A 70,386-nucleotide genomic window follows, 5' to 3' on the forward strand; every position below is an offset into this window, starting at 1 on the left:
CTATGCACCCAGAGGAATCTAATTTTCTCATCTTTTCAGAGAACTGAGAGGGGATGGACTTACTTAGGAACAGGGGTACTTCTTTCATTTTAATGACGTAGAATGTCAAGCATGTAGGTAGATGCACGTAAGCTGGAGGATTTTGTATTGGAAAAATAGGGAAGTCTCATCAGATTACATCTATTTTATCAATAAAATATAGGCAAGGTCAAAAGTGGAGGTGGTGTTAGAGATTTTAAAAGAGAGAAAGCTTGAAATAGTTATTGAACAGAGTAGAGTAGAAAAGAGAATTTACCACACACACAAAAAAGAAAAAACAAAAGAGGAATTTACCAGGTAAATATAGAATTAGTTGGCAACTAGTTAGAATTTGGAGGCATAAATTTGAATTAGTTGAGTTTTAGGGGCATAAATTTGAAATATACTACTTAACAAGATTCTGGAATTTCCTCCATCAATATATATTTTTAAAAATATGTATTATTTATTTGGCTGTGCTGAGTCTTAGTTGCAGCATAAGGGATCTTCGATCTTCATGGTGACATGCAGTATCTTTAGTTGAAGTATGTGGGATCTAGTTCCCTAACCAGGACCCGAACCCTGGCCCCCTGGCCCCCCCCCCCCGCCCCTCCTCCCCACCAACATTGGGAGCACAGAGTCTTAGCCACTGGACCACCCAGTAAGTCCCTCCTCCATCCATATTAGTTGCCCAGGTATAGATGTGAAGAAGCTAAATCATTGGATTCAACCAAAAATGTTTCGTTCTACAGGAAAGTTCAATGGAGATTGAGAGGGGCAAGGAAGGTTATGCTGAATGCAAGTTTATAGATCTGGATATGAAGGGAAGTGGACGGATTATTTTAGAAATAAAATTAAGGTACTTTCCTGGTGGTCGAGGGGTTAAGACTCTACATTTCCAATGCAGTCATTGCAGGTTCGATCTCTGATTGGGGAACTAAGATCCCCCACATGCCTCATGGCATAGCCAAAAAAATAATTTATTTTTTTAATAAATAAAGTTAAAATTAAAAGATAGTACTAATGGTTTATTGGTCCTTGAGGCAGGAGGGTATTAGGATGGGAGGAGGAGTGTTAGGGTATGAGAAGGAAAGGCAGATGGTAAACAGAAGATGATTCTTTCCCTTTTTTTTTTTGGCTGCTCTGTGCAGTTTGAAGGATCTTAGTTCAAACCTAGGCCCTGAAAGTGAAAGTGCCGAGTCCTAACCACTGGGCCACCAGGGAATAAGTACTTTCAATTTCAGAGGATTTTCTCTGCATTGAATTGCTCCAGCTCTATCTTCTTCTTTTTTTTGTTTATTATTATTCTATCTTCTTTTCTAACCCTTGGTTTTCCCTTATTTCTTCTTTCCACTTCTCCTAACACAAGAGAGAGAGAAGCGATGAAGTCTTCTTTTCATTTCCTGTCTGGACGACTGAGATGCTGGCTCTGTCTACACCAGTCAGATGGGTCTCTGTCTCTCCTTCTCTCTTTCCATTCTCAAAAAGGGAAGCTGATAGTTGGGGGATGATGGGGCCCATGAGCCCTCCACCTTCCTCCTTGTGGACATCTCATTCTCTGGCAAGTGATCTCGTTGAGAGGAAAAAAGGCCAGAGACTGCAGACACCAGCCTATGGGCATGGTTTTAGCTGCAACCAGAAAGAACACAGACAATAACCAGGGAAAGTGGGAGGCCCTGGTGCGGAAACAGCCCTCATGGGAAGAGCTTTCAACACAAGAGAATTTGGGAAGTGATCCAGAGACAGTGGGGCTTCCCAAGTGGCAAAGTGGTAAAGAACCCACCTGCCAATGCAGGAGACACAGGAGACTTGGGTTTGATCCCTGGGTCGGGAGGATCCCCTGGAGGAGAAAATGGCAACCCACTCTAGTATTCTAGCCTGGAAGATCCCATGGACAGAGGAGCCTGGTGGGCTATAGTTCAAGAGTCAGACATGACTGAGCGACTGAGCACAAAGCAGCAGACACTGAGCAAATTAGACAATGCTCATCCTGGTTCTCCATCACCATACACAAGATACGGGGACTCAAAGGGACGACAGGGGAGGGAATCCCAGGGCGCCCCCGTCCTGTTGGTTTTGGCTGGAATAGTCACTCCAAGAGACTGGAAGCAATTTGGGAAACACCCTTAGTGCTCTCAGGGGAGGTCAGCCAAACCTGCCCCAGCGTCCTTGGAGGGAGAGGACTATCCCGAGAACTTTGATATGCAGCTAGACTCCTGGCAGGGAGGGGGCCCTGGGCTTGGTCACCACGACCTACCCTACTTTCCCAGGAAAGTTCAGGAAACTACCCCTCTACCCAGATCTCCTTAAAAATACCCTTGGACTCCTAGACTCTGTAACTGATCAAAACTTTACAGACTTTTCCCCCACCACTGTGTATTTACACATAATGTTTCTTCTTCCCAGAATGCTGTCTCCTATTTTTCTCCCTAGAAAATTCATATTCTTCTGTTTCTCAAGACTGTGAAAGGTTACCTCCTCTCTGAGGCTTTTCCTCTGAGGCTGCTTTTCCTTTGCTCCCCCTGAAATGTAACTTTGCCATTCTTACTTCACATCACCGTTTATCTGTTTATATATGTGTCTCCCAAAGGCAAGGCTCACTCCTCAGTTATCTTGGTATCCTTCAAATTTAGCAATCTGTTAAATACTCTAAAAATATTTGTTGAGTGGGTGACAGTATGCTGTACTCAGAAACAGACACCTTGAGATATATGTATAAAAGACAAAACGTGGAACTTCCTTGGCAGTCCAGTGGTTAAGACTCTGCCTTCCAGTGCAGGGGGCGCAGGTTCAATCCTTGGTGGATTTCACATGCTGTGGAGTATGGTTTAAAAAAAAAACAAAACATAAAATGCAATCCCTCACAAGAAAATTAGTTAACAATAATTTAATATATTTAATATTTATTTTATAATAATAGATGTACCATATATGTGCTATTTAATGGTGTTTATTATAGCCCAGGCATTGAATCACCAAATTAAACATACATACCCAGTTGTTAACTTCTCACAATAATATGTAAGATAAGTATTGTACTTATCCCCAAATTACAGATGGATAAAATAAGGCTCAGAGAGATTAAAGAATTTGCTTGAGATCTCAAAGTGACTGTCAGACCCAAGGTTTGAATGAAGGCATTTCTGACTCTCAAACTTGTCTTCTTAACCATTATACTATGATGCTTGAGACAGGTTTTGTATAATACAGTTTTCATGCATGCGTGCTAAGTTCCATTAGTCTCTTTGTGACTCTGTGGATTGCAGCTCACCAGGCTCCTCTGTCCATGGGATTCTCCAGGCAGAATACTGGAGTGGGTTGCCAGGCACTCTCTAGGGGATCTTCCTGACCCAGGGATCAAACCCACGTCTCTTATGTCTTCTGCATTGGCAGGTGGGTTCTTTACCACCAGCACCACCTGGGAAGCCCCCTAATATAGTTTATATTATCACTATTACAGAATGATACAACAACGCACAAAATCATATGGTTCAAATGGAAAACATTTATATGAGATTATTAATTCTCTGGTACATAAAATAATTGCAAAAGGAGTTAGACAAAAAAATATGGGTAATGGTAAGTAGCCCAAGAAAGTGGCGTGGAGACAGAACTTGAATGAAGCTGGGTCTTGGACAGTGGATCAGAGGAAGCGATCCAACTTTAAAGTCTTTCTGTGTAAGCACTATACATACATTTTCTTATATCCCTCACAAGAAGCTCAGTTCTCTCCACTTACCAAGGGGAAACCAAGGCTCAAGGAGCTTATATAATTTGCCCAAGTCTGAACTTCTAAATGTGAGCTGAAACTCAAACCCAGATCTCTCTTCCACTCTGTACTGCATCTGGTTGGTAGAAAGGTCCAAGGAGAGCTTTCTGGTGCAAGGGAGCAGGAGGAGCAGAGAGAAGAGGCTGGAATGAGCAGGATGCCTGTTTGAAGGAGGAAATGAATAATCAGGCCTCAAGCCTTCCATCCTCTGAGGAGCAGAGGGTGGGACTTCCCAGGAAGCTCCGCCCACTGCAGAGGATTGCAACAGGGTGAGGTGAGGGGGAGGGTTCTGGGGTTCCTGGAAGGTGACTGAAGCACATATGGCTGGCACTATGCCCATTGTGTGGCTAAAACTGGCCCCGCCCAATAGTGCTGGGGTGGGAAAGCCGTGGCTCCAGAGCTAGTTCCTGAAAGTCTACCACCCAGCCCCCCAAACACTGCTGCATTCTAGTCCTGGTCCTCTCCCAGAACCAGACTGCCTCCTGGTTTCAGTTCTGTTCCAGGTATCTCTCCACCAGAGTCTGACTTCCAGATAAGTAGACTCTTCTCAATTCCCAAGCCTCTGAGACACGCTGGTTTCCAGGTTTCTAAGCTTCTGAAGAGTACACATGCTAATGCAGGAGACATAAGAGATGTGGGTTCGATTCCCGGGTTGGGAAGATTCCCTGGAGGAGGACATGGCAACTCAGCCCAGTATTTTTGCGTGGAGAATCCCACAGACAGAGGAGCCTGGTGAGCTATTGTCCATAGGGCCACACAGAGTCAGACACAACTGAAGCTACCTAGCCTTACCTGTCATTCCCCAGCCTCGCTTATTGATCTCCTTTAATCTTCCCCCAAACTCCACTGAATAGGTATTATCATCCTTATCTCCATTTTCCCTTGTAAAGAAACAAGGCTCAGGAAGGTTGAGTTGCCCAAAGTCATGTAACCAGTGAATGCAGGGACTCAAGATCTGAACAACAACAACAACATTCTACGTACTCTACACCACAAAAAGGTGCAGATGTCAAAGGTCAATACCAAAATCAGCTTGATTATATTCTTTGCAGCTGAAGATGGAGAAGCTCTATACAGTCAGCAAAAACAAGACCGGGAGCTGACTATGGCTCAGATCATGAACTCCTTATTGCCAAATTCAGACTTAAATTGAAGAAAGTAGGGAAAACCACTAGACCATTCAGGTATGACTTAAATCAAATCCCTTACAATTATACAATGGAAGTGACAAATAGATTCAAGGGATTAGATATGATAGACAAGAGTGCCTGAAGAACTATGGATGAAGGTTCGTGACATTGTACAAGAGGCAGTGATCAAGACCATCCCCAAGGAAAAAAAGGCAAAATGGTTGTCTGAGGAGGCTTTACAAATAGCTGAGAAAAAAAGAGAAGCTAAAAGCAAAGGAGAAAAGGAAAGATATACCAGTTTGAATGCAGAGTTCCAAAGAATAGCAAGGAGAGATAAGAAAGCCTTCCTCAGTGATCAATGCAAAGAAATGGAGGAAAATAATAGAATGGGAAAGACTAGAGATCTCTTCAAGAAAATTAGAGATACCAAGGGAACATTTCATGCAAAGATGGGCACAATAAAGGACAGAAACGGTATGGACCTAACAGAAGCAGAAGATATTAAGAAGAGTTGGCAAGAATACACAGAAGAACTATACAAAGAAGATCTTCATGACCCAGATAGTCATGATGGTGTGATCACTCACCTAGAGCCAGACATCCTGGAATGTAAAGTCAAGTGGGCCGTAGAAAGCATCACTAGAAACAAAGCTAGTGGAAGTGATGGAATTCCACTTGAGCTATTTCAAATCCTGAAAGATGATGCTGTGAAAGTGCTGCACTCAATATGTCAGCATATTTGGAAAACTCAGCAGTGGCCACAGGACTGGAAAAAGTCAGTTTTCATTCCAATCCCAAGAAAGGCAATGCCAAAGAATGCTCAAACTACTGCACAATTGCACTCATCTCACACGCTAGCAAAGTAATGCTCAAAATTCTCCAAGCCAGGCCTCAACAGTATGTGAACTGTGAACTTCCAGATGTTCAAGCTGGATTTAGAAAAGGCAGAGGAACCAGAGATCAAATTGCCAATATCTGTTGGATCATTGAAAAACCGAGAGTTCCAGAAAAACATCTATTTCTGCTTTTTTGACTACGCCAAAGCCTTTGATTTTGTGGATCACAACAAACTGTGGAAAATTCTTAAAGAGATGGAAATACCAGACCACCTGACCTGCCTCCTGAGAAATCTGTATGCAAGTCAAGAAGCAACAGTTAGAACTGGACATGGAACAACAGACTGGTTCCAAATCAGGAAAGGAGTACGTCAAGGCTGTATACTGTCACCCTGCTTATTTAACTTCTATGCAGAGTACATCATGTGAAATGCCAGGCTGGATGAAGCACAAGCTGGAATCAAGATTTCTGGGAGAAATATCAATAACCTCAGATATGCAGATGATACCACCTTAATGGCAGAAAGCGAAGAGGAATTAAAGAGCCTCTTGATGAAGGTGAAAGAAGAGAGTGAAAAAGCTGGCTTACAACTCAACATTCAAAAAACGAAGATCGTGGCATCCTGTTCAATCTTCACAGCAAATAGATGGGGAAACAATGGAAACAGTGACAGACTATTTTCTTGGGCTCCAAAATCACTGCAGATGGTGACTGCCGCCATGAAATTAAAAGATGCTTGCTCCTTCAAAGAAAAGCTATGACCAACCTAGACAGCATATTAAAAAACAGAGACATTACTTTGCCAACAAAAGTCTGTCTAGTTAAAGCTATGGTTTTTCCAGTAGTCATGTATGGATGTGAGAGTTGGACTATAAAGAAAGCTGAGCGCCCAAGAACTGATGCTTTTGAACTGTGGTGTTGGAGAAGACTCTTGAGAGTCCCTTGGAATGCAAGGAGATCCAACCAGTCCATCCTAAAGGAAATCAGTCCTGAATATTCATTGGAAGGACTGATGTTGAAGCTCAAACCCCAATCCTTTGGCCACCTGATGCTAAGAACTGACTCATTTGAAAAGACGCTGATGCTGGGAAAGATTGAAGGCGGGAGGAGAAAGGGATGACAGAGGATGAGATGGTTGGATGGCATCACCAACTCTATGGACATGAGTTTGAGTAGGCTCTGGGAATTGGTGATGGACAGTGAAGCCTGGTGTGCTACAGTCTATGGGGTCGCAAAGAGTCGGACACGACTGAGTGACAAGTGAACTGAACACCACACAATATACTCCCCTCTCTAGATTTAGAATTAAGCTCCAGGGGTTATGCTGGACTATTCTGGACTCATCTATCAGCCTTCATGTGTCTTAGGTTAGATGTAGGGCTCTGCTACCCGGGAATAACCCACAGATGCCAGGACTGGGAACCTCAGTCCTCTCCAACTCTCTGGACCCTTGAGAGTCACAAGCTCTTTAGACCTGATAGTGGGGCTCAGTGTCCTGACTCCTGAGTCAATCCTCTTAGAATTCTTATATATGGAAAGGAACCTCTTCAGAGACCTTTTTTTTTTTTTTTCATCCTATTCTCACCCAAACTGGAACACAAGGAAAAACCAGTGGATGGCTTAGGACATCTGGCTCCACCATCTGGGCCTCAGTTTATATCTCCCTTTCCTTACTTGAGTAAGAGGGGCCTCACTATTCCCTGGTCCCAGACCCTCTCCAACACCTCCCCCAGCCATCCGGGGTAACCGCCAGGCTCTGCAGCCTAGGATAACGCCCAGCCCTCCCTTGCACCCTGTGGCTGCCTCCCCTTTCCGTCTGTTGAGAGAGGAAGCCAGGGGGTGGCGGGTGCAATCCTGCAGGGCACTGATAAAAGGGCCAGCCCTGCCTCCGCCCCCTGGGGCCACTGCGGTCAGCCCAGCAGGCAAGCAGGCCAGGCAACCAGCTCCCTCTGGGACCTGTGGCCCTCCCCTGGTTTCACCTCTACCCACCCCGCCCTACTCGGGAAGCTGGTTGCATAACCCGGTAGGGTGTTTGGCAACTCGGCTGTGGCTTGCCCTGATGCTGATGGTGGTGTGCACACGCACTGGGGTGAGAGTGGGGTGAATTGACCAGAGGTGACAATAAGACAGTGTTTTGGGGGTGCATGAGCAGCATGGATGAAGAACAGTATAACAGTAAAGATATGTGGCCATGTTTTTCTCCACACTCTGTCTCTGCCACTTTGGCTGAAGCAGGGGGATCTTGGGGCTAGGAAAATCTTAGGTATTCTGCCTTGCCTAGCTGCAGGCACTGTCCAACCCATTCAGGCTCCTAATACCCTGTTAATCTTACATCAAGCAGAGGAGATTTAAGATAGAAGGAGGTTGACTCTAGACAGCAGGAATCTGAAAGGAGGGGACTAAAGGAACCATCCACACCCCTGGGGGGCTGTAAAGAGTGTTCTGGGACTGCCCTTGAGGTACTATAGATAGGAATCCACCTGCCAATGCAAGGGACATGGGTTTGATCCCCGCTCTAGGAAGATCCCACATGCCGCGAAGCAACCAAGCCCATGTACCACAACTACTGAGCCTGCACTCAGAGCCCAAGAGCCACAACTACTGAAGCTCACATGCACCCAGGACCTGTGCTCCGCAGTAAGAGAAGGCACTGTAATGAGAAGACCACACACCGCAGAGAGAGCAGCCCCAACTCTCTGCAACTAGAGGAAGTCCGTGTGCAGCAGCAAAGACCCAGTGCAACCAAAAATAATAAATAAATACATTAAAAAAAAAAGAATGTTCTAGAGGCAGAACACAGCCTGCTAACCACAGTAACAGCCTCTTCCTACAGGAGGGGAATAGGGTGAGGTGGGAGAGATATCCTGGCCAGCCGCCTAAATGAAGGCTGTCTGTTGACTTAGCTCAGCCTGTACGACCATGTCTGTCCCCGAAAACAAGTAAACTGCTTCAAACATGTCTTTGACTCGCACATGGGATGAAACACAACCTCCCTAGTTGGACTTTTAAGACTTTTACATCTAGCCCCAGTCAATCTCCCCAAGCTTATTTTTCACTACTTCCTACCCCACACTCCACCCTAGGAAACCCTGAGTACTCTTCTTGCTCTGATGCCTCTGGGCTTTCACACCTCAGCTTGGAATACCCTTCTCCCCTCTTTTCCTGATGAACCCTGAATCATTCTCCACAGCCCAGCTCAACTGCCACCTCCTCTGTGAAGCCTGCTCTGAATTTCCCCAACAGCAGTTCAGCTCCATAGTACCTTTTTTTTTTTGATGTCGATCATTTTTGAAGTCTTTATTGAGTTTGTTATGATATTGCTTCTGTTGTTTATGTTCTGGTTTTCTGGCCACAGGCATGTGAGGTCTTACCTCTCCAGCCAGGGATCAAACCCGTACCCCTGAATTGGAAGGAGAAGTCTTAACTACTGGCCCTCCAGGGAAGTCCCTCCATAGCACCTTATATAGACCTTTATTACTATATCTGACTCTTTGTGGCCCCATGGACTGTATTCCGCCAGGCTCGTCTGTCCATGAGATTTTCCAGGCAAAAATACAGGAGTGGGTTGCCGTTTCTTTCTCCAGAGGCTCTTCCCAACCCAAAGACTGAACCTGCATCTCCTGAGTCTTCTGCATTGGCAGGCAGACTCTTTACTACTAGCACTGCCTGGAAAACCCCAAATTCCCTGCGTAGGCTGTTAATAAGGACACAGACTGTTCTTATTCATCTTTGTGTAGTTCTGGAGTGGGAAACATAGTAGACCCACAACAAATATTTGTTGAATGAATGAATGATAAGTAGACACTCCATAAATATCCATTCATTCATTGGATAACTTGTGTTATAATTGTATGTGCGATGCCACAAATAGTGTCCTGAACTGGTAGCTTTCATTCAGCAAATGTTTGTTGACTATCTGATACCACTGACTATCTGACAACCTGATACCATTACTGAGTCAGACACAAGTATGACTATCACCACCTCTCATCCCCTCCAATGGGCCCAAATAAATACATAAGCTACCTGAGTACTCATGTTTGTGACCTAGATTCATACCAGATCATCAAGAGATTCTGAACCTGCATGTAACATGCAATGAAGCCATGAGTCCCCTCCTGCCCCACACAGGTCATGCATGCAGAATTATGATCTGCTGGGGTAGGGATTCAAATCACTGAACTATAGGTTTGGCATGGGTGTTGATCAAACCGACACACACAGGCTGCAGGTATCACATTGCCTCTTGAGTTGCTTGGTTGTGTTATTGGGTTGGGGGCATCCTGAGAGAGAACTGGGGTGGCTGACATAGTACTGTAATGATGGGAAACACTTGGAAGACTCCCAGAAGCTATTCTTTACCAAGTGGGACAGAAAGTTTTCATTATTTTAATAGTGAACACAAGCCTATCACAGAATGCTGGCTGAATGCCAGTCCTGTCTTAGGGTGGTAGCTGCCTACCTCCTCAGTCAATAACTGCTTCCAATTTAACTTGAACATCATAAGAAGGAAAAGAAAAAAGTGCAAGCTGCAGCTGTAAGGAGTGAAGCTAGACATAGGAAAGACTTTCCTTAGAGCTGAAAGCTACTAAAAGCTAGGAGGAAGCCAGACTTTTCTCCTAGTCTCTGGAGAAAGGATCTGTTTGGCCTGGAACTTGGGTTGTGGCTTGGAGACAAATGGATAAATGAGTGACTTCCAGGGGTACTTACTGGCCTGCCCCAGAGCTGCTGTGAATGCTGGGGTGGACCTGACACCCTACACACATGTCCTGTTCTGTCCAGAGTATGTGGCTGCCCTGTGACTGGGGTGACTGCCTGGAAGAAAGGACAGAGGGCATCTAGGGTCCCCTTTAAGGCAGGTGAATAATGTCCCTGCCAGGCGGCTCCCCCCCAACCCCAACTCCCCTCACACACTGACAACAAACCTGGCCCAAGAAAGAGGCCTTTGTCCTAGGACATCTGAGGCTGCAGGGGGAGGGGAGAAGGCTACAGGTGAAAGGACACATCAAAGCGGCTGGGTCCTCCTCCCCCGAAAGCTCCCCTACCCCTTTCCCAGAGCCCAGGCTTTCCTGAAAATAAAAGCAGAGTCCCGAAGGCCTACCTGCCTAAAAACTGGGATGCTAGACATCTGGTCCTTTTCTCCAGCTGCTCTCCACCCTGCCAGGACTCAGTTTCCCTGACCTGAAGAGGGTCAAAGGGGCAAAGGTCAGGGGTTACAACTTGTATGAAGTTTAGAGGTTGCTCTGCCGCTTAGATCATCAGGTTGGAATTCATCATACGCATGGGAGAAACGCAGAGCTGGCTGGACTCCTGGGCTCACACGGAGGGCTGGGAGCCATGTGTGCCCCACGCTGGCCGGGAGCAAGTTGGGGGCGGGGTGTGGGCAGAAACCACACCGGGCTCAAGTTTCCTCTCTTGGCCAGAAGGGGCAGGAGGAGAGGAGGGCCACGGGGAAAGGGGAGGGTTGGAGGAAGGACGGAGAACTCAGGCCGAGGGCTTCAGAGAAGAGGCTGGTGCGCCGGCCCGGAGCTCCCCGCACTCCACACTGGGCGCTCAGCGATGGCCAGGGGGCGGGGCACGGCCCTCCGCGGCTCTCAGAGGTAGCAGGGATCCTCACCCAGGAGGTGTCAGCCCAGGCCGGCCTCGTCTCTCTCATCGCTCTCCTCACCTCGCTGGGACCCTGCCACAGGTGCTTGCGGGGCGGGTGGGGAGGGGGACTGCAGTGGGTCTGGGGACAGCCTGGGGAGGTGGAGGAGGCAAAGGGAGAGAAGAACCAACTCGCAGGGCCATCCTAGGAGGTCGCAGACCTTACCAGGCTGCCCCTGGTTGAGGAATGTGACAGATGCGGGAATTTCCCTGGGAGACCTACATGGCTTCTTGAGCCCTTTGGGCTTCTTAGGGCAAAATGCTCTGGGTGGGGACCAGACAGTGGTCCCCCAAGGGACGCCTCAGGGGCTGGGGAGTGACCCTGAGTAACCCTTGGGCAGACTGGCTGTCGCTGGACTCAGGTATGCAGTACCATCCTTTCCCCTATGCCATCCCATCACGCTGCCCTGTCCAGCCATCTGGGTAGGTCTAGGGGAAGTTGAGGAATCTGAGACAGTGGACACCTGGGTCGCTGAGAAGTGTTGTTGCGCCAGGATGGGCTGCTAGAGCTTGGAGGTGCTGAGTTCTCTCCTCCCTGTGTGCCTTCTCTTCTCCGGGCCTCGGGCAGTAGGGATCAGCTGGAACTGGGAGGGAGAGGAAGGGATCCCACCGCAGCATAGTTGCTTCTGACTGGAAATCTTGGCAGCTGAGGAGACAGACGGCTGGGGACAGTGGCAGAGAGGTCACCTGTCACAGCTGCTGGAGCTGAGATTCTCTATCATTGGGCTTCCTAGGGACTGAAGTTGGGGTCTAGTGACTGGGTGACGGGACGGCAGAAACTCGTCCCTCTTTCCCTTGTTCCCGTGCACCTGTTTGAGTCATGTGTGACCCCACATATCTTACTGTGCTCATATCTCTCTCCACACCCTCAACCCCTTCTCCCTCCCCATGGCTCCCTCTGTCAGCCCCCTTTCCCCTCCATTCTGTTGCTTTCTCTCAATTCTGTGTGCCTCCCTCTCTTTGGAGATTCTTTCTCATCTTGCTAAGCTGCAGGCTGCTCACCCATCACTCCACACCCCAGGCTTTACTGATCCCTCCCCATCCTTTCCCTGCTTCTGTTGACACCTGGAGAGGGAAGGGAAGTCTAATAAGCCTCAGAACAGAGTCCCAGAGGCGAGCCCTCTCTCTGGCTCTCCCCCTTGTCAAGGTGTTAGAGACCTGGGGCAGCAGATGGGGCCGAATACCTTCCTCTCCACAGCATCCCTCCCCAGATTGTCCTCAGTCTGTATCCTGAAACATAAAGCTCCATGTCATTCTGTGTGTACTCAGGGATTGTGATAAAATCTCTTTGGGTAAGCCAGAATGGTTTAGGATGAGAGTAAAGAGGGTGGATTAGAGTCCCTGGAGATGGTGTCCATCCTACTTGATATGCAGTGTTGGGGAGCAAGATGGGTGCGTGACCTCAAAGTGTGGGCTAAACTGGAAAGTGAGGACCATTTGCTGTGAAAGAAAAGGGACACAGGGAGGCAGGCTGCACTTTCCCAGGACCTCTTCAGTTTCGGTACCCTCTGTGATGTTCTATTTGATCTGATTCCTTCTCCCTGAGCTTTATCACTGGCTGCCAGCTCCCTGGCCTGTCTTTAGGAAGGTAGGCTCCTAAGACTCAGAGGGGCCTATAGCTGGTGTATAGACCACCACCCATCTCTGAGTGTCCAGGGACACTCACACTACTCCCTTTTGGCCTGGCACAGACTTGTACCAGAGAGCAGGTTGGAGTTGATCCTGAGGTTCTCCTTAACTGCCTCTTTTCTAACTTCCTGTCTCCCCTAGTGACCCTTCTGGATTCTCATTTCCCTGTCCTAGGGTAAGGGGAGGATTAAATTCCTGGTCTTTATGAGAAGGGGCTGATATCTAGTTTCAGAGACCAGGGCAGCCTAGAACCCAGCCTTGCCTGGATCAAGGTTGTGAAACGAGAGGTCTGGAGATTACTTGCCAGACTTTCTGGCTTTGTGTTCTTTCAAGTAAATCCATATGGTTGGAGTGGTTAAAAGTTTTCAAAGTACGGTGGGCCTCTGGCACAGAAACACCCACCAGGCCACTTGTTAAAGTGCTGATTGCCAGGTACCTGTACCTATGAACTCAATTTTGATGGATCTGGGGCAGCTTTCAGAATTCTGTGTTTTCACAAGCACCCCAGGTGAATGCAACCCACAATAAAGTCTGTGATTGCTTGAGCCAGATACAATCTTCTGTAAGGAGGTTCTCCACGTCTGTCTCCATTTAATGGCAGAGAATGAATAGGAAGCAATTTGTCCCAGATCATGCATGTGGAATGCCAGAGAACCTGGTCTCCTGCCTCCTAGGGCAAGATCTTTGTATTGCACCTAAGAGTCAGATCCGGGAAATTATACGGAGGGACAAAATGGGATGTGTCTGTGTGTGAGAAGGACTATGAGGCAAGAGTCATCGTCCCTGCCCCCTAAACCCCTTCTCCATTCACTTTGCCTTTGGGCAATTTCCGCCAGAACCTGGGTGGAGAAGGTGGGGTTCCGGTGTTGAAATGGCATCCTGGACAGACATAAACACCCTACCCTCTGCCCACTGGCCAAGGGCCTGTGCCAACTCCCAGCTCTAGGGATGGCCATGTAACAAGGAGGGGCCAAGCAGGAACTTGGGGTGATCCTCCTTCGAAAGGACAGTTTGCAGCTCTCATGAATTTTGTGGTGAGTCAGAGTGGATTCCATATTAAATACCTGTGATGGGCCATCCTTGTGGTGATCTAAGGTCATCCAACCCTATACTCTGTCTGTCCTTCTGTAAGTCTCCCCCACTCACCCAGTCTGCCTGTCTTTACTTCTACAGCAAACATAGGGTACAGTCCGTGGCCCTAAGAGATCAGGGGGCCCCTGCCAAATCTACTTGGAGTGTCTTGCCAAAGGCAGGGAGAACAGATGATGGTGAGATGGGTGTCAGGGAATAGGGAGGTGGAGTGAGGAGAAAGGGTGACAGAAAGGAGAAGATAAAGGCAGGGCTGAGGGATTGCTGAGAATGTTGAACTGTCCAAGCAGAGAGGGAGGGACCTCCAAATTCAACTTATCTCACTCCCTGGTTTTACAAATGAGGAAACAGAAGCTCAGAGAAAGACGACGGCTTGCCCGACATCTTGCTGCTGCACAGGTCTGCAACTCCAGCCCAGATCCAAAGCAAAGGGGCTGGAGGGGAGTGAGTATTCAAGTCTCTAAAGAAATATTCCCTAGAAGAGAAAAGAGGCCAAGATTCCACAGAAGGAGCTGACTGATGCTGACTACCAGTAGAGTCTTGGCGTAGCAAGACATGGGAGCAGGACTGGGAAGGCACCTGGAAGGTGGGACGGCAGGAGAGTCAGCAACTCTAAGCACCAGTCCTGACTCTGCTATTTAGCAGGTTGAGTCTCAGCTTCAGAATGGACCTTATAGGATCTTTGTGAAAATCAATCTCATAAATGAGTGCCTATAGACCCCCAGGCTCAGTTCTCAACAAATGCCAAGCAAGTCTTTGCTGTGGTTATTATACGACCTGGTTTGTGTGGTAGGGTATAGCCAAGAGGACCCTGCAGGACACAGGGCAGAGGTCCAGTGTCTCCAGAGACCATTCCTCCTCTGCTGCCTGCCACTGATAAACCTCTTATCTGGCCCAGGCAGGGGAGCCCAGGACCAGGATAGGAGGCGAGGGCAGGGCTGCTATCAACCAGCAGGCCTGGGGCCTATCTTAGAGAAAGGGAGGGGCTGTCTGCTTGGCTCTTCCCACAACACGCTCCTTGGGGATCCCCAAGCACTCACTCTCAACTTGGAAGGAAAAGACTGAGATCCTAAAACTGAGGGCAGAGGAGGAGAGCAGGAGTGATCCCTGAGGCTGCTGCAGGAGACAGGAAAAACAGAACCACGACCCTAGATGATGTGGCTTCTGTCCTGGCCTGTGATACAGTCCTGAGGAGTTCAGCAGTAGGGGAAAGAGAAGGCATCTTATCTGAAAAGTAGAGCCCCCAGAGGAACTGCCTACAGCCGTAGCAGGTGAGGTAGAGATAACACAGCAGAAAGAGGCTTTCTAGCTTAAGGAGTTGTTGATGAGTGCAGCATGGATGGGGGGATGAGGCGTCTCCTTCCCTCAGGTGAAGCTGGAGGGAGCCGCTCTGTGCATGCGTGCGTGTTCAGTCGCTCAGTCGTGTCAGACTCTTGGTGACCCCATGGACTGTAGCCCGCCAGGCTCCTCTGTCCATGGGATTTTCCAGGCAAGAATACTGGAGTGGGTTGCCATTTACTCCTCCAGGGGATCTTCCCCACCCAGGGATCAAACCTAAGTCTCCTGCATTGGCAGGTGGATTCCTTACCACTGCGCCACCTGGGAAGCCCAGCTGCCCAATGAAGAAGGATAAAACTGCTGACCTGTGGCAGGAGAGGCCCTAACCCTTGTTTCTCCTTTGATACAGGTTGCTGGGACCATCTGGGCTCTTGGGACCTTGGACCAGGCCCTGGCCCAGTAGGATGTCCCCGTGTCCTCCACAGCAGAGCAGGAACAGGGTAACACAGCTACCCATTCCGGAGCCAGGTGAGATGGAACTGACTTGGCAGGAGATCATGTCCATCACTGAGCTGCAGGTAAGCCAGGTAGTGGGGAACAAGGTGGTGGGGGGAGGGAAAAGCAGCGAAACAGGGAGTATGGCTGGGATTGAGGCCCTGGGTGTGCGTGGCAGGGGGTGGAGCTAGAGCAAGCAGAGCCCAGGGTCTCAAGATGGAGATTTTCTGGACACTGTAAAAAGAAGGGCTGGAGTCGAAGAGATCTGGAGGGAAGGCCAGAGCGTTGAGGAGGAGGGGTGCGGATGAGCAGGAGATAGCAGTGGTGGGAAGGAAGGATCTGATTGGGGGTGCAAGCTCTCTGGGCAGCCACTCTGCTCACGTCTCTCTACCTCACCTCCTGCCCCGCCTTCCCTTCTTCACCTTCCTCTGTTCTGCCCTCTTCCAGTCCTGCCTTCATCCCTCATTTCCTTCCCCTGTCCTCAGCAGCTGGGCCCCTTTCCCTCAGGTAGCAGAGCTGTAGTTCAGGGGCCTCAGGAAGGTGGGGGTGGGGGGGGGGTCAGGCTATGCCGGGGTCCTTTCCTCCTGCTACTTGGACAAAGGGGTGTCTGTTGGCCTAACAATGATGCCTTTGTCCCCAGCTGGGCTGGAGCAGGATGGCTCCCCGATGTGGGTTGGGGGCCCTGTTCTCCTCATCATGTTCTCTCCTCCTCTCTGCACCTGGGCAGGGACAGAGGGACTGGAGGGGAAAGGGTAGAGCTCACGGTGGCTCCCTGAAGTAACTCTCTGCCCCAGACCTGGCACTGTGCCCATGCCAGCCTGGGTCCTCAGGATTTGCCCTAAGCTCTCTTCCCACACAGCAGCTCCCTCTGCTGGGCACCCGGGGCATGGCCAGGGTCTGAACTTGACCCTTTGGCCCTAGATAATGGCAGCAGGAAAAGGGTTCCAAGGGTCATCGTGGAGTGACTCCTTGTCTTCCTGAAGGAAATAAAGGGACAAGAGACATCTCAAGCCAGTAAGAACTTCTCCTGAAGAGGAGGGGATTCACAACTGTTGCGGCGTTAGGTAGTCCTTTCTGAAGTCTGACTTCAGCGAGTGCCCTTCCTGTTTAAGCCGCTTTCTTCATGAACTTGCTCTGTCACAACTTTGCCAGAAGCTTTTAATGATTATTAGCAACTTTCTGTTCCCTTGTGATTATCTCACTAGTTCTTTCAGTGGGACTCAGATTGGTTCTGAGAGAGATGGTTTCTTCTCTTCCTCAGCCCGTCTACAAACCTCTTGGTGTCTTTTCTTGCAGGGTCTGAATGCTCCAAGTGAGCCATCATTCGAGCCCCCAGCCCCTGTCCCATACCCAGGGCCCCCGCCGCCTCCAAGTTACTGCCCCTGCTCTATCCACTCGGAGCCTGGCTTTCCCCTTCCTACACCACCTTATGAGCTCCCGGCACCCACGTCTCATGTCCCAGACCCTCCGTACTCCTATGGTAGCAACATGACTGTACCAGTCTCCAAGCCACTGACCCTCTCGGGCCTGCTCAGTGACCCCCTCCCAGACCCCTTGGCCCTCCTGGACATTGGGTTGTCAGCGGGGCCATCCAAGCCCCAAGAAGACCCAGAATCTGACTCAGGATTATCCCTCAACTATAGTGACGCTGAATCTCTTGAGTTGGAGGGGACGGAGGCTGGCCGGCGTCGCAGCGAGTATGTAGAGATGTACCCAGTGGAGTACCCCTACTCACTAATGCCCAACTCCTTGACCCACCCCAACTATGCCTTGCCACCTGCCGAGAACCCCTTAGCCTTAGAACCCTCCTCGGGCCCTGTGCGGGCCAAGCCCACTGCACGGGGGGAGGCGGGGAGTCGGGATGAGCGGCGGGCCCTGGCCATGAAGATCCCCTTCCCTACGGACAAGATTGTCAACCTGCCAGTAGACGACTTCAACGAGCTGCTGGCGCGGTACCCGCTGACAGAGAGCCAGCTGGCCCTGGTCCGGGACATCCGAAGGCGGGGCAAGAACAAGGTGGCCGCCCAGAACTGTCGCAAGAGAAAGCTGGAGACCATCGTGCAGCTGGAGCGGGAACTGGAGCGGCTGGGCAGCGAGCGGGAGCGGCTTCTCCGGGCCCGAGGCGAGGCTGACCGGACCCTGGAGGTCATGCGCCAACAGCTGACGGACCTGTACCGTGACATTTTCCAGCACTTGCGGGATGAAGCAGGCAACAGCTACTCCCCTGAAGAGTATGCGCTACACCAGGCTGCTGATGGGGCCATCTTCCTGGTGCCCCGGGGGACCAAGATGGAGGCCACAGACTGACCTGGCCGGAGGGGGTGGGACTGGTGATGGGGGTTTCCTTCATTCTCTTCTGATAAAGGTCCTTCCCATCCATGAGGCCCGGGGGGAGCTGAGTTCTGTAGACCAGGAGGGGACCACAGTGGGAAACCTGGCATTTGGAAGGTCCGAGGTGTGTTCAGTGAGGCTTGCCTGGAGGCAAGGATGTGAGGGGAGGGCTGGAATCTCTCTTCAGTGGTTCAGTTTTCTAGGTCTCCAGTCTGGGTTGAGCTTTGGTATATAAAGCACTCTACGGAAATAGCCTTGTGCTGTGTCTTCTCTCTTGAGGGAGGGTGATGAACTGGGGAGCTCCTCAGAGCTCACTGCCTGGTGGTGTTGGGGAGGATGTTCTGCTGAGCTTGCTTCTCTCTTCCGATTGTAGGAAGACGGGACAGGCAACAGTTGGGCCTGAGCAGTGTCATCTACCACTTTCAACCCCCTTCTCAGAGGCAGAGGCCATGATTTGAGGAACCCCATCTTCTTGGGTGACCCCCTATTTATAAAGCTAGGATTGCTGCTAGAGCTGGCTAGACCCTCTGTAACAGGTTCCTGAGTGTTAGGACTGAAAAGCCTGGAATGCCCACAGGACAGGCCTTTCTTGGTTGCAACAAAGAATTGGATTGGAACCCAACTTTCAACCTGACACTGGGAAAGACAGTGTTAAGAGAAGGTGGCGACAGAGGATGAGGTGGTTAGATGGCATCACTGGCTCAAAGGACATGAGTTTGAACAAATTCCAGGGGTGGACAGGGAAGCCTGGGGTGCTACAGTTCACAGGGTCTGAGTTGAACACCACTGAGTGAACAAGTTTTAGAGGATTTCACACCCAGGACTGCTTCTGGGTAAAACTTGCTCCACAGCCACACACCATGTGCACTGTGGTTATATCATCCATCTCCCTGGTTACATTAGTTACCCAATTCCTGTTTTCGTGTGCTGCCCTTCCCCCACCCCCCTACTTCCCCTTCTAGATCCTTGAAGATCTAGGGCCTTTTGCTAGTATGTTTTTTAGAACACAATGAAGTTTCAAACTCCCTCCACACACCTTTGTCCTGTTGCTTGGATTTCGGGCAGTTCCCAATCTTCCTGATCACTAGATTTATTATATAAATTACCTTTGGAGTATTTTGCTTCTATTTAACCCTTCTATTCCATTTCACTAGAGAAACCTTACTTCCAAGTTCTTGATACTCATTACAGTTTTAAGACAAAAAATCAAGTGATTGAAATAAAAACTTAATGCCTACAGATTCAAAAAAAGGTTGGTCTCCAGGGAACGAAAACTTCCTGATAGATCTAAAGATAGTCCAACTCGTCAACTTTCTTAAAAACTTAAAATGTGGGGTAAGGTAGTTTGAAATAGCAGACTGCAGAGGTTTTTCATTCAAATCAAACCCACAAAAATGGTAATTCAGAGACTAATTTAGACATTTATTCAACAAATTATTTAATAGGCACCTAATAAGCTCAAAGTATTGTTCTAGGCACTGGAGATACAGTCAACAGGAGACACCTCTCGTGGAGGTACACTGTGGTGGGAAAGATTCTCAGACACATGTACTCATCAGTACTTCAGGTGAAAGATGGAAAGGTGGGTCACAAGAATTGGTTACTTCATGTAAGAGAATGGGAAATTTCCTTACTCATAATTTTGGTTAATAATGGACCCGATGGATTCACAAGCTTTCTTTTACCAAGGATGGAAACAGGCTAGAGAAAAATACAAACACTTGCTGAAAGAGTTAAACTACTGCTTTCAAACACATTTTTAGGCTTATTACCTTTGCAAAGGTGAAGTACCTCCTTTAGTCTTGTGGCTTTTTTTGAAGCTGGAAATAAATGACTGGTAAAAGCTCGTTCACTCCTAGGTGAGGCCCACTATGCTCAAGAACACAACAAGGAATGAGGGTACAATTCTGGTGTACCAGACACCTGGCTATCATTAACTCCTCTATTTCCCATTCTCAAGCTTCATCTGGTAAAGAACAACCAACAGCATCAAGTTATTTACCATAAATATCATGAAGGGAGACAAAGAAAACAAGGCACAAAACCAAGTTAAATGCATTTTATTTTTTTAAAGTTCATTCACAAAATTGAATGATCGATTCAAGCTGCACAGCAGGTAGCAAATAACTGCATGGCAGTAACAAGCACCAAGAGGCTCGGATAAAGGTCCTCATAAGGATGTTTCTGCAAAAAGGAAAAAGAAAAGTACATTAAGCAGATGAAAGAGTCTACGATCATAACCATTCTCTTGACTGAGAATCCAATTGTTTTAATAGTGCTTGCTGGCTAGTCTATTAGGTACGTAACAGATCAAGCTATGAGACCTCTCTAGTCTATGAGGGACAGCTTGTCATTTTTCTTTGGGAATATTAAGCATTGTTACTTATAGCTTACCTTTTTATCCACGAGCTTGGACTGGATTTCTGGATTTTTTTTAAGAGTTGATATGCCTGTGGTAGCAGAGTCCTCCCTAGAAAAGTAAACAGCCTTTAGAACTAGCTTTTTTTCAGAGACAAGTTCCATCTCAGGCTAACCCCCCACCTCCCACTAACGGCCCACCCAACCTCCCACAAGCATTTGGGGGAAGATTCTAATATTACTTTGAGCCATTGTTTTATGGAAATAGATCAAAAGAAGGTAAGAAATATAGAAATTAAAGGGTAAATATATATCACAGTAGAGGTAATTTAAAGAAAGTGCTCACTTCCTTCATTTGGGAGCCACCAAGAGTAGGGTGTCAATTTAAAGCAACTCAGTTCCAGAAAAACCAAGTTCAGCTTAACTGGACTAGTTTTGGCTCAATTTATTAAGGAAAATGAGAAGGCTGGATTTTAGAGAGCTATATGGATGTAAGTAAAATCTGTTCTTACCTATCAGCATAGCAATAAAACCTTTTCTCCTGGTTCTGACTGCTAGTCCTAAGAGTCAGGTGTGCCTTACTCTTGTCTGCCTCCTTCCTTGCGATGGTCACTGAAACTTCACTCTCCTAGCTTTCATGGAGTGCCGTGGCCTGCCCCTGGCTTATCTGTACTCCACATACCACAAGTGTCTACTCTCAGCTGTAGAGTGTCTGGGCTCGGAGCCATTCGCGCTATACTTGCTAGCAGTTCCTAGTAGCTGAACATCTCTCCTGGATCTTTAAAGGCATTGTCACGAATCCTGAGGTATCTGCAAACTCCCTCAATAGTTAAGGTTCCACCTGCCATTGCAAACTCAGCCAATATCAAGCCCATGGAACTATTACCCATGCTTTCCCACCCACCTCCACCTCCCACCCAACCCCACCCCAACCCTCCCCAAACTTCCAGGTAACACACCCATGGGATGGAGTACACAATCCTAGTGGTAAACAAATATCTATACTACTAGGTACAATGGCACTGAAATTGAGGGCTCAAAGGAAGCTATGTACAAATAACAATGATTGGATAATAACGTCATAAAGCTTTTAAAAGTCATTTTCTATACAAGCAACATTTTAGGATGGTTGTGTGATCTTGTGCTGTATTTAAAGGAAAACTGCAGTTAGCACATATTTAAGTAAACAATACAGTTTCTCACATGAAATTTTAATCTCCATATAGTAAGTGGTCAATCCATAAACCCCTAAAGACCCACCCAACCAGGACAGAAACTGCAGTTTTCCTTTAATGTAAGCCTGTTTTTGTGTTGAATAAAATTCTTAATGGCACTATTCAGTTTTAAAAAAGGTCTTCCCCCAAACTTCTAATTTGTGGATTTATGAGATGGCATTAGCCAGCAGCTGGCTTCTATTCTCTGGCAGAGTTTTGAACTTGAATTGATAGAAGCATTCAACATCAGGGGTAGAGGGTAGGGAAGGTCCAAAACTCTGCCAGTCCCGAATCCATACAGTTGTCATTCCATTCAAGAGGGTATTAAATCTTTTATTGATTACACATGATAATGGATGATACACAAGCTTCATTCCCATCTATAACTTTATCTGGTACCATAATTCAATTTAGATATATTGCATAGGATGTGCCAACAATCATTAATAACCAAAAAAAAAAAAAAAAAAACTCCATGACTTTGCATGGGTGACCCTTTTAATGGTGAACTCCAGGTCACAACACAGTAACTGTCAGTTCAACTACACCAAGGTTCTGAAGACAACAGCTTCTCCACCAAGCAGGTTTGTAAATAAATTTCAAATGAACCTGGCATCACCCTGAAGGAATTCTAACTTCACACTGTTGGGGTAGTTTACCAAAATGGCTTCAGAGTAGACTAACTTTACACAGCACATTAAAAAAAAAAAAAAAAAGACATTTATTCAGCGTCATGATCAGACTATTACATTTAGCAATCAACAGCATGGGTGCAAAAAAAAAAAATCTACATTAAAACCCTTTGTTGGAATGCTTTACACTTTCCACAGAACAGAAACTAAAATAACCTGTTATACAATTAGTCACAAGTACAGTCCTCGAGTTTTTTGCCCATACACATGAGTATTGTCTAAAACATGTCTTCTTTGTAGCAGCTAGGCCCTGCCACCACTGTGCTTGGCTGAGTTCACAAATCTGTTGTAACCTGTAGCTTCCCTGTCACTTCTCTGGCTCTCCTCTCCTGCTAAGCTTTGTTTCCTGTTGAACAATATGGAATAAAGTTGTTAATCTAAACATATTAAGACTCAAGGCTACAATCCAATAGCAAGTTGTTTCCCACAAATTTTGCTGATCTGAATATTAACTTAATATCCACAATTTTACTGTAATTATAATGTTAACTATGTTGCACTGCTCAGCTATATTAGGGTTACTGGGTTCATTATAAATTACAATTAAGTGAGAACAACAACAAAAAAAGGTGTTCACTTACCTGGCAGTAATTAAAACCTTCTGCCACTGCCATAGCTACTGCTGCTGCTGGAGCCACCATAGCCACCTAGAAACAAAATTTATTCTCTTAAGCTTTAGAAGTACGAACAGTAACCATGTTTTTTATAGTTGGGGCTTAACCTATTTATATTGCATAAGTTGAAAATCACAGGTTGGGGCTCATGTGATTTTCCCAACTCAAACTATTTTAACTCAGTCATTTTCCTCAACGTTTTAATTTATCAGCGTTTTGGTTTCTACATTTCCTAAACCGTATTAGTTTAGCCCTCCAATACCACATATATACCATACCTTGGTTTCGTGGTTTGGCAAAGTATTGGCCTCCACCACCATAAGGGCCAGAACTTCTCCCTCCAAAGTTTCCTCCTTTCATGGGTCCAAAATTTGAAGATTGATTGTTGTAATTGCCAAAATCATTGTAGCTTCCGCCACCTCCAAAATTGCTTCCTAAGAATGGAAAAGAGGACCTTTATATGTTATTCAGGGAAAATGAGAAATCCTAGTGTTCAGAGTAAAAAAGTTGCTTGATCTGCCTTGCTCCCAAACTTCTGTGGCTCCAATTTCAATTATCTTTGTATTTCATGTGCAAGGCATTCAACTGAATAATCCAGTAACTAAAACTTCACCCAACTCACCATGGTGTAACAAAAGGTATATATTCTCTTGCCTTTTAAGGCCTTTACCCAGCCAGGGGCACAGCAAACACATGCTGGATACATCAACTAAGCACCTAAGATCCCAAGAGTTAACACTAAATCCGGCTAGAAGCTAATCTAATTCCAATTGAAGACACCACTATCCACTTAACCATCTATCTATTTGGGAGTGAGGCGGCCCCAGCTTAAAGCTAGGAGGAGGTAGCATTGCAAGCCCATTAAAAAAAAGTACCATGCAGCACAACACACAATGCTTTAAGACCATCAAATCCTCCTAAGGATAAAGTCTAAAAGGCTAATCTAGCTATTGCACCAAGTACTTGGATCACTGGATACCTACCACTACCACCGCCAAAGCCGCCTCCGCCTCCACCGTTGTTATAGCTGTCATAGCTGCCACTCCCGCCATAGCCACTGCCCTGGTTTCCATAACCCTGTCCACCACTTCCATAGCCTCTGCTTCCTCCAGAGTAACCAGGGCCGCCTCCTCCATAACCACCTACAAGAATACAAGTCTTCTCAATAAGACAAAAGTATTCAGCAGTCAAATTCTGTGCAAGCATGGCTAAAGGCCTGCTCACAACATGCTATTAGATCATAGTTGAGCTTATCATGCACTAGGGTTTTAGTCTCTACTAACCTATCCTAAAGGTTGCCAAAATTTTTTACCTGTGGTTCTTTAACAAAACTTACCGTCATTACCAAATCCATTATATCCATCCCCACTGCCACCATATCCGCCACCACCGCGGCTGCCACCAAAGCCACCTAGAAGAAAGTGGAATTTAAAAACCAGGTCTAAAGCACATGGATTGCATACAAGTTACCTTATATTAAGTATAAATTTAAGGAAGCATTCAATTAGAACTATTCCTATATTTAACAGTTACTGGTTAGAGAGAAGCCAGAACTATATTTGGATTAAAATGTAACTTTGAACAAGTCATCAGGAGGTCATTACAATTTTACCATTAACTCTTTATTAGTAAATTACAGCCAAACATACCTCGACCACTGAAGTTTCCTCCACGACCAAAGTTGTCATTCCCACCAAAACCACCTCCACGACCGCCACCAAAGTTTCCAGAACCACTTCGACCTGAAGAATCAAGATGAAGTGTTGGGCTGTACAGACTATAATTATTCAAAACTATGTTTACGGTTTAGTTAAGTAGCAAACTTACCTCTCTGGCTGGATGAAGCACTAGCCATCTCTTGCTTAGACAGGGCTTTTCTCACTTCACAGTTGTGGCCATTCACAGTGTGGTATTTCTGAACTAAACGATTTTGAAAATAAACAGATCATCTCAGAATTCAGTATACAGCATAGATTTCAGAACCCTTAACAAATGCCAGCCACCTGATACTTACTGACAATCTTGTCTACGGAGTCATGGTCATCAAAGGTTACAAAAGCAAAGCCTCTCTTTTTGCCACTGCCTCGGTCAGTCATGATTTCAATTACTTCAATTTTCCCATACTGTTCAAAATAATCTCTCAGGTGATGTTCTTCAGTGTCTTCTTTAATGCCACCAACAAAAATCTTTTTCACAGTTAAGTGGGCACCAGGTCTTTGAGAATCCTAATGTAGAAAAAATTAACGTGTATTATCGAAACCTATTTAAGTGAGGAATATTAAATCTATTACACCCCCACATGTAAAGTCTCCCTAGTGGAAATCCTCCAAATGACTAATTCAAGGAGGAAAAAGGTACTTACTTCTCTTGAGACGGCCCTCTTTGGTTCCACAACTCTTCCGTCCACCTTGTGTGGCCTTGCATTCATGGCCGCATCCACCTCCTCCACCGTGGCGTATGTGACAAACCCGAAGCCTCTGGAGCGCTTGGTGTTTGGATCCCTCATTACCTTAAAATGTTTAATACGTGTTAAGACCCCAGAAATGGGTGATTTTCTACCTTGACTAAGATTAACAAGAAACTTTATTACCAACCTTTTATCTCAAGTCCTTCCATTTCCCACTAACCATCTGCAGTAAATTAGTTGGGTGCTTTTTTACTTAGTTAAAGGCACTCCATACTTACAGCTACCATCCTATTAGCATTCAAACAATAACCGCAGCAACTTAAGCCAAGGAAACAAACTAGTTCTACAGCCCTTTGTCTCTCGAGTCTTACCACACAGTCTGTGAGCGTTCCCCATTGCTCAAAATGACTCCTCAGACTCTCATCGGTTGTTTCAAAGCTCAATCCTCCGATGAAGAGCTTCCGCAGCTGTTCGGGCTCTTTGGGAGACTAGGAGTGGAGGAGGTAAAGAAATAAGTAGGGCTATAACGCAAATCATCTTTCAGTTGCAAAAAAAATAGATAGCAACGTACGAAGCACTTATTGTTCCTTTGGGGCGCAACAAACCACGTGCTTCTCCCCTCTGGGGGAGGCAGTATGTTGGGGGCTGGGTGGGCTCGGAGGCCCTGAGCGCATGCGTCCCTTACTCTCCCTCCGACGCACGCGCAACAAAAGGACTAGGAAAGAGAACTACATGGCCCACATCCGTCCGTAGGTACTCTTTTAAAAAGCAGCCATTGGGACAAGGTAAAAAACAGACTAAATGTGCCTAAGAGTTTTGCAAGGGGCACCGAGCAGGAGTGATTGGTAAGGGTCGCAAGACAGCAGCCTCATGGCGACGAGGACAAAATGGCGACCTCAACTCAGGGAGGGGGAGGCCCGGGCAGCGATCGAAGAACCGTCGACAGGACTGGGGCAAGCAGCCAAACAAACTGCACCCTGCTAAACTCAGGAAAGGAAGAGGAAAGGCTATTCAGCTGGAGAGAGCATCTTACCCACCTCTGATTTAGACATGACGGCAGTGGAGGCGGGGAAGACTTCAACGATGCTTTCTCGGCGGCGTCCACGGGCAGAAAGGAGTAACCTCACGAACGTATCTGCCAGCCTACCTTCGGCCTCCCTTTTTTATCCCGCCTCCGCGCTTTCGGCATTGGTAGACTCCGCCCCCGAATAGCTCTGATTGGATATTTGAAACAGCTTTCCCCTACCATTGGTCTCTGGTGCTGCATTGCTGTGTAACGTCATCCATTTGGGCGTTCTACGCAGTCTCCACCCCTCGGGGGGTCTATTGGCTCTCGAGTAATATTATTCTTAACTAGAGTGATTGGCTAGTAATTCAGTCATTCATGTTTGAATGTACTTGTTATTTAAAGAAACTTTTTAATCCTCTACGGCCTTAATTTTATATTCAGTTTACCTGGCAAACCATGATTAATACTATGCCTCAGAAAAGCAGTTAGCAAGTTACAAATTTTCGTTTTTTGACAAGGACTGCCTGCTGAGCGCATGTGTAGGAAAATGGCGAGTTTACGCAGGCGCGTAAGAAGTTCCGTTTGGCGCTAGGAACACGTGAAATGGCGGGCAGAAGACGGCGGCTAACCTAAGGCGCCTGCGTAGTGGCGGGAGTTGGGCCTCTTTTGCGCAGGCGTAATGGGCGGGGAAAGGGTCCGGTCTCAGGATTGGTCGCGCAGGCGCAGGGAAGGATCCGTTTTGGCGGGCGGTTGGCGTTGCGCAGAAGGCGGCAGCGGCGGTGGCTTGTGGTCTCACCACAGAAGAACAGGGGAGACGTTAGTGTGAGTGATCGGTCTCGATCCCGGGTAAGTGGCGGACAGTCTTGCCTACGTATACGAGGTCTTGAACCGACTCCAATCGGTCCCGTTATTGTGTGTAATGAATGGACCGCGGGGTGGGGGATCGTGAAGGGGGAGCGGTGGGTCCACCCAACCAATGGAAGAACAGGGGCGGGATGTTTTATCCCCGTAGGTTCTGTGGAGCTTTGCAGCCGAAGAGTTTGACTGGCGAGTGTATAGGCCAATTGGGTCTGCCTTTAGCTGCCGACTGACCGGTCCTTGGGCCATCGGTATGTAGGAGGAGGGCTTGCTCCTCCTGAGCAGCGGGTCACTGAGCCAATGAGCACGAAGCGCGCGGTAGGTTGGGCTCCTCCGAGAGGCAGCTGTTTGACTCCAATGGGGGATGCGGGAGTCGAGCGCTTAAATGGATAGACCAAGTCTGGAGCCAGTAGACACACAAGCCTATTGAAAGCGCTCGGGCTGACTGCCCAATCAGCGCTCCAGCAGAGGGAGGTCTTAGATTTGGGGATGCGAGGATGAGGAGTCACTGCCTGCGATGGCGCGTGGGGGTGGGTATTTTATCCACAATGATTTGAACGAAGCCTTTGGGCTTCCAGGCCACACACTTATCTGGTAGGGAAGCTGTAAGTTTGGTCCTGAATGCCTGAATTTTGGCCCCACAGCGCTACATCCCACAATCTCACACTTTTAGGTTGGGGGGTGGGGTGGGGACAAGAAATGTTGAGAACTTCTTTACGAAGACTGGCTTGAAATATTAGAAAGCGTAGGATAAATCTCTTTGTACTGTTGCGGAAAGGTACCCAGGAAAAGTCAACATAATAGTAAATAATGCATATTTCCACGGACAAAGAGATTTGTAAATCCATAGAAAAAGTTTTGGCAAGCTAACATAACAAAGGGTGTTAACCTCCAGGGTTACAGTGGGATGGAGACAGGTTGGATCTCCAGTGTTTAAATATTTGCAGGGGTAATAATTTGTGATTAAAGTTACATTTTAAAGCCAATTGTTTTTGTGTTTTTTAGTTACAAGCAAGTACTTCTCACCACCTCCTTACACCTCAAAAAAGTGCTGTTTTTCTGTTAAGAACTAAGGCGACCCTCGATTTTAAAATGCAAATTTTGAAAAGGTGACTCTGAGTACTTGCTAGGCATCCTGCTAAATATTTTGCAAGCATTGCCCGTGTCCCCAAAGTCTTTTAAGTTCTTCTCTGAGGATCTTTTCTCTGCATCTGTATCTCCCTCTTTAAGCCATTACAGATCTCCTAAGCCCTTTCTGCTGTTCCTTTGAGGATATCTGGATTTAGATAAAAAAAACTAGTTACTTAAGGAGGTTAATACTTAGGATGTTGGAGATAGGACTCATTCATCACCTGGGTGGTTTTTTTTTGCCTTTTGATTTTATTTCCTTCAAAGTATTTTATAAGTAGTCCATATCATGTTGGTAATGGCCATTCTACTCTCCCCAGTATATTTTAGTAAAACATTTTAATTACATATTGACTGTATCAGAGTCTATACTGCTCTATTATTTACTGATTTATTGTCAAAGAGAAAATCTTTAAATATTGTAATAAATTCAGATACACCTGAGGTACTGCTATGAGTAGAGACTTTTGTAATATACAAAAGGAAGATGATTTTAACTGAGCTTATTGTGAACAGAGGAAAGATTTTCCTGTTTGGCACTCGAAAAAGGAAAACCTATTTTGTACTTGCTTGTAAGCTGTTCCTAGGTATTCTAATAATGTAACTACTTCATTTATAACATTTATAAGAACTAAAGTGATACAGATTAAGGGTGAAAAAAAAAGTGAAAGCTTTCGTTGGTCAGTCCTGTCTGACTCTTGCGACCCCATAGACTGTAGCCTGTCAGCCTCTGTCCATGGAATTGTCCAGGCAAGAATACTGAGAGTGGGTAGCTATTCCTTTCTCCAGGGGATCTTCCCAAACCAGGGATCGAACTCGGGTCTCCTGCATTGCAGGCAGACTACCATCTGAGCCACCAGGGAAGCCCCGTCTGTCCCTGATTTATTTAGGTTTGAAAGGAATACAGTCTTGATCTACTACAGAGTTTTTCAGTCTCAGCGATATTGACATTTTGAGCCTGATAAATGCATCTCACCTCCCCCACACCTCTTCTTGTGACAATCAGAATGTCACCAAATGTCCTTTGAGGGAAGGGTGCAAAGTCTCCACTTGAAAACTATTGATCTTGAAATGACAGATGGTAGAATCTATCATCTTGTCAAAATCTTTTATTTGACAAGTTGGAATTTAGAAGATGGGTGAAGTGTTCAGGAGGTGTTCTTTGGTGAATGGATCACTAAGTCCTTATGATCATCTCTTCACCTGTAGAGCGATCACTGTTTGATTGGATAAAAGGAGAGCTACATTAACATTTTCACCATTTGCATTTAAACACTGATTGCATCTTGTGTCTGGCGTCCTAAAATAATGGCAAGTAAGTGTTTGGAGAGGTAGACTTTGCTTCAGATGCTTCTTACATTCTCATCTGACTTAATCCTCTTTCCTTTAAAGTTTCACTATACAAATACATACGCAAAGCATTCTGACATCTTCTCATTTATAGTACTCTATTTCATTTTTTTAAAAACACAGGTTGATTTCTGCTGAACTGATTTTTCAGCTGTTTAGAGACCCATACTTTGGGGGAAAAGAAATACTGACTTGAAGAACAGGTAATCCAAAACACGCCTCCCTAGGTTACTTTGAGTAGATTCCTTTCGTCTTCAGCCCTGCCTACTTTGGTCTATAAACAAATTAATCAGTGATCCCTTATTTGATGTTTTTTAATAGTATATTTTTATTTGAAAATTTTCAGGAATTGTACCTAGACTTTTTGATTTACTGTGATGTGTGAATAAAAGTTGCTTGTTCTATTGTAAGTCCTCTTACACTGTCATAGTTAATAGGTCTGATAGACATTTCTCTCTGGTGGGGAAATTTTGGTGAGTAGTTTTTAATGGAAATCTGAGACTGTCATATTGAAAATCCTGTTTAGACTTTTATTTCTTGCTTTTGGAGAACTTGGTTTGATTGTTAACTTGTACACTCTGTTAACAATACAAAATGCTGAGTCTATGTTACAAAAATTTCAGACACTTGTGCTTAGAACTTAGAGGCATATCCTGTTGCATCCAAACATAAAATGATTGTTATCTAAAAGGAAACTGAAATCCAATAGGTAGAAAGTTTCTCTCAGGTAGGTGGTGAGCAGGATGATAACTGAGGAAAGACAAAGATAGAGCAAACCTTTGAATTGACTGGATTTTTATATATCTAGGAAAGTTCTGGTGATTTTCAGAGCCCTTGACAATATTTCTGGAAAAGAGAGAACGGTATCCAGGATACAGAGGTTTCTGAGGAAGACTAGTATTTTTTGCTTTTACCATTTATTTAACCACATAGCATAATTTTTATATCTTACTGAAATAGCTCATATCACATCTCCTGGTAAAGCATTTTTTTCTTGTCCTTTTACTTGGTCTGTTTTTATTTCCATTCACCTAACATGAAATTGGGCCTAAATGCTCTGGATGTTGACTTTAAAAGCAATAAATTAATAGTGCTAGACATCATTTATAACTGACTCAGTGTGGCTGATATTTACACATTGTTATTGATGACCTTAGACTCTGGGCAATTGTCTTTTTTTCTCTGACATAAATTGATTTCCCTTCCCTCCTTGTAGAGGATGGCTTTAACTGATCATTGTACTAATGGGAAGGAGTCCAGGTCATCCTGAAAAGAGTTGGCTTGTGCAGAGTCCAGGACGCAGATTTGTTGGATTTCTGTAAGCCACTCGAAGCCACATATTCATTTCTGATGACAACTTTGCACTTGTGTTGGCAGAACACCCACAGTGGCAACTGTTGCCGGTGTTTAGTCTGCCCGGGAGCTCTACCAGCTAGCATGTTTGGGGGAAAACCTGCACTGTTCTTGTTAGCAGCTATGTAAATATTAGACCTTTCTGAGTTTGTCTTCTCAGATCTGCCATCCTTTTAGGTAAATTGCATCCTCTGATTGCCTCAACTTACCTTTAAAATGAAAGATTAAAGGATTTAGGCATTCTTTGGGTCATTTAAAGCACAGTTCTTTTTGCATCAGTAATTAGTTTTATAAATGTTTGGTTTATTATTTTTAAAATTTTATTTCCCCTGTGTCTTAGTTTCTTGTGGCTGCAATTACCACAAACCTGGTGGCTTCAAACAACAAGAGTTTATTCTTTCACAATTCTGAAGGCCAGAAGTCTGCAATCAAGGTGTTGAGCCGGTTCTGGAGGCCCTAGGGGAGAATCCCTTCCTTGCCTTTCTAGCTTCTGGTGGTTGTCAGTTTTCCTTGCCGCCTCACTCCCTGCTCAGTCTTCACTTTGCTTTCTCTATATGTCTCTCTCAGAACCCGTGCCTCTCTCAAAATGTGTGATTGCATTTAAGGCTCACCTCATAATCTGGGATAAATTTCTCCTTTCACTTCTTTAAAGCACATCTTTTGCCATAGAAAGTAATAGTCACAACTTTGAGGGGGGTGCATCATTCAGACTACTGTACCCTGGTTCTTTAATCCCTATCCGAATAAATATTACCTAATTCAAAAAAGAAAAGGTTATTTTTTAAAATGAGGAGCAAGTGGTGAGAGTAGGCAAAGGCTCAGGAAACTCAAAGTGAGCCATTTGCCTTCTTTGGTCCTTAGTTTCTTACGGAAGGAATTGGCTAGGTGATAACTAATAGTTCTCTAGCCCTAAAATTTTTTATGAAGTGACTCCTACATTGTCTTGGGAGTTTATTTTTGAAGTCAGTTTTAAATGCAAATCAAGAAGTTGTTCTTATATTTGGGGCTAATATAGTCCAACTGGTTTTCTCTAGAACTTGAGGGACAGAAAACTGAGTTGTTGACTGGTTGTCAATTTCTCGGGGTATTAACACGTGATAACAAACCTGTACTTGGGTGTGATTTTCGAAAACGAGTGTAATAGACTAGCTGAACCACTTTTCAGTCATTCTAATGAGGCTGAGGACTGGTGTAGTCTGGATTTCCTATCCAGTAAGAATAGTTCATCAAACTTAAACACTTAGAATCAATTTTACCTCAGTTAAGATAAATTTTTTTTTTAAAGAGAGGGGACTAAGCAGAATTTTAAGGGGAAAAAAAAAAAAGGACAGATTTTTCTACCTGAAACTAGGTCATGGACCTAGATTTAAAATTTTTCACTTGCAGTCTTTTTTTCTTTTGGCTGTGCGGCATGCTGGATCTTAGTTCCCTGCAGTGGAAGCTGTTAACCATTGGACCTTCAGGGAAATTCCGATGTGCAGTCTTACTCTTCAGACTTACGGAGTGCCTGTTCCATCATGTTTCACTGCTAGGAAGCACACCAGAAAGCATGGGATTGCGATGGTGTCATTGAAAGGACTGCTTCAAGATCAAGTTTTATAACACACTCATTATTTATTTCTTCCATGGAGTGAAGGAACCAAATTGAATTCAAGTGTTTCTCTGATTGTAATCTACAATTCTTAGAATAAAACAAGTTCATATCTGAGCCAACGGGCATAATTATGTCGGAATAAAATGCCCTCTACAAAGAGGTCAACCCAACAGGCTGGGAAATCTATCTTTGGTTTCTGAGGCACATCCTTGAACTCCATGTGCCTTGTTTCGCATCCCTAAATCAGTAAGACTCACTTACCTCACAGGGAGTTGTGGAGGGTAATATACTGCTAATTTGTTCAGTATTTCACAACAATAAATTATATCTAGTAATCTGATAAACATAGGCAAGCCTCATTTATACGTGTAGTTGGAGACAAGGATAGATAAAACTTACAGATAGTTCAGAAAATTCATTAAAGTTAATTTTAACTACTTCTGTTATCAAACATTTTATCCTCTGTTTCCTGTGTACTTTCCAAAGTGTTTTCTTGTTCTTTTTCCATAACAGACATGAGGTAAGTAGGGCAAAGAGTTAACACTGATGTAGATGATGAAGGGATCAATTCATCAAGAGGATACAATAATTCTAAAATTTACACAACTAATAATAAGCATCAAAATACAAGAAAGAAAACAGTAGAACTAAATAATACACGCTTGCGATTGTATTGGCAACTTCAACACCTTCTTTTAGTTAAAAAAAAAAAACTGAAATAATGTGTGCTCTGGGGTCAGTCATGTCTGGCTCTGCAACCCCATGGACTTAGCCTGCTAGGCTTCTCTGCCCATGGCATTTTCCAGGCAAGAATACTGGAATGGGTTGCCATTTCTTACTCCAGGGGATCTTCCCAACCCAGGGATCAAACAGAGTCTCCTGCATTGGCAGGCAGATTCTTTACCACTGTGCCACCTGAGAAGCCCATTAATAGAACAGGTAGCAAAGCAGTAAAGACGTGGACAGCACTGTCAATGAGCCTGATACATAGACATTTATAGAATATTCCACCCAACAGTAGCAGAATATACATTTTTTTCAAGTGCATAGCAATATTTAACAAGTCAGACCGTCTGTCATAAATCTCAAAAGGATTTGATTATACAAAGTATGTTTTCTGGCTGTAATGGAATTAGAAATCAGTGACTGTAAGACACCTGGAAAACACCCCAAAGAATTGAAACTGAACAGTATACTTCTGAGTAACCCATGGATCAAAGACAAGATCACACACAAAATTGGAAAATATTTTGAACTGAATAAAAATAATGATATAACAAAATGTGTGGGATATAGCCAGGGCAGTGCTTAGAGGAAAGTTTCTAGTATTAAATGCTTTAATTAAAAAGAAAGTTTGAGATCGACATGGACACACTGCTATGTTTAAAATGGATAAACAAGGTCCTACCATGTACCGCAGGGAGTGCTGGTAGATGTTACCTGGCGGCCTAGGTGGGAGGGGGTTTGAGGGGAGAAGGGACACATGTAGATGAAGGGCTGAGTCCCTTAGCTGTTGACCTGAAACTATCACAACATTGTTAATCTGCTATACCCCAACACAAATAAAAGGTTTTTTTAAAGGTGGAAAGATCTAGAGTCTATCTTAACCCAGAAAAAGGGATAAGAGTGATGATGTTTAAGGGTACAAAGTTGTAATAAGTAGTAAATCAACTCTGAAGACCTAATGCAGGACTTCTTTGGTGACACAGTGGATGAGAATCCGCCTGCCAATGCAGGGGACGTGAATTCGATCTCTGGTCTGGGAAGGTTCCACATGATGCACCACCACCTCTGAGCCCATGCTCTAGAGCCTGCAAGCTGCACCTACTGAAGCAGGTGTACCTGAAGCCTGTGCTCGGCAAAAAGAGAAGCTCGTGCACCGCAGTGAAGAGCGGCCCCTGCTCGCCAAAACTCGAGAAAGCCCCCACACAGCAGTGAAGACCCAGTGCAGCCAAAAATAAAATTATTTTTAAAAATAAAACAGACCTAATGCATGGTATCATGAATATGGATAATACTGTACTGTAATTATATAATGTGATAAATATCACTACAGTGTCTACCATGTTACAGTATATAAGTGTATCAAAGATACATATGCTGTATACCTTAAACTTAGAATATTACATGACAAATTCATTCAATTTTAAAAAATCAAGCCCACAGTGAGCAGAAGAAATAGTGAAAGTGAAAGCAGTGACTAGTTGATGAAGTATAAAACAACCAGTAGAGAAAAAAAATCAATGAAACTGAAAGTTGTTTTTTGGGGAGAAGATAATGTAGTGAGCAAGTTTGATCAGTGGAAAAAAGACACAAATTACTAACATCAGGAATAAGAGAAGGGATATCACTACTAATCCTGTAGACACTGTAAGAGTTACAAGGGAGAATTATGAACAATTACGCCAGTGCATTTAATGTCTAGGATAAAATGAATGGCTTCCTTGAAAGATTACCAAAGCCCACTTCAGAAGAAATTAACCTCACTATCCCTATGTGTATTAAGGAAATGGAATTTGTAGTTAAAAGCCTTCCCACAGAGAAAAACTCTTGGTCCAAGTGGCTTCACAGGTGAATTTTCCCAACTTCTATGGAAGAAATAACATCAATTCTACACAAACTCTTCCAGAAGACAGAAGTGTATTTTTAACTACATCTACTATCGGACATTTAACTTCTCTGGTTTATGTATTTAAAAGTGTTTTCTAATTTTTTTATTCCCCCACAGCAGACCTGTGAGATAAGCAGGGCAAAGTGCTAACACCTTAGGTTAAGTGACCTGTCTAGTTCAACTTTTCAGTGATCTAGTTGGGATTGGACTCCTATCTTATTCCTAGTTCTGATACTGCGACTGTTAACTGGTTGCCCTTTTAGTAGCTTTTTTTTTTACATCAGCGTTTGGGATGGTGCTAGCCATTGCTGACTGAACCAGGGAGAGACTTGGTGATACTTCAACTTAGTTCATAAGTTGAAGACGGGCTTAAACTCACTGTTCATGCAACATTTGACACTTACTGGCTCTCAATAAATATATAACCAACCAGACAATTTTAGAGCAAGGGTCAGTATTACTGTATCATCCTTTTGGCATAGGCTCTTAGTTGGGATGATGGTTGGAAGCTGGACAAAAAGAAACATCTTATTTGGCTTAGGCAGTGTGTCAATGCTCAGTGGAAGAGCTGGGTGGTCTGAGATTGGCCATCCCTTAAGCCATTTATCTGATGGTGGCCTTTCTTTGCATTTAACTATCAATATATCTAAAGTGTAGAGCACACTTTTATGATGTTGTAGCATAGTAACTCACACTTATATGTCAATAGAGACACTTGCAAAGATGTACAAGGTTCAATAATTTCTGGTGTGGGTTTGTTTCTCCTGTCATCACCCATTATGTATTTTTTTACAGCTTTTAAATTGCCACATAGAGAAATTGGTCAGGATCTTAATAGATGGCCAAGGAGCTGCCAAGTATGAGATGGGAAAAAGTTCAATACTGGGTTGATTTTATTTATCTAAATTGTAGGCTGTGACTTGAATATAATTCATGTTGCTAATACACCAAGGTAATGGCAGAGCACAAAACTATGCCATATGTTGAAGGAATGCTCTTTTTTACTCCTGGAAGTTTTACAGTCTGAGATATCTTTCTTATTCCAATTATGTAAAAACTTTTTGTCAGGATGTGTTAATCAGATTTTAGCATACTGATTTAAAGTCTAATACCATCTCAATAGTTGCATTAGAGATTTTAGTTTATGGTTATGCAAATTAATTTTTATGACTCTTGAATGTCTTTGCTAAACTAAGACTGTGGTAGAATGTAAATTGTTAGGCATGGTAGAAGCTCTTCCTTCAAATAGAAGTGAAGTGAAGTGATTTGAAGTCGCTCAGTCGTGTCCGACTCTTTGCAACCCCACGGACTGTAGCCTACCAGGCTTCTCAGTCCATGGGATTTTTCAGGCAAGAGTACTGGAGTGGGTTGCCATTTCTTTCTCCAGGCTTCAAATAGAGGATATGTTGAAATGACCTGAAGAAGCCATTGTAACTCTTAAGCTGCTGATAACCAAAATCTGTACAAGCTAGATAAGTGTGAATCTTAAGTTTATGACTATATGAGAAATGCTTTATGACTGTAATTTAATTGGGGATGGGCACTTCAGTTCTCTTTTAACCCCTCCATATTTTGTGAACATGATTTGCCAAAGTGGTATGTAAAAATCTGAGGTTTGCAATCATCTATTCAAATGGTACTCTTTTCCATTTTTCTTAAGATTTATGGAGAAATTGCCAGGTTCCTCATGAAAGGTGACAAGCTCTACTAGCTCATGCTTCATCATATTTAATTAATAGAGAGGAGTGGGTGTGAGATTAACACTCGCCAGAAACTATGGTGCTTTGAGAAATTCAGTACATTCCAAGGGTAGAGGTGTTCAGAGGCACCATCTGGAAGACATTTCCCTTTAGTGGTACCAAATTCTACTTTCTCTTGAATCGAGAAACAATTGAATAGCTAACCTCTTGCCCATGATGGCTTTAGGTGTGCCCTAACTAAATTTAGAGAAAGACACTTGAGAGATGAAACAGTAGATTTGAATATAGGGAAAAAAAATCCCATGTAAGATTATTTTGTGGGATTGTGATCTGGTAATGAGATATCAAGAATGTGTGTGTTACTGCTAAATATACCAATGAACCAAACATAAAACTGAGTTGTTCTGAGAACTGCTGTAGTACACATTCATTTATATTTTTTAATGGGGTCAGAGCTTAGAGGACAATACAATGAAATGTATAGGGTAGCCTTTATCTCTATTTATAATGTATATGTTTTAATCTAAAAGAAGAAAAGACTCTTTACTCCCTTGCTTGCTGGTGCAGGAGGGTTAGATAATCAGCAAATAGGATACTTTGCCTCAGAATAATTCTGTGACTGGTGGAAGCAGCGCCTTGGCCTGATTTTTAAAGGATGGAGAACTGGAACTCTGCTGGTCAAGAGAGAAGCATTTCCTCTCTCCACAGTCCTCTCTATTAATAAAGTTTGTGTTGCCTAGATGTGGCTTGTTAATGATAGGGGTGTTAACGACCACAGTTAATCTTCCTCCTCAACTCTTTCCTAATCCAGTCTCTTAAATAGACATTTAAAAAGCTTTTAACTCCTCTTGAATTGGGTGCTCATGGGCTTTTGGTGGAGGTGGAGTGATAGTTATCAGCCCATTTAACAAAACCTGAGACAGCCAGGACAGCTGTAATGTGCATCTCTATGCTGTGTTTTTGTTAAGATGCCACATGGCTAATACTTTGGAAATCATAAATCTAGTGGAAGAAAACATCTTTATAGAGGGTATTTTAGTTTTATGCTGTATGTGTGGCAAACCTAAAACCATTGGTACTTCTAGATCTATAAAGAGCAAAGAATACATACCAGATTAAAATGGTTCTGTAAATCTGGTTTCTTTTCATCTGTTTTATTTGCTACCATAGGCTATAAAGAGGACGCCTTGAAGACAACGCTGTAGCTGACAGTTTAATCTTCACATAAGCCAACAGCTTTCCCCAAGGGCTTTAGGGGAGACTTGGGAGTTTCTCAAGCCTGGACCAACGGAAGTTGCCCATCAGTGGCATATTTAATTAATACATGTGAGAGGGACCTTTGCATATGCCCTTCCCCTTTTCTGCTCTTTAGAATGACTTTTTTTTATAGAAGATTTGCGTTTCTAGTGCTTATAAAATTTATATTAAAGTTGTATAAAAGAGCTCATTGATTAATGCATTTTGACACTTGGTTTGACTACCACTGCCAGATAGTTCAGCAGGTAGTTCAGTGAGGCAACTTAGCAATTGCTTTTGTTACTTTTTAAACAATACAAAGAAAGCTTAGAGAAAGACTTAGAATTATTATATATGTGTATGTGTGTGTGTGTTGGCTGCCCTGGGTCTTCACTGCTGCACACAGGCTTTCTCTGGTTGTGGTCAGTGGGGGCTTCCTTTCTTCGTGGTGCGTGGCCTTCTCATTGCAGGGGTTTCTCTTGTGGAGGAGCACAGACTCCAGGTGTACAGGCTCAGTAGTTGTTACTTGTGGCTTCCGGGCTTTAAAGTGTGGGCTCAGTGCTGTGGTGCGTGGGCGTAGTTGCTCTGCGGCCTGTGGAATCTTCCTGGACCAGGGATCCAACCTGTGTCCCCTACATTAGTAGGTGGATTCTTACCCACTGCACCACCAGGGAAGTCCTAGTTTTTATATATATACATATATACACACACACACACACATAAATATATATACATATACACTGTGTATACATATATGTATACACATGTGTATGTGTGTGTATATATGCTTTTGCTTGTCAGTGTCGTGAAAATGCAAAAGCCATCAGGACAACTGACATTGAAAAGTAGTGAATGGAGGGATTGGGCAGAGTACACAAACCAACGATCTCATGTGAGTGGTTCTCTGCTTCCAGTATTGATCTGTTAATGCAAACAGTTAATCATGACATCTGTTGTTCTGCATTGCCCCAGCTTTCTGTGATGCCCTCTCTAATTTCTGGGGACTGGCAGTTTTTACTTTTTTTGAAATCTTTTACCCTTACAATGTGTGGGATTTTGGGGTCCCGCTCTGCTTCACCTCCTCACCTCTTCCCGTTTTCTCTTTTTTTTTTTTTTCTGGAAGATTTCATCTGTTAAAGAAGTTTCCTGTCATCGACTTGGACTGTGCGTTCTGACTGCCTGACCGCAAAGGTCTTTGATGTTTGTCAAGGCTGAATTCTCACCAGATTCCCTGGCTTAGGTGTTTTCCCCCAGCACACAGGGGTCTGCCTGCAAGGTGAATTTGCCTTGTGTCATTGATATGAAGGGTGGGTGGGGCCTGCTCTCTCTCGTGATCTGATGGGCAGTTAAATTGCTGGACTCTGTCAGTAGTTGTTGATGCCTTTACCAGAGAGTTCCTGTGTGTGTTCAAGAAAAGGCTGAGATCTGTTATGTCTGAAAGACGGGACTTGAGAAGCTCACCGCTTCCCATGGAGATTTCCATAAGGATAATAAGGTTGTGCTCAAGAGGCTCGGCCTCTTTTCCTCCGGCATGGTATTGGGATTCTACCTTAATCTCTCCATCATCCTGCCAGCCATGTCTCATTTCTCACGCTGGAACACTCCCTCCTCCCAAGCTCAGCGTGAACCACCAGTCTAGATGCTTTATCTGGTCCAGGCTCTAGCCCTTAAATTGTCCGTCTGGCTTTGTGTTTCATTTGACCCTAATACACTGGGTCGCACTGTCTAAAAGAGAATTATGTCCCCTCCGATGTCTGAGTGCATTTCTCATTTCTTACTGCTGCTCCTGAGCAGATCTGTAACTTCAAGGTTAAGATAAGACACATTCCATCAGAACTATGTCGTCATCCTTGCCAGCTTCTGATCTGTGACTGTCCAGGAGATTTACAAGACAATTGCATGCCATTCTTTACAGAATATTATGGTTGGACTCTGACTCCTGGCATCAGGCCCAATTTGATTTGTCAGCTGTTGCAAAACCCATTTCCCAAAGAGAAAAGGATCTTAGCCATGTGCCTTTTAGCCAGTTCTTAAGAGTGGGACAGAGGGAATTGATCTGGTTCTTTATTTCCTGATGTTTTAAGGAGAAAGATGGAACACCAGAATGTTTTTGTCCCTTTCCTCGTTGGATTCCCTTGTTTTCCCTGAAAGGTTTCACTAAAATCTTAGTATTGCTGTCATTCTTTCCTGTCCCTTATCCCTTCACAGAACTGCTGTTTTTTCATTCTGCAGTCTCCAATGTTTTCCTGAGTTTTAAGGAGTAAGAATTTTGCCCTTGAGAGAAAAGGTTACCTGCCTTTTCTCCGAAAGTTTATTGGTTTACTAGCAGCAGGTTAACAAAGACAAGGTTCCTCCTTTCTTGCTCTCTAACATGTGGAACTGCAGGAGTTACTGCATGTAATATGGCTTAATGGCTTAGGAATTTGGAAGGTCACGTATTTCCTGCTGCTGTTGTATTAGGCCCTGTAATATTTTATAAAAGCTTCTCTTGGGGGACTTAACAGCCTCTGGTTTCAACATAAACTCACCCATTCCCTTGGAGGTAGGCAGTGGGGATTTATTTGGCCCCCTTTAGTGATTCTGAGGTTAGACCTAAAATTTATTTACTCAGGATCACACATCGCAAGTTAATCACAGAATCACAACTCTGATCTAATTCCTTTGGCATTATTTTCATATCCCTTAACTACAAAAAGTTTTTAAAAGTTACGAAGAGTTGAGAAAGGCAGATTTTACTCAGATTTCCTGATGAGTCTATTCAAAGTTGAAGAAATTCTCGTAGTTGAAAACTGCCCATTGTGCTCTCATTCCCTACAGTTTCTTCTGTTTGATAGGCAGAATAATCACCATTCTTTTTTTTTTTTTTTTTTCCCTCAGTCGGGTTCTTGGCTTTTGATTGTCCCTTATTCATACTCTCTTGTGGCAGCAGCCTTTGTCTCTAAAAGACTCGTATCTGTAAAGAAGAGAGCAGAGTTGTGGAGCTCTCTAAAGTGTTCTTTAAGGCAGGCAGAAAGGAACATTCACAGGACTGCAAGTCTCTTAAGTCTCTTTTCTTTATCTCAGTCCTCCTTTTCTCAAGTATTAGGAATTTTTAATACATGAGGTTTTAATTATTATTATATTGTATAATTAATGTTCCAAGTGGGTAATTATTTTTAAATTTGTTTTATAATATTACAAAAGCAACTAATGAGAAGTGGTTTTCAATTAACAGTAATGGTTGTGAGTGGACTGTTCCTTCCCCTTTTTAAAACTACTGGAGAATTAAATTGTTTTCTATCTATAATTTCAGTTGAAAGAGTCTTCGGTAGTGCTTCAAGTCTCTAGATTCTGTTTCTGAATCTAGTAATCCCCCAAGAAGGAAAGTTGTATAGTATCTTTGAAATACTTCTCTTCTCCCTTTCCTGTTACTCCCTGCACCTCCCCCGCCTCCCAATTTTAATTAACTGTTCAGTGACAGATGGTAGAAAAGGCCTCGCCTAAAGTGTTCCTGGTGGGCTGGATTAGGGGGTCGGTAGTTTGTCCTGATCTTGTTGTAGAAGGATCTAGTCTTTCCCTGCCCCCGCTTCCAGTTGAGCGATAATCCTGTTAGATCTTAAAATGCTATTGATTAAATTCCCAGTGCTCTTAGAGAAATAAGCACAAGTTCTGGATTTAAAAACCAAGAGCCAATTCCCTGGAGCTCTGAATGCCTTAGACTTGAGGCCAAGGGAGGTACCTTCCAACTTCTCCACCCAGCCTTCACTGAAAAGGAAAGTTAAGCCTTTTAACTTTTCCGTTTGCTTCTCTCCCCCCGTTAGTCTAGTAAGGCTGCCAGTTGCCATGGCAACGGACTGGGACAGCTGCGCAGTGGCGCCTAGGCAGCTGGGTGGGGGCGGGGGAGCTGCCAGCCCGCCAAGCCCCAGACCTGGGAGGGGAGGCCCCTCCTGTTAGCCCAGAGGGAAAGAAAGAACTGGGGCGATCCGGTAGGTAAAGGAGGGAACCCCCATTCATCTTCTGCCTTTGGGGCTCCTCTTCTGCATGAAGGTATAAAGGGAGATTGTCCTCTTTCCTCCCTGAAACTGAAGAACACATATGTAAATCCTTGTTTTTCCTCGTGAGGCAGGGGAGGCCATAGTCATAATGCTTAACTGCATGCATCTAACCCGGGGCTGGTTTTAACCCTGGCGCTCTGACCTAAACTGCTCAGCTCCCGGAAATTCCAAGGTGAGTGGGGGTGGGGTGGGGTATTCTCCCTGGAATAGGACATTTCCTGTCTCTGGTGAGGTTGGAGGCTGCTTTTATTTTAAATAAATCAGATTTTTTTTTTCCTTGAAGCTAAAGGACTCTCGTCTGAATTCGTGGAAAAATTATTTTTGAAACTCCTTACCTTACGTTCCTCACACTCCCACTCCCTCATCCAAATGAAGTATTTTGATAAAAACATACAGTTTTTTGGGTGGGCAGACCTATTGCTAGTAAGTTCTGGAGGTATGATTTACAACTATATATTCTTGGAATAATTCCCTAAATTTTGCTAGTTTGAAGTAAATTGATTAATGCAACTTTTTATGGTACTCAAAAGACAAAATTCTGAGATTAGTAGTGACCTTTCCTGTTCCTGGGGTGGTCATCTGATCAGAAAGAAAATATTTTTAGAATGATGAAAAAAAAAAGCTTTAAGGTTTACAGCAAAATAAAATGGAGTTCAGCTAAGAAAACAGTCCCTGCTACTCTATAATCCAGACTCTAGGCACCATTTAACATGGTTAAGGAAGAATTCTTTAAAATGATTGTGGTGACAACAAGGAGGGAATTTAAAACACTAGAGTCTCTGCTGCGTACCCCCTGGTTGTGCATGTTTCTGAGCTTAACTCAATTTCCATTTGTGTTGCCTTGCTTCAGCTTTCCTTGGGCCTATGAATGGTTCTTCTGTGTTTGGAGGCTTCATGTTGCTGTGAGTCTGGGACCAGACCTCTTGTTTTCCTCCTCCTCTTCCTTTGGCCCAAAGTCAGCTCCAGTTAAGAGGAGAGGTACCTCCTTAATATTTGGATTAGTTGAGCCTTAAGAATTACCGGACAGCCCAATGACTAGTTTTGATTTTTAGGACTAAAAAATATTTTTCTCCTCCATGCCTCCCTCCTATCCCCAAATGAAAGATGAGGCTTAATATATTTGACGTGTCAGCCTTGCTTTTGTGAGGTGATGGGTGCTCCGAAGGGACAAGCTCAGTTTGTTGAAGGGAAATGTACCAAGTCACTGAAAATGTGGTGAAACATGCCCGAGCAGGCCTTTTTTGTCCTGTTAAGAGACTGTTCAGGATGCTCAGAGCAGAGGAAAGTTAGATTTTGGTGGCTTTTCTTTTTTTTCTCATTTTTATAGAAAATCTTATTTAAATGGAAGGTTTTCCATGTTTCTCTTCCAGTTTATGACTTGTAGACAGTCGTAGAGGTACCAGGAGTAAAATACCACCCTACTTGTTTTATAGACTCTGAAATTAGAGTTAGATAATTGTGCCCATCTAATAATTTTGATCTTGTGAGCCGAAGAGGAAGTTGTAATTAAGAAAGTGGGGACCTGCCCATTTTTGGTTACATTCTTAGGACTCATCTGTAGAATGTTTCAAGACCCAAGAGAAAGGTACATGGCAGCTTTGTGTTATACCTGCTGCATCCCATTGAGAGACTGAACATTTTAACTGCTTGCATGGATTCTGACCATTTTTGTCCTTCCCATTTGCAGGAACCCGGTGGCCTTAGTCCTTCAGGTGAATCAGCGTGAGACATGGGAAAGAAAACCAAGCGGACAGCTGACAGTTCTTCTTCAGAAGATGAGGAGGAGTACGTTGTGGAGAAGGTGCTAGACAGGCGTGTGGTTAAGGGACAAGTGGAATATCTACTGAAGTGGAAAGGCTTTTCTGAGTAAGTACTTTCTCTCATGCTTTGGGACTGAGGGAAGTAGACAGCTTTGGTTCATTTCCCTGTGAACCATCACCGTCTTTGTCTTATTCTTTCCTCGCCTGCACTCCTTTCTAAGAGTCGCAAGACACAGCAGTGAACTAAGCAAAGTCTCCCCTTCTTGGAGCTGATGTTCTAATGAGACTGCTTTTGAGAGGCAGTGTAATGAACTGGTTAGAAGCATAGATTAGGGGCCAGATTGCCTGCGTCCAGATTCTTGCTCCCACCACTTACAGTATGAGCTGGGTGACCTTGCTAAAGTTCCTTAATCTTTCTTCCTCAATAAAATAGGGATAAGAAATAGTATATATCGTAGAGATGTTGGGGAAATGTATAGAGTCAGACACATAAGGTCAGTGTAAGTGTAAACTGTTATTATTCTTTTGGATGTAACTAAACTAAAATACATACATTTAAGTAGAAGTTGTAGTTGATCCCATAGCTCTCCATAATGACCCTTGGCCCTCAAAAATGTCCTAGGATGAAACACTCATCTTTGTTATTTTTTTTAACACTCATCCTAGTAAGAGACTTAAATCTGAGACCCAATATTTATTTTTAAAAATGTAAAATATATATATAACTGACGCAAAAGAAATTGAGTGAACACTCAAATACATACCACCTCATTTCTACAATAACATTTTAATATAATCTTTATTCCTCAATCTATCTTTTTTACTATTAAAGACCTTAAAACCCCTCTTTTACGTCAGTGAGCTTTAAGAATGATACTGAAGTGTTGAGTATTCAGAGTTAGGCAGTAACTGGCTTTAAGTGCTGAAGTAAATATACACATACTGAAGCTTAGAAGAGGTAGCTTGAAAAGTGAATTGCATGAAGCTGTGTAATCATTAGGCATTTTGCCTTAATTTCTCATTAATTCTCTTCCCAGGATGCCTGATAACAAAGAATGGATTTCTCCGAACACCAGTGAGCTGATAGGAACTGGTTTAGGCTCCTAGGAGTATTCAATAGGAATGGAATGCAAGCCAGATGTAATTTTAAATTTTATGGTGACTACATTAAGGAAAAGTGGAATTAATTTTAATAGTATATTTTATTAGACACTCCCACCAAAATGCTATTTCAAAATTAATACAAAAATTATTAATGAAATTTTATATTTTCATGCTAAGAATTTAAAATCTGTTGTATATTTTTCATTTTATAGCACATATCAGTTCATACTAGCCACATTTCAAATGTTCATTTACCATATGTGGCTAGTAGTTACCGTATTAAACATCGAAACTTAAAAGTGTGAGACTTTAATAAAAGATTGAATGCTTTGTCAGTTCCTTTGGACAAAGGTATGATCAGGAGCCTTTGGAGTATAGTTAAGGTTATTATGGGAATCAAGTTTCTCATCTGGAGCATTGTTGGTGTTTTAGTTGGGACAGTTCATGCACTGCAAGATGCTTAGCATTTGTAGCACAGACAGAACTAAATGTGGGTAGCACAGCAGTCAGAATGTGCCCTCCATGTTTCTAAAGAAGCGTGGTATCGCAGCATCCTCTAGAGTTGAGCACTACGGATTTGAGAGGCCTAGAGCATCATGAGATAGGAATTAAAATACACCTTCAGGAAGGGGGCTTCCCTGGTGGTCCAGGGGTTGAGAATCTGCCTTGCAGTGGAGGGGGCACTGGTGTGATCCCTGGTCCAGAAAGATCCCACGTGCTTCGGAGCAACTAAGCCCTGTGTACCACAGCTACTGAGCCAGCGCTTTAGAGCCTGTGCTCCGCAGCAGGAGAAGCCAACGCAATGAGAAACCTGCAGACCGCAACGAAGAGTAGCCCCTGCTTGCTGCTACTAGAGAGAGCCTGAGTGTAACAGAGAAGATCCACCACAGCCAAAAATAAAATAAATCTTTAAAAAACAAAAGTACACCTGAAGACTTTAAGGATGTTTATTTGACCCATTGAATCATCACTGGAAATGGTTGGGTGTTTTTGAAGAATTTGAAGACTGTGTAGTTGAGCTATTGATACCTTACGTAGATAAAAGAGGTAAAGAAAAGATTAAGGGTAGATGGATTAACATTTGTCCTGAGTTTTTCAAAAGTATCCAGAGTTTCATTAAAGACTGAGACAGATTGTGCCCCTTCAACATTGTCCACAACTGAGTACCTACTGTTTGCTAGGCAGTGGTTATATCCCACCTCATGTGTTCTCTGTAATTCTCATAACAGCCTTTAGAGGTATTTACAGATGAGGAAATTAATTGTTTACTAGAGATAACATACCTGATACATGCTAAAACAAGGATCCAGCATCACATTTCTTTGGTGCTAAAATGCAGATTCTTAAAAAAAAATAAAATAAAATGCAGATTCTTTGTAAGTTATACCATGTTATCTTTTGGGTGAAAACTGATTGATGTAGAAACAATACTAACCTGGTGGGGAAAGGGATAATCCCCTTAGAAGACTGGCTTTCCTTGGTGGCAACAGAGATTCTTCTCCTACCTCTGCATCTTAGCTTGCTTACTGTACTACAGCGTTGGCATGCCTCTTGGTTTTTGTGCCTTAATTTCTCCTGGGATAGTAAACTATATATAATCTGTGAATTTGGGAGAAAGTTATTGTATGAGGGTTTTTTTTTTTTTTGGCTGAAAGAAGAGCTGTGAGGGAGAGGCTTTCCAGTTTTAGATCAAATGATTTAGAAATAAACTTTGTTTCATTCTTAAGCTCTTTTTGCAGAAAGCTGAAGTCTAGAGTAAATAGCTCAGATTTTTCCATCATTATTAAGTTATAGCATGTGTTCAAACCATTCTTATTTAAAGATACTACATTGTTTTTGTTTTTTAATAAAGTATCTAAAATAAATAGTGCATAAATGTAAAAAATATTTCCTAAGTCAGTGAAGGGATTATAGAAACTGTCTGTGATACATGTACAGATATATCTTAATGTAGCTTGTTCTTAATGAAAGAACCTCTGCCACTGGCTAGGAGTGAAGAGGATGCCTGGTCTGGTTTTTCCCAAAGAAGATAAATCTCTTGCTTTTATTATGTAACCTGCTATTGGTATTAGTGATTTACACTTCTAAAATCCATGCTAGAAATGCAGAAAACAAGTTTGTGAATGCAAACTTTATTTTCCTCATAGAAGACCTCCCCTTGATCCGAGTTTAATTAGACACAGTTATTTAACTTGAATTATTTTTGCTTATTAATATAGAAATGCATTTTGATTACCTAGTGACAGTAGACTTGAATCCAGAGCAATGAATGAATGGGCTCCAAATCCCAGTTTTGAGTCTTTTCCTTTTTATGGTTCGCTTATATTCTAATGATTTAACCCCTTACTGCCTTTTTTTCTAATTAACTACTTAAGTCTGCCATCAATTTGTTGGCATTTCTTGGAAATACAAGTAACATAATTAAGACAGTGTAAACTGGAATGCATTTAGAATTAGATTGTCCTCTCTTCAGGATTTGCATAGATGATGTATGAAATCACATTTGCCACTTACAAAGCAGAACTTATATTTGAGTATTTAACAGGTTTATTGAGCCATAGTTTACATACCATAAAATTCATTTATTGAAAGTACACAATTCAGTGATTTGTGGTAAATTTTTAGAGTTGTGCCGCCTTCAGCATAGTCCAGTTTCAGAACATTTCCGTAACCTCCCCAAATTCCCTTGAACATTTTTGTATTTAATTGCAAGCCCCAGCCACAAGGAACGACTGATCAGCACCTGTTTAGTTTTAGCTTAGCACAGTCTAGAAGTGCTTCCGTGTTGTAGCATATATTAGTATTACATCCCTTTTTTGTTGCTGAATAGTATTTCATTGTATGGATATACCATGTTATGTTTATCTGTTCGCCTGTTGGCAGGCATTTGAATTGTTTTCTGTCTTTGACTCCTAAAATGCTGCTATAGTTGTGTGCAAGTTTTTTTGTGTGTGTGTGTCTCAATAGATTGGATAGATTTCTAGAATCAAATTGATTATCTCCTTTAAGCATAGGAATTCTATTCCCTTTTTGCCTACTTGTCTTCTGTAAAGTAAGGTATTGGATTCCCTCCTACCCCAAAACTTCATTTCTTTCCTTTTTTCTCCATTCTTGCCCAGGGAGCACAATACTTGGGAACCTGAGAAAAACTTGGATTGCCCTGAGCTAATTTCTGAGTTTATGAAAAAGTATAAGAAGATGAAGGAGGGTGAAAATAACAAACCCAGGGAGAAATCAGAAAGTAACAAGAGGAAATCCAATTTCTCAAACAGTGCTGATGATATTAAGTCCAAAAAAAAGAGAGAGGTAAGCTTTATTTCTGCTCTCCTCCCCCCCTCACCCTCCACTCTTCTGCTTCCTGTGCTTCCTCCTCGCTTCACGGAAAAAAGGGGGCCACTGTTTTGGTTGTTTTTATTCTAGGGATGGCCTATAAGGTAAATTGTTGAACACAGGAGCTCCCCTGGGAGTTTTGTTGATCCACTACAGCGCCCCCTCCTGGCTGAGTAAGAAATGTACTATGTGTCCACTGAATTGTGTTAAGGTGGCAAAATTAAATCCCTGTAAAACATTCAGCCACTCAGTGCCTTTTTTGTGAATAGGTGGCTGAGTTGTCTTATGGAGAGTCTTCAGTGAATTTTTCAGGGATAGAAAGAAGCTTTAAAATATCTACTACTTCACTTTTTTCTTTTATTCCAAAGAGAGCACTTAACTTTAACCCTTTATATTCTTTCTTTTTTAACTAAGGTGAAATCATATAACATACAACTAACCATTTTATTTTATTTTTAAATTATTTATTTATGGCCACACCAACACATGTAGGATCTTAATTCCCTGACCAGACTCAAACCCATGCCCCTGCATGGGAAGTGCATAGTCTTCACCACTGGACTGTCAGGGAAGTCCCCAGTTAACCATTTTAAAGTGAACAGTTTAGTGTCATGTGTAGTCTCTCTTGATCCTATTGTATTTTTGCATACTTCAAATAAATTACTTTTCATCTTCCTTATGAATATTTTTATTGTTCAGTTTTTGAAAATGTGTTTATGAAATTTTGGTTTGATTCAGTTATTTTAATCCTTCTGATATATAGCTGCTAAGTAACTAGCCATAAGCACTGTTCCTGTCTTTTTTCTTGTCTATATCTTTTCCATCTGTGCACATGTGTCTCCATCACCCCCCACAGCTTCCATTCCTTTCATTAATTTCAAGGTTGTGAAGTCTTTTCTGGTGAAGGATATATCATACCCTTTAAGTTTAATAAAATAAAAGTGTAAGTCTGCTTCTGAATCTTCTAGCATCCCTGCCATAAGCATCCATATTTATCTTCATTCTCCTTGGATACCCGTCTTGCTAGAGCATTAGTTCTCAGCCCTGGCTGCATATTAGACTCATGGCAACGGGGGCAGGCGGGTGTTTCAAAAGCCTCCGGTATTGCTTTGGAAAAAGAAGCCTCCGGTGCCCAAGATGCACTCCACACCAATAAAATTCAAATCTCTGTGGGTTGGACCTCTGCGTTAGTGTTTTCTAGAGGCTTACACAGGTGATGCCTGGTCTCCAGAGGAGAGAAAATGGGAGAGCAACTTTCCGAAAAGAATTGAAATAAGAATGAAAGGTTGGAGGCTGTCAGTGAAAGTGGACGCTAGTATTTTGTTTGTTTCCCTGATTAATTTTATTTTTTGCAATCTTATTTTTTAAAACTCCCCTGTTCTGGTGAGGTGTGTATATCATTATGATATAGCATACTAGTAGATAATTTGAAAATGCCTTCCCTTCTCTAAGGAGCTGAGACTTGGGTCTGTCTTTCTGTTTTACTTTTTTATTAGTCCTTTGTATTCTGGTTCTTGTCATTTGATGCATTTTCCAGCTAAGTAAAGAGACCAAGAAACAACACAGCATGACTTCTGTAGCCATTTTTGACATTCAGTGTGTATTTCCTCAACCTAACGTTTATGTCCTTTTAAAAAGGAGCAGTCTGGGGGCGGGGGAAAAAAAAAGGAGCAATCTGACTTTGAGACACTGGCCAGTGCAGAGTTTGGTTCCTAGGCCAGGTTTTGATGCTGCTGACCTTGAAAACCACCCCCCCACACACATGTCCCTTACATTGTAATGTTCATCTGGGGCCCCTGGCAGCATTCTCAGCAGTGCTGATGGCTGTCATGTAGGCAGCTGGGGAGATAGGTGATTGTATATTTTAAAGGTGCAGGGGGGGATTTCGTTTCTTTCTTTAGACCACTGCAGAGGAAATTTGTTAGTCGGCATTATGCCTGATTTAAGATTACTGCCTGTGTGATGATTTTAGCATTTTCCTTGCCTCGGCTCCTTTTCAGCTGCTTGAACATTTTTCTTCTCTTCCCTCCCTATGTGGCAAACTGTTTTCAGCCGCCAGCTATGATTTACGACTTGGTTGCTGTGCCAGCATTCCAGCTGTGAGCAGCTGTGTGCACATCTGGGACCCTCCTCCCTTTAAGCACCCCCAAAAGAGGATATGCTTTTGAGCCTGTATGTCCCCTGATTCATGCATGGGGTTTCCTGCTCAGTGCGGGTCCTGGTATCTTTGGGACCACCTGGATGCTGAAGGCTTTGTATCTCTCAGAAGAAAGCAAGGTGAAAGGCAGATCAAAGATTTTAGCATGAAAATCAGACATTGGTGATTTAGTTCATTTGGGCAGTCTTTCTAAGTCTTTTTTGTGTTACCATTAGATAAGCTGGCATTATCTTCCATAGTAAGGTTGTTTAAATTACCTGGTTTGTATAAAATTTAACCATTTTGCTCTCACCAGTGCCATCGCAACGGAATCAAATCCTATGCTCCTTATCTAGATTGCATGATTGCAATTTGACCAAGTTTGAATAATCCCCTACAGAATTTTTTTTTTTTAATCCCTCTCCAGTTTACTCTATGAAGCTAATGACCTATCTCCATCAGGAGGGGACAGGCACAGATCAGGACCTCTTCCCCAGTTCATGGGGATTATAGTATGTGATCTCTGAAAGAAATTTGCTATTTTATGGTAGTTCTTTGAATCCCTTCTTAATCTTAATCATTGTTCATTTGTAAGTACAGATGGCTATGTGAAAAGAAGTATTAAAAATACTGGTCAGTATTAGGTGAACTGAAAGTCCGGAGAATAAACTCCAGATTGAGAGGTGGTATAGTTGAAGTTTATAAAATGAAAAAGGATTTAGTTCACCTGGACTTGTTTAGCATCTGAGAAGCAAGTTTAAGGATATTAGATTAGGGGATGAGAGGAGTTCCTAGATGATGACTCCAGAATATTAAAGGGATATTAGCAGTTTTAGGGGCCACTCCCAGGCCTTTGATGAAATACTAAAAGGACAGCTGCATCTTCCTGCAAAATAGCTCTTAGCATCTCTGTTACTGGCTGACCCAGTATTGTATTTCTGCACTTCTAAGAACTTTATGAATTGAGTGACAAATATGATATCCAGTAATATTAACTTAGGTTGTGTTTTGTTGAGCTGAGAAACAGGAAGGTTTTCTACTCTTACCTCCAAGCCATAACCTTTCTTCATCTTCTATTTATAGCAGAGCAATGATATCGCTCGGGGCTTTGAGAGAGGACTGGAACCAGAAAAGATCATTGGGGCAACAGATTCCTGTGGTGACTTAATGTTCCTAATGAAATGGTGAGAGAGATTGGGCCTCCCTCTGCAATTGTGTTTCTTTGCAGTGACTTGAATTCATATGGAAGATAGGGAGGGAAGACTGAGTACTCCCCAGCTAAGAATTTTGATTGTCAGGGATCTAAATTTTTAACTGATACCAGCTGTCAGTATTAAATGGGAATTACAGTTCAGAGTGGATTTAAGATTGTAAAACTTTGGTATTAAGCCAAATTACATTAGCCCACATACCAGAAAATGGTAGAATTGAGGTAGGAAACATATAAACATGACCTAACCATTTATTTACACAGTTCTGAATCATTTACCGTTACACCATGAGCCTGTGGCCATGGGATAGAAATTGAGTGAGGCTTTCTGCCACCACTGAAGACCAAGACCGCTGAATAATGTCTAAAAGAGAAAAGTAATCTTAACAAAAAGCATTAAGGATAACACTAGCCAAAGCACAAGTTATTTCATCCGGTAGAGGGAGTGGCTCTCAGAGGAAAGTGTAGCTGCTTCCCCTCAGCTTGGTTTCTTAAAGTCAGAGTGATTTATGGTGCAGCCCCCCTGCCTTTCTGTTTCCAAGTGTTCTGACTTGTGATTTAAGTTGGATCTCTAAATAGAGGGTTCTGCTACAGTGCCACTAAGGAAGCTAATTACCTTAAAAGTTGGATAGTCAGGAGGTTTAACATTTTATTTGATCGAAATTTTGCTGGTAAATTGCCCAGAAGCCTATATTTGAAGAATCACTATAATCTGTCCAAAGTCAGGAGCTGTATTGCCTGCTCTTCCCACTTAGCCATATGTGGAACTTAATGATTTACATTCACATATTAACTAGCTTTTTCCACCACAGTCCAAATTTGGGTAGCTGCTCTAAGCTGTGTGTTTTCCCCCTCCTCTTCCTATCCATAATGCTTACCTCCATGAGTTCAGCATCTCCATTTTCTAGAAAAGGAGTTGGGTGGAGGGGAAAAAAAAGAAGTTAGTTGTCTTTTCCCACATCTCAGTGGAATGTTAATTTAAAAAATTTTTTTCTTGATTTGGAATCTTGATTAAGGAACTTGCTAGATTTTTGTTGTTTTTGTTACACTGGATAGTAAAAAGTGTAACTTGAGTAATTGAAATTTGCAGCTAATTCCTGCATTTCATTTTAGTGACTAGGTTTTACATTCTTTGCTGACTTAGGTTTCTATTTTCTTATTGTTCCAACCTACAGTTCTGACCAAAGGGATGAGTGTTTAAAAGGCCAGAAGATGAGGAGGGTTAGGACCCTTTCATGATCCAGATGATCCAGAAATTGGATTGAGCAATTTATGCATAATCAATAGGGCTGAATGTAGCTTTGATTGTGTGTTCACTCACATGCTCATACACACAAATAAAACTTCTGAAAGCAGAATTTATAGAGTAGTTTAATTTTCAGCCTTTTAATTAAACCCGCTATGTGTTCCATCTATTCTAGCTGAAGACTTCTATTTTCTTCCTGATGTAGTCATTAAATGATGTTTACTAACAATTTGATTCATTGGAGCCGTTAGGATCCTTTTCCTTTTGATGGAGAGGAAATCAAGTCAGCTAATTCATAATTCAGTAACACAAACCAGTGTTTGGACAGACTCTCATTCTTCCTCCCTTCTAAGTCTCATATTCTTTCTCTCCAGGAAAGACACAGATGAAGCAGACCTGGTTCTTGCAAAAGAAGCTAATGTTAAATGTCCACAAATTGTGATAGCATTTTATGAAGAGAGACTGACGTGGCATGCATATCCTGAGGATGCGGAAAACAAAGAGAAAGAAACAGCAAAGAGCTAAAGGAGGGGGTGGTCTCTGTCATTTCTCTTTGTACATAATACATTCAGCTCCCTGCCTCCTCTCCTTTCTACCCACCCCCTTCTATCCTAAACACATCCATAAAAAATGTGCTTATCACTGTGCTCCACAGGAGAAATGTTGGTATTGGTTCTCTTGTAACATAACTGATGGTCTGATTCATGATAAGTGTCTCTCTGTGAAGACCAGGCATTTACATACTGTGTGTAATTCCCACCATTTTTTCCTTTGCCCTGCTCTCTCCCTTCTGCTCCCCTGTGACCTCAAGATGAATTTTAACTTTTTAGTCACCTTAGAGTCTTGATCTTTTCGGGGTTGGTTGCTTTTTAGGTGGGGGATTTTGGTATAATGATGTTGAATTTTGGTTTCTTGCTTTGGCTCTTAGAACATGTTGATGACCAGCTAGCCTTTGTTTTGAGATGTTGGGATGGAAGAGATGTTGCCCGTCTTTTAAAAAAAGCCAATAGCAACTGCCTACCTGTTGGGGCTTTCCCAACCTCATTCAGCTCTACCCAGGAGAATACAGGGTTCCTGATGTGGTCTTCTGGGCCACCCTCTGTTGTTCATCCTCACCATCCTCCCAGAAGAGCGGCATCCTTAGGAGGGCTTGAAATTTTACATTCAGATTTGTCAAGGCACTCCTCCTAGCCCCAGGACTTTTGGCCTTATTTCTTAGCAGTCCCTGATTCGGCTTCTGCAAGTTGGTGAAGTCTGTTATAAAATGACAAGATTATTAACTGTGGAAATTTGTAGCTATTAGTACATGAGGATGATGGGGTAGGATACAGTTGTCTTTATTATCACATTTGGTATGTATGTATTATTTCCTTCCATCTCTCTCATTTGGATTATATATTTATGTAGGTGTGAGTGACTGCCTGGTGCTTGTGCCAAGGTGCTAGGCACCCTCCAACCCTGCCAACTTTTGTGGCCTCCCAAAGCAGTCGTGTTACCAAAGAGGCTTCAGACTTCTCAGTGGACCCCACTTTCCCCTCCATGCCATTATTTTCAGTGGGGAATTCTTGGAGGGGAGCCACTGGCCACAGTATCAATTTTAAATATTCATAGCATTTATAATCATAAATTCCTTGCTTTGTTGACTTAACGGATTTGCCACCAAGAGTCCCCAAAGTGTTAATGCCCTTCCCTTTTTCCACCCTCAAACTCTTCAGTTGTTGGATCTTATTTTTCCTTTTTAATTAATTTCTATGGAAGACTATCAACCTTCGAGAATGACATGCCCCCGGCGTCAGTATGTTGACACAGCCTCTCCCCAACTCAGCAAAATATTTCCTTTTTGGCTTCTTCCTGCTTTGCCAGTATGTTGAGAGGTTATTTTTCTGATTATAGCCTTCAGCCTTTGTTCCCCAAGAAACACCCTACTTCTCTTTTCCCTTTTTTTCTTGTAGTTAAAGGGGGCTAGAGAATCAAGACTAAAAGTAAGGAAATAACAGGGTTTTGAGCATCCTTGTCCCAGCCTGAAGCTGAGGAAATAAGAATAAATGCTTGAAATAGCCTTAACTCTAGAGTTCACCAGCCATTGAGGTTGTTTTTGTGGTTGCTTTTTATTTTTAAAACATAGCTGTCTGGCCAGGAGCATTCAACCATCTCTAGATTTTTCAGAGTAATGAGGGGAATGGAGAGATTGCTCCAGTTCACAGATGAGCCAAATAATATGCAAATCATATACCCATTCATAGCATTTGTTAACATTGCTTCCCTGCTCAGCTGCTGATTGAATTCTGTGTGCTTGTATAAATTATGTCAAAGATTATACTGCACAGTTGAGAAGACAGCTGTTGCAGTGACATGACAGACTGGAACAATGAAGCTTTTGGTTTTAGCCATCCAGGAAAATCCTTCTGAATATGTGATTGGGTGAGAACTCATAACCCATACCTCAGATGGGTTGGAGTTTAATTTCCATCTTCCTTAACTAAAGGAATTAAAGGCCTTGATCAAGTGCTGGATAATTGACAGTTGTTAGTACTTAATCTGATGGGCATGTGAAAGAAAGGATGGTCAGAAAAGAGGTCTTTCCTGCGAGTAACTAAGGATATCAATTAGGATGTGCTAGAACAGGACAAGAGTAGGCCAGAGCTGGTGAGGAGACCATCTGGGTCTCTCCATTTGCAGGTGGAGAAAATGACAGCTCATCCATGTAGCTAGTGTGTGTCTCCCAGGAGGAGTGGGCGTGTAAACAGAGTAGAGTGGCCATGTTTTTAGAGGCGCAGATCTAGGCCATGGACGAAAACCAGCCGGATTACTTGGTACTGAGATTGGTCTTGAGGAACCTGGGACACGTGGTTGCCAGGGTTATGGGTAATGTTTAAGACATTCATCAAAATCTGATCTCTTTCAACAAAAAAACCCCAGTATTGTCTACTATTCATCACTGCTTTAATACTTTAGTTTTCACTCCATCTTTTTCTGTCCACAGTTATTGAAATCAAGGTCTTATACTGTGTGCTGCCCAAACAACGTGTTCTCTCCCTGCCTAACCACAGCCAGTTCTGTAGGAATAGAGGGAGCCAGCCACCAGCCTGTGCCTCCCGCATTTGATGGTGTCAAGTAGCTGTCCAGGCCCTTGGAGAATTGCAGCCTCGAACAGAAACCTGCTTTCATGGGGCTTTCTCCTCTCAGAAAAGTTAGTAGCCCTGGGCTCAGCACTCTTAAATACCTAGGTCCCAAGTGCTCAAAGTGTGTTTCATGTGTTAGTCCTCTTTCAAAACATCTTCCTAATGCTGAGTTTCGTCTTGTAATCAGCATTCAAGGATTTCCCCTTCCACAGAATGTAGCAGAGCTGTGAGCTGCAGAGCCTACCACGTCAGCATAGCTGCTTCTCTGAGCCCTGGGCCGGACAGAAGCCCTCACGTTAGATCAGCTGTTAGAGAATGTCAGCCCTGATGGAAGCACCCGTTCTTAACCTGGAGAGGGCCATATCATTTTTCCTTCTGCAGTCCAGTTTTCCTCTGCTCAAGAGAACATTTGGACCTGTGGTGTTCTAACACTCGAAAGTCTAGATGGTTCTTGGCAGTCCCTCAGCCATATATCTGTACTATTTGTTGTTGAAGAAAAGCTGGTCTTGTTCTTGGGCGGTTTTCAGTTATTCTTAACTCTGTTCCTGTGCTATAGCCTCCCTACAGTTCAATTTCCTTATCTTTAGGCCAAATCCTGGGGCCTGGGGGAAAATGCTTGTGATTTTCATCTTGTGATTTGGTTGGATCTGTGTTTAGCCCAGCTTACCTAAAGGTGCAGAGGGGTCAGAGGGATCCAGCAAGTGATTGTCTTTGCCCTTAGGGTTTGGATTCTGGGGCCTAAAATAAATTCACGGTGACACAAGAACCTCAGGAAGGGTTATGTCATTAGACTGGAGATGTGGAAATGGTTTCTCACAAACGAGGTGAAAGGAAAAGCTTGTTTGGCACCCATAAGTCCATCCTTTTGGTTTAGTTTTTTAGAGTGAAGGTTAAGTGCTGAGATGTGTACTATTGTAATCAGACCACCAAGCAAGCATACCTGTCAGGGCAGAGAGAGGAAAGGTCTGAACCCAGTGTATTTATTTTTTCCATTTTGGCTCTACCACTAATCATAAAAGTTAGGTTTTTCAAAAATTGAGGTGTTACCTGGCTTGCCCCTAAGAGCATATGCTCAGAATTGGGGCCCCCACCCGCCCAGTTAGTCACAGTGGATTTGTATTGAGCTGTCCAGTTCCTGTCACATTAGTGTACATCAGCATTTACTTCATTCTTTGGACATTTTTTGGCCCTGGGGATACAAAGTTCAAAAAGGTGCAGTCCCTGACCTCAGAGAAGCTTCATACTGGTGCATAGTGTAATAAATGTTACAGATGGGCACATATTTTATATTTGGGGGCAGAGACCACTGGTTGGTGTAGTTTGTGGTTCTGGAGTCGTAGGGTGATGGTTAGGTTCGTGTGGAGAAAAGATCAGTGACCTTGGATCAACCAAGGTAACTGGCCATAGATGAACTGCAAGGGCTTTTTAGCCCAGAAAGTAATGAGAACAGGTTTAGTTAGAAATGCTAGTCCTGAGAGAGAACAACAGGTCACGTGGGGGTTGAGAACCCCTGGATTTGGTCCCGAGGTTCTTTGCTCAAGTATTTAATAGTGTAGTTAATCCTTGCTTGTGGAAAGCATCAGCTGTGATGCACAGCCAGTTTTGTGTTGTTACTTCATCGTGGATTCTGTAAAATGTATTCCTTGCAGATCGAGAGTTGCTCACACCCTTTTCAGTTTCTCACGCTTTTTGAAGGAATTAACATGAGGCTGACTTGGAGCCTAAAACAGGGACATACTTTCCAATGTGCTGAAAAGAAGGCTTGGGCCCATCTGGTGACGCTTTGTTCCGGACAGTGTAGTTTTATTTCATGCCGCAAAATGGTGATTTCTAAGCAGATACTGTATCAATTATGTGGAAACCTCCCAGAAACACATGTGACCTGGAGTTTTGGACTTAATCCATCTGGGGAGGTCCAGGGTGAGGCCGATCCATGCTAAGAGAGCCGTGCTAAGAAACAGTCTGACCTTAAGAAATGTCCTAGTTCTGACCATGTGACCACAGGGAAAATGATACTTTTCTCTGCCTGCATAATTGAGAGTTGGATAATTGAAAGTTGACTTAAAGGTGAAGGTTCTTTGGATAGCTTCATAAAAATTCTAGTTTCTTTTTGCTTGTGCTGAGTTTCTTGAATTTTCAACTACCTCATCTTGTCTCTTTAGAGTTTCTTCAGCTTGTCGTTTGCCGCTTTAACATCGTGCTTTACTCTGACTGTTTTCTCAGGTGGAGTATTTCCTCTTTGTTGAGAGCATGTTTTCTAGCCTTTCGTTCTGATCCTCATTTCACCCAGCAACTCATGTTGCTCCTCTGTCAGAGAAATGTTTTAAGATAGTTTAAAATCTTGGAATAAAGTGATCCTCCTATTTGTCTCTGAGGTCAGTAGGAGAAGGAGTTAAAACAAGGTGGTGGGAGGGGACAGACCCTGCACTGGAGGCAGCCAACAAGGGAAGAGCCATTAATTAAGACAATTTCAAAGTCAACTGATTGTGATCATTAATGTCACAATAGATCAAAACCTAATTATCACAGCCTAGGTAAGAGCCATCAGTATTAATCAGAAAATCTAATAGGAAACTATTATCAAGAAATTAGGCCAAATTGAACGCAGTGAACTTTTTATCTTGTCATTCTCTCCTCTCCTTTTTCTCTTTTTCTTTTTCAATTTGGTGATGTCCCCTGGCATTGGTGAGTGTGACCCTCACAGCTGACCCAGGCCCCAGTGGCCAGCTTGTCATGCTTTTTGAGGAATTCTAATGCAGACTGACCCTGAACTGTCACTGCTGCTTTAATCAGTCTTGAATTTGCGCATCACCTGGACTTACCCAGTGTGATCAGCAATCAGTGAGAAAAGGTTATATTTAGGTCTTAAAGTGGTTGGTCCTTCCTGGAACTAGAGTGTCCCTGGTGAACGTGATGCTGTGTGTGTTAACTCACTGTTTGAGCTTCTGATGCGCGTAGGATCCTGTTGCTCTGGCTACTGCAAGTGGGTATGGAGGAAAAGGGGCGCTTCTGCTTGGAGATTGTTCAAAAAGACCTTGGAAGAGGTCGAGTGTCATCATATCACAGCACTTTTAAAGGTTCAAGTCAGTGTTTTGCAGTTTCCAGTAGCTTATGATTTGATCTAAACCAGGACTGGCTGTGGGTTTAGTTTAGTTTATCCCCTAGTTTTAGGGTAACAGTCATAGTGGTTTCTATCAGAATCTAGTATAAATCCAAAGGGGGTGGGGATATGTTTTTCTTTTGCCTTTTGTTAAAGATTTAGGCCTCTGGCAGGAGGAAGGAATATTACAAGAGTCTCTGACTAGTTAATAGAGATCACTTCATACCACTTCATACCCCCTCCCTAAATGGAAAAATGAGTGTCACCATCTCTCTCCTTCATCTTGAACTGATGTGAAGATACCACAACTCCTGAGGTTGAGCTGAGGCAGAAAGGGTGGAAAGCTGCCACCCCTGGGGGTCATGGGGGAAGGATGAGTGGCAGCAGCGGGTTGGTGCCAGGGTTCCCAGGGGAGCCTGTAGAGAAGGTTGCCACTGCTGTTGCTGGCTTTTCCCCGCCAGCATGGAGCTCAGAGCACTCCCCACCGCCACTGAGGAAGTGGTTCTTAGCTTTCTGCTTGAGCGTGGTCTTGCTTCATTCTGAATTTCAGGATTTGGGTTACTCAGTATAGAACTTTGAGAAATCGGTGTGACTTAGTCCTTCACGTCTTAATGGTAAACTGAGTATTTCTTTATAAAAGAATTCATGCCCTTAATGTTTAAAATGTAACTTTATTTTCAAAACACCCATTAACGCATGAGTTTCAGAAGTAGTTTGTTTCTTCTCCAAGACTCCTTGGGTTACGCTGGATGAATAATAGGCCATCAGTTAATACTTGTGGGTTTGATTGGGTTCATCTGGTTGCAGAGTGAGTTCTACCTACCGACTTCTGCTCTCAATGCTCCAGGGTGTGGAACAATAATTGAGTGGATGCTAACTGTGTGTGCCAAGCTCCTCCACTGACTCATAATGGCTGACCTTGGGCAAGTCACTCCTTTCAATGCCTCAGTTCCCCATCTGTCAAATGGGGGTAATAATACTGACCTACCTCACAGGGGTGTTGTGAGGCATTGTAAATCATAGTTGACAGAATCCTTTAGGGTCCTCGATGGAGGATGCCTTGAGCCGAAGTCTAGGTTTTTGTCCTCACTGAGTTGTCCCAAGGTTGGAACTACTTAGTGACCTCGGCAAGTTCTCTGGCCCCCACCCCTCATCAAAGCTGCTAGTTCAGATGTTGACAGTGTTTTCATGAATGTTGGAGTCTTAATAGTCCAGACTTCCTTAGGATGTTACGGGAGAACGGCACTTAGTATTTTCTGTCTTGCATCCACAAAAAGAGGCTGTTTTGAGACTGAGAGCATTGGATTAAGGACTCAGGGGTGCTACTGCTTGTTTCCCTGCAGGTTGGGAGTTAAGGTTTGGAACGTACTGGAGCTGTCTCAGGAGCAAAGTGCACACCATGGGCGTGATTTAATGTTTCTCACTCCCTGAACTGATCCCAGGACAGCTGGGTCACTTCACTTCTTCTAGGTATCTGTCCTTGAGCCTCCGCCTCCCCATAGGAACCAGCTGGTTGAATAAACATAACTGCTTCCTCCATCCCCCACCAAAAAAAGAGCCACGGTGGAAAATTTTTTTTTTCTAGGGACATGACTAACACTCAGAATTGGGCCTTGATACTCCTGAGAGCTTCATCCAGTTCACCCTTTTCAGCATCTGTCCTCTCTTTCTGTGTCCACAGTCTGAACCTGACTTTGACCTTTTTTCCCTCTGGTTTGGGAAAACTTTCGGACACTAGTTGCCCAGGTGTGGGCTCAAGAGCCTTACTCTCCATCTCAGTTTAGGGGCTCAGCCGGCTCCTCTTCTTCCCAATAGGGCTCTTTCTCTCTCCTTGGCCCTAGATGTGTAACCCACGAAAAAGCACAAGGTCCTGGCCCCTTGCTGCAGTCACATTCCAGTTCTTGGTCTTTTGTGGACTCTTGTTCTCAGCACCGGCAGCACCAGGCGGTTCTGGGGAAGCATGGAGGGTGGAGAGAGCATGTCTGCCATCCTGCCAAGTAGTCAGGAGCTGGTTCGCCCGCAGCCCACAGGCCTCCCCACCCCTTCCCACAGGGTGGGCTCTGAGAGACTCCAGGAGCTGGGTTTCTTTCAGCACTCAGTACCATCGTGAGCAGCAAAACAAATCACACTTTATAGCCAGATTTCTGAATGGAAAAATGGGAAATTGAATTCTCTACGGACCTTTTTGATTTGTGGGGGAGTTTTGGTTGTGTTTCTTGGTTATATTTCAGCCAAACATGTCTGCTTTTGATTTTTTTTTTTTTTAGGATAAGTGATATATATATATGTTCTCCTTTTAAATGTAAATGTTTCAAAGTAGGCAATTTACGTGTTTCCATACCTGACATCTGATGCAGACCTCATTCTCTCCCCCCTTCCACCCACCCCCTTTCCCTCTTTTCATACTCTTGTATTGGTTCTAATAAATGGTTGCTTTTCAAGTACGGATCCTGAGTGGTGATTTGAAGATGTGGGTCTTACCCTCCTTCCTTAATTTGGACTCAAGCCTCGGCCAGTAGCAGCACATGGGTTTCTGAAAGAGCTGGGAGAACAAGGGCTTTTTTCTAAGCACTCTTGGTCTCTGACTTTCTCCAAACAGCCACGGGGTGGCACAAGCCTGAGGGAATAAGAGAAACTGCACCCTATTTCCTGCTCCTTCCCTTAACCCCTTCAAATTCCGTGCCTGCCTGATCCCCAAGTAGCGCTTCTGTCTGCTCCAAATGGCTGGAAGAATAAACATTAACCTTTGGGGACCCCTGGAAACGTCAGCTCATAGTTACTGAATTTGTGGAAAACCGCATAGACAAACATTTAAAAATCCCAATACATGTAAGTTTATAAATAATGACTATGATCTTTTTGATTTGCTTCACAAACACCAAAGGAATTGAACATCTAATGATTGTGGGGCACGGTGGGGGCAGGGGACAATTGGAAGTTGGATTACAAAGAAAAGGTAGATAATTAAGCATTTACTGGGTAACGTAAGCCTGTCGCAGTTCTGAATCTCATAGGAATGTGGGCAGAACCTCAGGGAGTGAGCAGTGAAGACGAAGGGATGCCAGTGAGCAGAACCTCGGGGAGTGAGCAGTGAAGATGGAGGGATGCCAGAACCCAGACCCACTGAGAGGCGCCTCCTCTCCTTTTCCACCATCTCTCATCTGCAATTCCCCCTCCTGTTTTCCCTTCTTGCTGCTGAGTTATAGGGTCTCCCCAGTCTAATCTCGTAAAGTCTCATGAAGACATCTGTAGGTTGGCTGGTTTAATGGTCCATGACCTCATAAACATGGGACAGGAGAGCCATTTGGTCCACTTCAGAGCCAGACCCTTCTGGACATTATTTATTTCCTACCTCTGAAGCTGGGGACTGCTTGCTCCCTTCCCTTTCCATCTCTTTCTAGTTCTCTCACCATCACGCACTTTATCTCTGCCTTGGGCCCATCAGAAAGCAAGACTCTGGAGTTTTGACACTCCCACGCCTAAACAGCTGTGTCTCGGTTTTGTTTCCCTCCGGTGTGTCAGGGTATGCTTGTCCGGCACTCAGCTAAGCTCTTCGCCACTCATCACTCTTCTCCCGGGAACCCTGGCCCTCAGCATGCCAGCAAACAAGGCCGGCCAGTTGTGCCTGCCCCTTTGTCTCCACTGAAGGGCTGCGGAGCTTGCAAAATCAATGCAGCCCCAACAGGCTGGGGAAGATGGAGGGCCGCCGCGTGGGAGTCTGTGCTTAGCTGGATGACTGAGTGCATAGCTTGAAATTGCCCTGTTAAGAGGAAGCAGCCCCCCAGGCAGCCTCCTGCTTTTGGAAGGAAGTGGCAGAGGAGCCCCAGAGCCCCCGTGCTGGGAGCTGCTGCTGCACCAGAGTGTGTGTGGAATGCAGCCCATTACAGCCTGTGGATAGGCCAAGAGGCTCTCCAGGCCCAGGCTGTGACCTGTAGTGGTGGGAGGGGGGGCAGGTAAAGCAAAGCCTGGCCAACTGGTGTGTGGCACGCCACATGCACACAGTGTGGAGAGTAAAGGGGGAGGGAGAACCCACACAGACTCGCCTGCATAAAGTTGTGAGCCTGGTGAAGACATGAATGCAAGGGTCTGGTTGTTTCCTCCTCCCAGGGTTCTCCTCCTCCCCCAACCCCCTCTGCAGCTGTCACATCTTGCTTTCCAGGTGCCAGCTCCCTCCTCTCGCAGCTTCTGTCTTTATTTGGGCGTCAGCGTGTCAGCGTGTGTCGGCGTAGGTATTGTTTTGGTTTCTCCCTTTTGTCTACTCCATCGTGTGTGTTTTTCTTGTCGGGAGCCGCGTTAGGCATTACTGACAAAATGGAGGCACGGTCCCCAGCCCCCTCTCCTCATTCTGCAGGCACGGATCCCGGGATAAAGGAGTTAGGCCTTGTAATTCTGACTTGTCTTTTCCTCTCCTAGGCTGAGTTGACTGAAAAGGAATATTAAGGTGTTTATTGTTCTTGAGCGTGAGAAGGCACAAAACCTTCTGCAGCATTGCGCAGAATATAATTCATAAAGTTAATCATTGAGATTTGTTTAAGGACTTTTACAAAAAAGTGTTCCAGGATGAGCACATAGGCCGCAGCTTGAGGCCATGGCAGGGATTGCTATCTGAAGCCTATTTGTAAGGAGAATGTTTAGGGCAAAGGAGTTTACTGAATTTAGGGCTCAGAAATAATTAAAACAGTTAGAAGTTAAAGATTTAAGGAGTGTTGTAAAGTTAGCATATTGTACTATAGCTTATAGAAGTTAGGAATTTTTAGAGACACACTATAGCTAGAAGCCTTTTTAAGAGATAGTGAGCTCAGGATGTTAGGGGCAAAGAGGACTTAGGAAGATTAGCAAACTGAGGAATGTAGCATGAGTTACAATGTAATCACAAGTTAACTATAGGACACATTAGAAGAGGTAGCTAATAGATGATAAGGCTGATTCCAAGAGAAATCACTGAAGCAGGAACTCTGTTTAAAGAGCAACAATGATTTATGGAGATAATAAATCTGGGAGAGGGGGAACTGAAAATGTCAAACCTCTGGCCTAATGTTTTTGTAAAAGTATAAAAGAGAATCTTAAACTTGGAATAAATAGGCAGTCCATAGAAAAATGAGAGGCTGTCTCATTCGCCGACACCGTTCAGCTCTTCAGGTTGAATCCCTGGCTGCTGGAGCTGGACTCTGGCATTCTCTCTTTCTTTTTATTCTCATTCTGGTCTCTGCCCTCCATGTTCTCTCCACCCTCTTCAAAGTCCATAAGCAGCCTCAGTTTGGACATTTAATTTCAACCCCATCAAATTATTATCTTTCTTGCAACAACCTGGGACTCTTTATGAGTTCTTTCTACCGCACACCACTGCTGGAAACAGGTGCATCTCTTTCTCCGTATAATGTGGTGCCCCCCACTCCCTCCCACCCCCCAGACTGGGAGAGGCGATGCCGGCTCAGCGGCCTCATGCTTCCTCTCAGCAAAGCCTTGTGCGATCATTTGGTTATGAGCCAAGGAGAGAGAAAGAGCTGCTGAGAATTGAGCTTGCTGATAAATATGGAGGCTGCTGAGATGAAAAGGTTTGGGGTTATTATTGCACCCTTTCCTCTCTCCCCCTCCACCCCTTCCTCCTGCTGCTGCTCTGTTCTGGGGAGGGAAGCTGGTGAGGAGTGGAGGCGCTGGCCACAGCTGCTGCAGCTTATGAAATTCTGCTCCTACATCTGCAGCAAGGGCGGGAGCAGGGCAGGTGAGCTCTGCTGGGAGAGGGAGGGGGTAGCGATGCTGGACCCCCTGCCTGGGCTGTGCAGGAATGTGATGGACCACTCCTGCTACTTCCAAGACCATGCTGCACCTCTCCATGCACCCTGTTTCCGCCTTACTTCTCAGCCCCGACTGTAACCTGCTGCTGCTTTCCATTTCAACTCTCCTGGCAAGAACCGGGAGAGTCAGCTCCCAGACACCGACCGGAGCTGACTGGGCTCTGGCCTCTGCCACAGCACCCCCCTGCCTCTAATCCCTTTCTCACTTCTCCACTCCAGTCTGCACCTGGAGCTGGGAGGTGGAGGGCATGGAACTGCCGCTTTGATCCTGGGCGAGAGCAGGGGCTGTCTGTTCCTCAAAGGTGTTGTTGGGGAGAATGCAGCACCTCCGCTCCTAGACTAGGACACCAGATCTCTCCACGTGTTCTCCACCCTTCCTGCCTCTCCTCCACCACCTGCCCCTCTGACTTTTTCTCCTGTTCGTCACCCTGTCAGTTTCTGTTTTTCCCTTTTAAAATCATTTTAAAATATTTTTTCCCTTTTTTTCTCTCCCTGTTCTTTCATTTTCACGTTACTAAGAGTAGACAGTTAGTAAGAGGGCTTGAGGGAAGAGATTGAGAGGAAATGAAAAGTACATTCCCCCCCCATTTCTCCTTTAGAGGAATGGGAAAGAGTGTCACCCGTTTTCCTTTTTCTGGGATTGGAGCATCTCTACCCGCAGCCCTTCTGATTTTCTCAGCAATGATGTCTAAAACAGGGATTTTCTTAACCTTGAAAACCCATTCTATTTTTATTGGTTTCTTTATGATTTTGTAGGGGAGAGAAAACCTTGCCATCCCTACAAAGTCAGTTCACTGTGTGATATTTTTCCGTGAGAATTTTTAAGATAATCACTTTTGGGAATTTCATAACCCTCCTTGAGATGACTGGAGTCTTGGGTGTTGTAACAAGGCTGGAAAACACTGATCTTTAGCGTCCACCTAAGCCAATTGGATACTTATTTCTGTATGAATTTGTTGCAGCCTTTCATCATGGAAGTAAAAACCTTCTTCATGGGGAACTCCTGTTGCCCCATTCGTCAGCTTACGGGATCAAGGGCAAGTCAAAATAGTTCTCAGACTCCCGCCCTCACCCCATAAGGCCGGCGAGCCTGCCTTGTAGAGGGAGGTGAGGGACAGCGATCTGATCTCTCATCTCCCTTTATTTCACCCCACGCTTGCTTTTTTCACTCATTGTGGATTTGAGGGTTTGGATCAGAGAAGAAGGTTTCTGGTTTGGATTAAGGAGCTGGGTTAGGCAGGACTGGGGAAGAACTTGCAAGCTCGGATTGGAGGAGGTGGAGCAGGGGAGGGAGAGAAAAGGGGGTACAAGGATGTCCCTGCGAAAGACTGGGAGACCAGAATTAAACGAGGAAGAATGGGAGAGAGGAGGCTTGGAAAACCATGACGTCCTGGGGCCTGTGCGCATGCGCGTGTGCGCTACCGCAGATAGGACCGAGGACGCTCACCGCGGAGCCCGCAAGGCCCTTCAAGACTGCCTCCTCTGCGTCCAGGCATAATATATTCTCCTTCACCCGACGCAGCGGGCTGGAGCTACAGTTCTGAAGAGCTCTGGGAGGTGACTCAATGTAGTGTTTACCCTCATGTGTCCTGAGTTAGAATCATCTTTGCTGTGGAATGGATGACCACCCAGAAAATCTAGAAACTGTGTTAAATTTGGAACGCCCTTCTGCATCCTGAATGACTTCAATTTCCTCCCTGGTGTAGGAGGTGGAGTGCCTGGAATCCTGATATTTCTTCCTTCAATCCCCAATTTTGCTCCCAGCATCCCAGGAGGGGTCTGAGAGGAGAGGGTGTTGCGTGCGGTGGAGTGGCTGTACAGGGGTCCCATTGACTGAAGGCAAGGGTCTGCTAATGTGCATCGGAGATTTCTCAAAACAAAATAGTTGTTGCTCTCCCCCCAAAATGGATGAGGCAAACGGCTCCCCTTTTGCCACCAAGGAAATGGCAGGTCTCTGTGTGTATCAGAGTTGAAGGGGTGTGTTAATTTGAGTATAATCAATCCTGAATATTCATTGGAAGGACTGATGTTGAAGCTGAAGCCCCAATACTTTGGTCACCTGATGCGAAGAACTGACTCATTGGAAGAGACCCTGATGCTGGGAAAGATTGAAGGCAGGAGGAGAAGGGGACGACAGAGGATGAGATGGCTGGATGGCATCACGGACTCAATGGACATGAGTCTGAGCAGACTCCGGGAGGTGGTGATGGATAGGGAAGCCTGGTGTGCTGCCGTCCATGGGATCACAAAGAGCCAGACACGACTGAGCGACAGAACAATTCTGAATATATGTTTTTGCTCATTTGAATATGTTAAATTCCATGGAGTCCAAGTTGAATCACTCTAATGGAGGGAATGCAATAGCCTGGGTAATTCAGGGAAAAGATCATCCCCAAAGCCTTTATGAATATGGTTGAGAGGTGCTTCGAACTGTGCTCGGGACAGGCTCTGGAAGATGCCTTATGGGCCAAGGGGAGGAAGTCAGTGATGGTGGCAAAGGAAAGCTGCTCATAGCTCTGTACCAGGACAGCCATACAGATCAGAAGCAGAAAATTGCAGGCACTGTGTCTATTCAGGTGGAAAGGCAGAGAGGCCAGAAAGGGCCTCAGGGGCAGCCTGCTAGTGCAAGGCTAGCAAGCATGTGGGAAGGTCAAGGGCGCAAAGAGTGGCAGGATAAACTGTGGTTTGAGAGAAATTAGGAAAGAATAGACGCACACAACTGACCTTGCTCCAGAATTAGCCAAAGCACCAGCCCAGAACAGCCCAGGAAACTGGGAAAAAAATCATCAGATGAGAATTCAAGTCAGGTTTTGTCATTCATAGGCTGTATGATATTGGTTAAATTAATTTCCCGTGCTAGCTGTCAGTTTCCTGAGGGGAGTCAGCTCAAATGTTGAATAATTATTTCATTTTTCACAAAATATTTTATCTTTTATTAGAATCATAACAAAAAAGTTGATAAAAGGAAAAAGTGGAAAACCCATAATCCTATCATATTAATATATAATACATATTTTTATATTTATGTGCTTGATCAGATTTTTGCCCATGGGAGACAAATTCATATTTTTACATTGTGTGCCATTGGCGCAGTGGTAGAGAATCTTCCTGCAGATGCAGGAGACACAAGAGATGTGGGTTCGATCCCTGGGTCAGGAAAAGCCCCTAGAGGAGGAAATGGCAACCCACTCCAGTATTCTTGCCTGGGAAATCCCATGGACAGAAGAACCTGGTGGGCTACAGTCCATGGGGTCTTAAAAATAGGACATGACTGAGCGAGCACTCAGCACTCACCGTTTTGTATGTTTTTGCTTATAAAATAGTTCTATAGCACTATATATTCTTTTTTTTTTTAACCCCAGGTGAAACACAAATAGCAGTATATATTCTTAACAATTATTGCTTAAAATTAATATGAATGTACTACATATGGATTCTACCAGGACCTGGGGTCTGGAAGGCCCTCTTCTACCTCTCTGGCTGTTTCAGCTCAGCCTCGTACCTTTGAACTAGTGATGGTTCCAGTGTTCCACACTCAGCTCTGGTTCTTATCCTTGGGTTCCCTCCTCCTGAGATAGCTCAACCACTCTCGTCATTTCAGCCACCACGTATGATAAAGCTCATGAGTCCCAGACCTGTAACTCTGGGCCTCAACTGTTTGTCTCCTCTGTGTCCACGTGCCTTCTGCTGCCCCCTCCCGAGCATCCTGGAGGCTTCTCCAAGCAAAGAGCTTTATGGATGGAGTTATATCTTGTTTCTTCCTTCTGAGCTCACAGTCTAGGACATAGTTTGTGCTGGGGGATGGTCATTACAGACTTTCTGAGAGATGGACAGTGAACAAGGATGTGAACATAATTTAAAGAATGACATCCACTGCTGTGGTCCGGGTTCAGTCCCTGGTTGGGGAAATAAGATCCCATAAACCATGCTTCATGGCCTAAAAAAAAAAAAAAATGACATCCAGGGAGGTTGGATTTGTCTCGCTCATTACCTTCTCCAGAGGATCTCTGCACTGCAGGCAGATTCTTTACCACCTGAGCTATCAGGGAAGCCCTCCCTTGTTACCAGCAAGTGTGAAACTCACCAAGAACACTACCATGGTTGGCAAGACCTTCCCTGCCCGAACACTGGCCTCAGCTCCAGGCCTCCCTCCCGCCCTCCTCCTTTCTGCATGACACTGTCTGGGTCTCAACACCCTTATCAGTGAGGCTGGCCCTTGAAGCACCAGAAGATGTTCGATGGGTATTGAAAGGAGATGCTGGAGAGCTCTCCTAGGAGAGCAGGGCAGACATCTACGATGGAGAGAGAATAGGGTTTCTAGAGGATGAGAGGATGGGAAGAAACCAAGGCTCAGAAGAAAGAGGAGAGAGGAAACAGAAACGGTGGGTGCATAAAAGGAGAGAAAAAGAAAAGAGAGTCAAAAGAAAGGTGAGAAGGATGAGGTATGGTGGAGAGTGAAGGAAGACACATCACGGCAGGGAAGGGCAGCTGAGTTGTGTCCAGGCAACTCCTGGTCACCATCTCCATGAAAGAAAGGTGAGGAGAGTCTTTACAGGGACAATTTTATCCAGCCTCCTGCCTGTGAGATGGGGCAGCAGAGGGCTGTGTATCCAGGAATGTCTCAGCGGGTGGATAGGTCTTGTCACCAGCTCAGTGAGGTGGAGACCAGACCGGAAATAGGGCTGGTGTGAGGGAGGCTCTGGCCGAGCAGGGGTAGGGAGAACCTTGGTTGGAGGCAGAGGGATCAACACCGAGCCAGATGCACAGGGCAAAGCAGAGCTGGCCGTGCGGCGAGCGCACCGCCGCCTCACAACTCTGAGAGGGACCAAGCCCTCGGGGGTCAGCCTGAGGTGCCACGGTTGCTTGGTGTTAGAGTTGGGGCTGGAACCAGGTCTGTCCTCCCCAGAACTTTTGCTGTGTGCTGCTCCCAGAGGCTTTAACTGTACCCTTCTCAATCCCAGGGTGCCTGCTTAGAGCAAGATTGGTCATGACCGAGGGGAAGCTGGGCATTGAGGAGGCCAAGGGAACGCAAAACCAGCAGAAAAAGCAGGAGGCATTGGGCGAGGGGTGGGGGGGTGAGGGAGTCACCAAGACCTGCCAGGGAGGGGATGGTAGAAATAGACTAGGGAGTCAGGGACCAGGACTGTCCTGAGAAGGGCCCAGAAGGTACCTGCCACTAGTGGTCAGGCAGCCTGAGGTGAT

General features: G+C 44.1%; 3 protein-coding genes across 8 annotated transcripts; 2 read left to right on the forward strand and 1 right to left on the reverse strand.

The window, feature by feature from the left end:
- The first annotated feature begins 11,338 nt into the window (after positions 1-11,338).
- NFE2 (nuclear factor, erythroid 2) lies at positions 11,339-18,198 on the forward strand. Its single transcript, XM_068971914.1, has 3 exons — positions 11,339-11,443; positions 15,806-15,974; positions 17,188-18,198. The coding sequence occupies exons 2-3, from the start codon at positions 15,861-15,863 to the stop codon at positions 18,196-18,198; spliced, it is 1,125 nt and encodes a 374-aa protein (XP_068828015.1). The 5' UTR covers positions 11,339-11,443; positions 15,806-15,860.
- A 2,092-nt stretch (positions 18,199-20,290) lies between these two features.
- Positions 20,291-26,639, reverse strand: HNRNPA1 (heterogeneous nuclear ribonucleoprotein A1). 4 transcript variants are annotated; one of them, XR_011144813.1, is made up of 12 exons: positions 26,545-26,639; positions 25,879-25,995; positions 25,463-25,609; positions 25,115-25,325; positions 24,928-25,020; positions 24,750-24,842; positions 24,437-24,511; positions 24,084-24,242; positions 23,379-23,534; positions 23,068-23,133; positions 20,617-20,692; positions 20,291-20,406 (listed from the first exon to the last, which is right to left on the reverse strand). XR_011144813.1 is itself a non-coding variant. In XM_068969844.1 (11 exons), the coding sequence occupies exons 1-10, from the start codon at positions 26,557-26,559 to the stop codon at positions 23,078-23,080; spliced, it is 1,122 nt and encodes a 373-aa protein (XP_068825945.1). In that variant the 5' UTR covers positions 26,560-26,639; the 3' UTR covers positions 20,339-20,692; positions 23,068-23,077. The 4 variants fall into 4 exon arrangements, 3 of the variants coding, with proteins under 3 accessions (XP_068825945.1, XP_068825944.1, XP_068825946.1); XM_068969844.1 differs by having other exon boundaries at positions 20,339-20,692; XM_068969843.1 differs by lacking the exons at positions 20,291-20,406; positions 20,617-20,692 and adding an exon at positions 21,533-22,832.
- A 613-nt stretch (positions 26,640-27,252) lies between these two features.
- Positions 27,253-54,176, forward strand: CBX5 (chromobox 5). 3 transcript variants are annotated; one of them, XM_068971045.1, is made up of 5 exons: positions 27,253-27,362; positions 44,068-44,246; positions 48,364-48,550; positions 51,795-51,895; positions 53,542-54,176. In XM_068971045.1, exons 2-5 carry the CDS (start codon positions 44,110-44,112, stop codon positions 53,690-53,692), a joined length of 576 nt encoding a protein of 191 aa, XP_068827146.1. In that variant the 5' UTR covers positions 27,253-27,362; positions 44,068-44,109; the 3' UTR covers positions 53,693-54,176. The 3 variants fall into 3 exon arrangements, with proteins under 3 accessions (XP_068827146.1, XP_068827148.1, XP_068827147.1); XM_068971047.1 differs by having other exon boundaries at positions 51,798-51,895; XM_068971046.1 differs by lacking the exon at positions 27,253-27,362 and adding an exon at positions 42,232-42,311.
- Positions 54,177-70,386: the final 16,210 nt, after the last annotated feature.

Source organism: Capricornis sumatraensis, chromosome 4, assembly GCF_032405125.1.
Source record: "Capricornis sumatraensis isolate serow.1 chromosome 4, serow.2, whole genome shotgun sequence".
NCBI lineage: Eukaryota > Metazoa > Chordata > Mammalia > Artiodactyla > Bovidae > Capricornis > Capricornis sumatraensis.

Bases quoted from the DNA above. Each gene is read 5' to 3' on its own strand.
- NFE2 (XM_068971914.1), top strand. From the start codon at position 15,861: ATGTCCCCGTGTCCTCCACAGCAGAGCAGGAACAGGGTAACACAGCTA. The intron at 15,975-17,187 runs GTAAGCCAGGTA...CTTTTCTTGCAG, and splicing joins TGTCCATCACTGAGCTGCAG to GGTCTGAATGCTCCAAGTGA.
- HNRNPA1 (XM_068969844.1), bottom strand. The intron at 24,843-24,927 runs GTAAGTTTGCTA...TTGATTCTTCAG, and splicing joins TGCTTCATCCAGCCAGAGAG to GTCGAAGTGGTTCTGGAAAC. The intron at 23,134-23,378 runs GTATGGTATATA...TTTTGTTTCTAG, and splicing joins TGCCAAACCACGAAACCAAG to GTGGCTATGGTGGCTCCAGC.
- CBX5 (XM_068971045.1), top strand. From the start codon at position 44,110: ATGGGAAAGAAAACCAAGCGGACAGCTGACAGTTCTTCTTCAGAAGAT. The intron at 44,247-48,363 runs GTAAGTACTTTC...ATTCTTGCCCAG, and splicing joins AAGTGGAAAGGCTTTTCTGA to GGAGCACAATACTTGGGAAC. The intron at 51,896-53,541 runs GTGAGAGAGATT...CTTTCTCTCCAG, and splicing joins TTAATGTTCCTAATGAAATG to GAAAGACACAGATGAAGCAG.